General features: G+C 46.7%; 3 protein-coding genes across 4 annotated transcripts; all 3 read left to right on the top strand.

Annotated features, from left to right (window-relative positions):
• Positions 1-11,161: 11,161 nt before the first annotated feature.
• Positions 11,162-26,738, top strand: LOC311590969 (T-cell-interacting, activating receptor on myeloid cells protein 1-like). The gene is made up of 9 exons (XM_084770290.1): positions 11,162-11,327; positions 14,210-14,248; positions 14,396-14,719; positions 16,597-16,893; positions 19,506-19,541; positions 19,661-19,951; positions 22,132-22,428; positions 24,879-25,017; positions 26,285-26,738. Exons 1-9 carry the CDS (start codon positions 11,273-11,275, stop codon positions 26,310-26,312), a joined length of 1,506 nt encoding a protein of 501 aa, XP_084626416.1. The 5' UTR covers positions 11,162-11,272; the 3' UTR covers positions 26,313-26,738.
• A 5,879-nt stretch (positions 26,739-32,617) lies between these two features.
• LOC311590888 (T-cell-interacting, activating receptor on myeloid cells protein 1-like) lies at positions 32,618-35,564 on the top strand (the record flags this gene model as incomplete). The annotated part of the gene is given in 5 exon segments (XM_084770187.1): positions 32,618-32,738; positions 33,488-33,523; positions 34,514-34,785; positions 35,049-35,282; positions 35,286-35,564. Coding segments are annotated over 5 exon segments (834 nt in total). The 3' UTR covers positions 35,457-35,564.
• On the top strand, positions 35,231-61,513 carry LOC311591041 (V-set and transmembrane domain-containing protein 1-like). 2 transcript variants are annotated; one of them, XM_084770409.1, is made up of 8 exons: positions 35,231-35,361; positions 38,701-38,847; positions 53,008-53,043; positions 54,917-55,201; positions 57,749-57,883; positions 58,304-58,331; positions 58,527-58,573; positions 60,200-61,513. In XM_084770409.1, the coding sequence occupies exons 2-8, from the start codon at positions 38,790-38,792 to the stop codon at positions 60,253-60,255; spliced, it is 645 nt and encodes a 214-aa protein (XP_084626535.1). In that variant the 5' UTR covers positions 35,231-35,361; positions 38,701-38,789; the 3' UTR covers positions 60,256-61,513. The 2 variants fall into 2 exon arrangements, with proteins under 2 accessions (XP_084626535.1, XP_084626534.1); XM_084770408.1 differs by lacking the exon at positions 35,231-35,361 and having other exon boundaries at positions 38,506-38,847.
• The last annotated feature ends 6,345 nt before the right edge of the window (positions 61,514-67,858 follow it).

Here is a 67,858-nt window from a genome sequence, read left to right as displayed (position 1 = left end):
CAGTCGGAATCTCATGGTGAGATCAACACCGTGTGCCTCTGCTGCCATTTTAAACTGGCCACATTCCGCTTGGCCCCTCCTCCACTCTGACCATTGAAATATAATGTTAACAGAACTTTCTAGTTGCAGATTCCGGTGTTTAAAATGTAGATCTCTTTCTTTTTTAAGATTTATTTATTATGTATACGGTGATCTGCCTGTGTGACAGAAGAGGGCATCAGATCAATTATAGACGGCTGTGAGCCATCGTGTGGTTGCTGGGAATTGAACTCAGGACCTCTGGAACAACAGTCAGTGCTCTTAACCGCTGAGCCATCTAGGCCAGTAGGTAAGGGTGCTTGCTGCCAAGCCTGATGACCTAATTTGAAGGTCTGTAAAAGGAGAGAACTGGTTCTCCGAAGTTATTTTCTGACCTCCATATATGCATTGTAGCAAAGGTATACGCTCTCATAAATAAGGTAGCAAAATAAATAAAAATATCCATCATGAGCCAGGCGTGGTGGTACATACCTTTAATCCCCAGCACTCAGGAGGCAGAGGTAGGCAGATCTCTTTAAGTTTGAGGCCAGCCTGGTCTACAAAGTCCAGGACAGCCAAGGCTACAAGTCTCGGGAAAAAAAATTCATTGTGACCAGGCGTGCATGGTGGGTGGCACATGCTTTTAATCCCAGCACCTGGTGTTGGTTTCAGACTTAGGACAAGCAGCTGAAGTGCCTTTTCTTTTCTTTTTCTTTTTTTTTCTTTTTTTTGGTTTTTCAAGACAGGGTTTCTCTGTGTAGCCTTGGCCATCCTGGACTGACTTTGTAGACCAGGCTGGCCTCGAACTCACAGCGATCTGCCTGCCTTTGCCTCCCGAGTGCTGGGATTAAAGGCGTGCGCCACCACACCCGGCTCTCTGAAGTGCCTTTTCAACCAAAGTGGGCCTGACCTCCAGGTTCTCCCAGCATTCCTCAGTCCCTACCTATTACAGGGCATGGCTGGCACACCTGACCCTCTAAGCTGAACTTCCTAGCCCAGGGGCTGGGTTCTTCCACTCCCCCAGAAGCTCTTTCTTATATACTGAGGTATTTTGGTCTCTGTCTCTCTGTCTCTCTGTCTCTGTGTGTGTGTGTGTGCACTCACGCACGTGTGAGTGTTCATGTTGTTCATGTGCTCTTTTGTAAGGACCAGACTGCCGATGCCGCTCCCGTCCAGCAGGAAAGACACCAACACCGGGAACTCTTCTTGCAGCAGTTTTTATTCAGGATCCTGGAGTGACGGAGTGACCCCGGGAAAAGCTCCCACAGAACCTTTATAGTGTGCCTATCCTATCAGAAACTGCCACGTCGTCACTCCTGGTTGGTGCATTCGGATCACACCACCTCACGCTATGTCTTGTTCGAATCACACCACCTTAGGTCATGCCTTCAGGCATGCACATAAGGGGCTTGCTCACTGCTCATGCGCAAAGGTTTACTCACTGTGCATGCGCAAAAGGGGGCGCATTGCGCCGGGGAAGCAGCAGGGGGCACTGCTATCTGTGGCTCTCCACACCAGACAAACTCCATTTTGAAAAAGAAACTCCATTTTGTGTTAAACCTAGCCAAGGGCTGAACCCAGATTCCAGAAAAACCACAAGGTAGTCTAAACAGGAAAATATTCCCTAGCAACACAATCAGCTCACCTTGGGAAAGTCCAAAAATACTCTCTGCTGGTCAAGCTGACCAGCAAGTGGTCTGGCACATAGCAGCAACCAATTAGGAGAAGCCACGCCGAAGTTCCTAATGCCCCCATGACTGCTTCAACCAACCTTTTCTATAGGCCAACTTGCCCCTACATCGAACCCAACCACGAAATGCCAAGACTTATAACTCCTTGCCTGCAGCTTTTCTGCCCAAATGCCATCCAATCATATACTGTTCTTTATCTAAAACCTATTTTTAAAAAACAACCCTCTCAATTGAGAATCGGGGCCACTTCCCTGTATCTGCTGTGGCAGTGCATAGGAAGTGTGACCTGGGCTTGAACCTGCAATAAAGACTTCCTTGTGATTGCATTTAGACTCGGCTCTTGGGGGGGGGGGGTCTGTTCGAGGAATCTCTCAAAATTTGGGCTTAACACTTTCTCTTCCCCCTCCCATCTGTCCCCCTTCCCGTGGCAACTTCCCTGGCCCCTTGCCTTGAGACAAGTGAATCTGCCCAGTTGCTGCATCCAATAGACCTGCCTTTGTTTAATCTAGCTTGGATTGGATCATTTTGCTGGTGGAGAATGCACATAGCAGAATAATTAATCACCTGGGAGGCAGAAGTAGATGAATTTCTAAGTTTGAGGCCAGCCTGGTCTACAGAGTGAGTGCAGGACAGCCAGGGCTGTTACACAGAGAAACCCTATCTCAAAACCCACGCCCACCCCACCCCCCAAAGCCATCTTTTTGTCTTAATCCTACATTAGGAGAAAGACTGTTTTTCTGAGTCATAAAACTAATTTAAGGGATTGATTTGATAAGGTGTTGAGTCGAGAACATTCCCAAGAATATCAATCTTGTTTTTTTGGTACCATCTGAAGAATGACATGAATATTCATGACATTACAAAATTACTTCTTTTTCTGTTGAGTAAATCTATACACAGACATGTTGTGTACAAGGGTCTTGTGGGTGTCTCAGGAGTTTAAAGATGACTGCCTCATCTTGTGAAAGCAACTTTCAAAGAAATACCTGTAGTTATAATTGATTTTACTCTCAGATAATTCGTCCAATTGCTGATTTTTTTTTTTTCTGTATTTCCCCAAGAAGTAAGACAAATCAGCTCCATGAAGACAAAAGACCCTGAGGGGCATTTTGCTCTTCTTCCAGATACATGCTGGGAAGAAAAGCAATTAAAAGATATGACTCACTTGATTTCTTATTTTAACCAGAAGCCTGAGGATTGTTTTCATTTAAATCAGTGTATCTGGGCTGGGCTATCTTTCTGTTGGTAAAGTAACTTGCTTTGCATACAGGAGGCCCTAGGCTTGTGATAAGCTTTTTTGTTTTGTTTTGTTTTTATTTTTGTTTTTCAAGACAAGGTTTCTCCATGTAGCTTTGGCTGTCCTGGACTCACTTTGTAGACCAGGCTGGCCTCGAACTCACAGAGATCCGCCTGCCTCTGCCTCCCGAGTGCTGGGATTAAAGGCGTGCGCCACCACGCCCGGCTCATGATAAGCTTTCTTGATGTGGTAAAATGAGCTAATTCAAGACAAGTTAAAGTATATAAATGCAGGTTCATTGGCAGCAGCTCATTGGTCTTTGTGTGCGCAGAGAGAGAAAAGAGAGGAAACACACAAAGAAGGAGAGAGAGGAGAGAGGGGCCAATGTAGAAAGAAGGAAGGGGGAAAAGAGAGAAGAGGAACGGGGGGGGGGGGGGGGGGTGGACCAAAATCTCTGGATTATATAGTGAAGAGCCTCTAGGGAACGGAAAGCCATGGCCCAGGGCTGGGGGAGTTCAGGGTAGAGGTCGGGGTAGGCCTGGACTGAGGGATGCTGGGAGAAGCTGGAGGTCAGGTCCTGCTTGGTTGAAATGGCACTTCAGCTGCTTGTCCGGATCTGAAGCCAACAGTTTGGTCCACAACATCCTTACCCTAAGCCGGGTTTGGTGGCGCACGCCTATAATCCCAGCACTCCGGAGGCAGAGGTAAGTGGATCGCTGTGAGTTCGAGGCCAGCCTGGTCTACAAAGCAGGTCCAGGACAGACAAGGCTACACAGAGAAGCCCTGTCTCAAAAAACAAACAAACAAACAAAAAAAAAAAAAAAAAAGAAAAGAAAAAGAAAGAAAGAAAAAAAAAAGAAAAACAAAACAACCTTACCCTAAAGAAGCATATCTCTTCAGAGCACTTTGAAAGGTTTAGTTGAATGTCTACTTTATTCATTTGTTACAGCTAATTATAGATTAATTAATTTATTTTTTATATACGTAATGCACGCTGTGTCTACACGTATGTATGTACAGCGTGTGCATGCCTAGTGCCCAAAGAAGAAGAAAGCATTGCATCTCCTGATGGCTGTGAGCCATCTTGTGGGTGCTGGGAGGTGAACTCCGGTCCTCGGCAAGAAGTATTCATAACTGCTGAGCCACCTCTCCAGACCACAGCTAATGTCAATCTCAATCCCTCCCCCTCCCCCCCCCCCCCCCCGTGTGTGTGTGTGTGTGTGTGTGTGTGTGTGTGTGTGTGTGTGAGATGTGGCAGGAACTCTATCTTAGTTACCTTTTCAGTGTTGTGACAAGACAGACACAAGGCCATTTATAAAAGAAAGCATTTAATATGGGCTCACAGTCCATGATCATCATGATGTTATGTCCAAAGGAAACTCCATTTCCCCACATTCTGTCAGACAAAAGCCAGCTTCTTCCTACCATTCCCCTTATCACAGGCAGAAGAGACAAATGGCTACCTGTAGTGCCTAGTAGCCTACAAAAGTGCATGCTGCCCTCCAGGCTCCTTCAGTGAAACCTCTCACACATTTCAGGCTTTAGCTTTTTTTTTTTTTTTAAGATTTATTTTTATTTTTAAGTGTGTGTGGTGGCACATGCCTTTAATCCCAGCACTCAGGACGCAGAGGCAGGCGGATCTCTGAGGCCAGCCTGGACTACAGAATGAGTCCAGGACAGCCAAGGCTACACAGAGAAACCCTGTCTCAGAAAACAAAACAAAAAAGTGTGTGTGTGTGTGTGTGTGTGTGTGTGTGTGTGTGTGTGTGTAACATGCAGGTGCCCTTGGAAACTAAAAGAGGAAGTCAAATCGCCTGGAACTGGAGTTACAGTCAGTTTTTTTTTCCTTTAAAAAACTTTTTAAAGGAAAGTGGCTTTTTAAAAAAAAGATTTATTCATTTATTATGTATACAATGTTCTGCCTCTACATATACCCGTAGATTACTTTCAAAAGTAGTTCTTCTTCATCTTTTTTTTTTTTTCCAAAAGTAGTTCTTATCCAATTAAGACAGCCATGTACTGGAATATAATTTGAGGTTAAAAGATGAGCCGACAAGGAAGAATTTCTCTGTACAATGTACCAGTTACGTTGTTGCTATTGCTTGTTTGTTTTGGGTTTGACAGGATCTTATGTTCTGCAGGCTGGCCTCACACCTGTTCTCCAGCCAAAGATGACCTTGATTTCCTCATCCTCCTGACTCTACCTGCCATTGCTGGGATGACAGATGTGTGCCACCTGGGCGGGTTTGTATGAGGCACTGGGTATCAAATCTGGGACGTTTGTTATGTATGCCAGGTAAGCCCCTTACTGACACCCCTAGCCCTGTAACGAACATGTTCGTAACTTCAGAACAAGCTGAGCTAACACAAAACTCGCCACCTTGAAGACTGAAGAGCTGGTCCCATGTCTGTTCCTGAATCACACTGCAAAGCTGCTCGGCAGTCTTTGATTTCTAGGCTTTTTTAAGTTTTATCTTTCCGATTCCTCCAGAATCCCAAGAAAAAGATTCAAGTTCAAGATTTTGGGGGACAGAAGGGTACGTGAATGAAGTCGCTGAGTATGGTCCAGCCAGAGTGAACTACTGATGAACCATCGGAGCCTCACACTGTTGTTTATTGCTGTGGAAGCCCTGGAGGACACTGGGGGGGCTCGGGAAGTTGGGGACCACATCACAGCAAAAAGGAGCGGAGGTATTTCTTCACCAACTCACGGCAGATGTTGCCAGTGGCTGTTTCCAGGGTCATTGGTTTCCTTAGCACACTCACAGTGGGTAGTTGTGGGCGTTACCAAGAGCCTCTAGGCATCACCATGCAGGTGTGAGCAGTGGGGCTGGCGGGCACTTCAGATGCACGCAGGGAAGCAGTCCATCATGGCTGGCTTATGGCTCTTGCTCAGGCTGTTTCTTCCTTTCTTTCTTTTTTTTTTTTTAAGAGATATATCTTCATTTAATTTTAATTTATGCGCATTGGTGTGAGGGTGTCAGATCTGGAAGCTACAGACAGTTGTGAGCTGCCATGTGGGTGCTAGGATTTGAACCCAGGACCTTTGGAAGAGCAGAGAGTGCTCTTAACCACTGAGCCAACTCTCCAGCCCCAGGCTGTTTCTTGACCTCTCCTTTCTTCCCGTTTTTAATATGTTTGGGCAGTTTTTGTTGTTGTTGTTGTTGTTGTTGTTTTGCCTGTGTGTATATCCTCAAGGATCTCTGCTTGCCAGCAGAGGCTAATAGGGTGGATCCTCAGCATCTCCCCCATAAATAAATAAATAAATAAATAAATAAATAAATAAATAAAATGTTTAAGATTGGCTATTTGGGGGAAAAGTAGACACAGCTTTTTTTTTTTTTAAGCTAAAAATTTTTAAAGTCAGCAGCCATTGCAAAGACAATTTTGCCGGGCGTGGTGGCGCACGCCTTTAATCCCAGTACTCGGGAGGCAGAGGCAGGCGGATCGCTGTGAGTTCGAGGCCAGCCTGGTCTACAAAGTGAGTCCAGGGCTACACAGAGAAACCCTGTCTTGAAAAAAGAAAACAAAAAACAAAAAAACAACAACAACAAAAAACCAAACAAACAAAAACCCAAAACAAAGCAAACACAATTTTATTTCCTCCTTTTTAATTTGGATAGATTTTTTTTTCTTGCTTAATTGTGTTGGTTATCCCTTCCACTCTGTGCTCAGTAGGCATGGCTACTGTCTTAGTCAATGGTATAATAACAAAATATCTTAAGCGAGATTTCATATGAGATAGAGAAATTGATTTCGCTCTCTCACACACACACCTATGTATTAAAAAGTACTCTTTGAGTACTTCATACATGTAGACAATGAAATATGGTACTATCTATTCCCTTCAGCTTTTTAACGCCAACATATCTCCCTCCCTGGATTTCAGTTTCCCTTCCTGCCTGCACTCTGGGGCTCTCTGACCTCTCCACTTCCAGGGCCTCAGAACCTCTGAGCCTCTGTAGTGGTGGGGGTGGGGACACCTGAAACTACTCCATCTCTGTCTCCCCCCTCCTTTTTAAAGATTTATCTATATGAGTGCTTTATCTGCAGAAGAGGACATCAGATAACATTATAGATGGGTGTGAGCCACCATGTGGTTGCTGGGAATTGAACTCAGGGCCTCTGGAAGAGCAGGCGGTGCCCTTAACCACTGAGCCATCTCTCCAGCCCCTCTGTCTCCCTTTTTCTGTCTGTCTCTTCCAGTCTTAGGACTCGTGAGTTCCAGAATCAATCTCTGTTTCTCTGTCTCTCTCTGTGTGTCTCTCTGTCTCTGTCTCTCCCTGTCTTTCTCTGTCTGTCTGTCTGTCTGTCTGTCTCTCTCTCTCTCTCTGCATTTCCTCTCTCCTCTGTGTGTGTGTGTGTGTGTGTGTGTGTGTGTGTGTGAGAGAGAGAGAGAGAGAGAGAGAGAGAGAGAGAGAGAGAGAGATTTCTCTCTCTGCCCCCCCCCCACTTTTGTCTCCCTCTGCATGGTGACACCACTAACACCCTCCTGTGGGCAGAGAGCTACACCCCCCCCACCCCCATAAACCTGCATTTTTACTTGAAATTTGGCTTGAATCAGCTTATTTCGCTGTCGGGGACAACCTATCAGTCGAGGCCATACATATTCAAACCACCATACCGGCTAAGTCAAATTGCTGCTGCCTATATGCACATGGGTATGCGGCCACGGAGGGGAACATGGCCAATCTACCAGTGTCCATACCCCCTAAAGGAATGGTTCTACAGGGCTGGAGAGATGGCTGAGCAGTAAAGAGCACTTGTCTCTCTTGCAGAGGACCTTGGTTCCATTCCTGTAATCATCTGTAACTCCAGTTATAGAGGATCCAAAGCCTTCTTTTGATCTCTCTGAGCCCTGGTCACACACACATACATGTAGGCAAAACACTCTTGCACACACACAAAAAATAGTTGGTTTTGGTTTTCTTTCTTTCTTTCTTTCTTTCTTCCTTTCTTTCTCTTTTTTTGGTTTTTCAAGACAGGGTCTCTCTGTGTAACCTTGGCTGTCCTGGACTTGCTTTGTAGACCAGGCTGGCCTCGAACTCACAGCAATCCGCTTGCCTCTGCCTCCCAAGTGCTGGGATCAAAGGCGTGTGCCATCATGCCTGTCTTGGTTTGGTTTTCAAGACAGGGGTTCTCTGCATCGCCTTGGCTGTTCTGGAACTCATTCTGTAGACCAGGCTGGCCTCTGGCTCCTGAATGCTTGGTGAAAGGCCTATGGCACCATGGCCTGGCTAAACAAATCATACAGAATGTAAAAAAAAAGAAAGGCGGGGCATGGTGGCACACGCCTTTAACCCCAGCACTAGGGAGGCAGAGGCAGGTGGATCGCTGTGAGTTCGAGGCCAGCCTGGTCTACAAAGTGAGTCCTGGACAGCCAAGACTATACAGAGAGACCCTGTCTCGAACAAACGAGAGAGAGAGAGAGAGAGAGAGAGAGAGAGAGAGAGAGAGAGAGAAATCCTCCTTTTCCCCAGCTGCTACCAACTTCTAATAGCTCCATAGTTGGAGGTGGGACCTCAGTTCCTCCCCGATCCGTTCTTGAATTCTGCCTGGCTTAATCGTGCTCAGATAACCATGGCTGCTGTGGGCTCAGATAACCACGGCTGCTGTGGGTTCATGAGAGCAACACCCATGCTGTCACTGACTCTCCTTTTTCTCTCAACGGTTTGGAAGGGTTTGTTTGTTTGTTTCTCAAATATTTAGACTTATTTAACTTTATGTTTTGCCTTCTTGTTTGTATGTGTGTCACGTGTGTGTGTGTACTGCACAAAGACAATTTTATTTCCTCCTTTTTAATCTGGATAGATTTTTTATTTTCTTTTTTTAATTTAATTTATTTCATTTTTTGGTTTTTGCAAGACAGGGTTTCTCTGTGTAGCCTTGGCTGTCCTGGACTCACTCTGAAGACCAGGCTGGCCTGGAACTCACAGCGATCCGCCTGCCTCTGCCTCCCGAGTGCTGGGATTAAAGGTGTGCGCCACCACGCCCGGCTTTAGATCTTTTTTTTTTTCTTAATTGCCTTGTGCCCAAGGTCAGAAGAGGTCACCAGATTTCGCTGGAACTTATGTTATGGATGGTTCTCAGCAGTGGGTGCTGGTGACCGAACCCGGGTCCTCTGCAACAGCAGCCAGTAGTGCTCTCTAACCACTGAACCATCTCTCCAGCCTCCACTTATCCCTTTTGTGGTACAGACTGCTCTCCGCTACCAAGATACCTCTGGTCGTCAATTCACGTCTTTAAAAAAAAAAATCATAACATTTTGGTCACACAGTACAGGAACATGGGATGGGGGGGATTTGTGTAAGATGTGAGAAGAGACTTTTATTTGAGGATCCTATTGTCTTCTGCAGGTAGGTGGCGCTGTTGTAGCATTTCTGAATCTGCGTTTGGCGGAGAGAGCGGTTTGTACTGCCTGGAACACACAGTTACTGTTGGACTCTTCCCGAGTCTTCACACTGTTAAATCATCCGTTTCCTTTCCTAGCGAAGAACCTAGAATTTTTCTAGACCACTATTTCTTAAGGAAAAAAACCCTAGTATTCTTCTAGGTTAGGAGAGGGTTAGTAGCTTTTAAAGACTTATTTATAAGCCTAGTCGAGAGGCAGGGGTAAGAGGATCTCTGAGTTCAAGGCCATCTTGGTCTATACAGAGCACCCAGAACTACACAGAGAAATCCTGTCTTGAAACGCAACAAAGAAACAAACAAGTCTATGGATCCCACTGACATGTTATTAAGCTGCCTTTTTCATATTCATGTTTTTTTGGTTGGTTGGTTGGGGTTTTTGTTTTGTTTTGACTTTTTTTTTTTTTTTTTTTTTTTTGAGACAGAGTTTCTCTGTGTAGCCCTGGCTGTCCTGGACTCACTTTATAGACCAGGCTGTCCTCAAACTCACAGCGATCCGCCCGCCTCTGCCTCCCGAGCTGGGATTTAGAGGTGTGCGCCACCATGCCTCCATATCCAATAGTGCTCATTTCCAACTTTAGCCAGGGAAACGTCCCTGCAAAAGTCAGCCATTAATGTAGAGATGTACACGTAGTCAAAGTGCTGAGAATGAATGACGAGCGAGCGCCCTAAATGGGACATTTACACCACTCTCACCCCAAGCAAGGCTCGAGGAACTCGGAAGGAAAGCAGAGAAAATACGAGCCCAGAGGACAGGCAGGCGTGCTACGAAGTGCGCATGCCCGGAACTCACCTGCTCCTGTAGTTCTCTGACACAGTCAAGCCCACAAGGCCAGTCAACACTCCAACAGTTGACACCAACTGGACTCAGTGGGGGTCTTAGGGTAACGATTGCTATGATGAAACCCCAAGTAATGTGAGGAGGAAAGGTTTTATTTACCTTCCATATCTGGAGTTGTAGCTCACAGAGGGAAGCCGAGAGCAGTAACTTAAGGCCGGGCAGAACCTGGAGGCAGGGGTTAATGAAGACGCTTACTGGCTTGCTCCTCGAGACGTGCTCAGCCTGCTTTCTTCTTCTTTTGTTTTGTTTTATGTTTTGTGCGCCACCAAGCCCGGTGCTCAGCCTCCTTTCCTACAAGAACTCACCTCAGGAGGTGATGCTAGCCACAACGGGCTGGACCCTCTTCCATCAATCGATAACTAAAAGATATTCCACAGGCCAGCCCACAAGTCCAGTCTTAGGGAGGCATTTCCTCAACTGAGGTTCCTTCCTTTCAAGATACCTCTAGCTTGTGTCAAGTTGACATAAAACTAGTCAGCACAACGGGTTACAACGGGAGACCATGAAGTGGGGAGAAGGATGTATTGGGGGTGTCTGAGAGAAGTGGGAGTTTAGAGACATGAAGATATATTGTTTACATGTATGAAATTATCAAACAATACCAGCACTCAGGAGGCAGAGGCAGGTGGATCTCTGTGAGTTCGAGACCAGCCTGGTCTACAACATGAGTCAAGGACAGCCAAGGCTACACAGAGAAACCCTGTCTCAAAAAAAAGCAAAAAAAAAAAAAATCAAACAATAAAAGGTATTCTACTGAACCAAACCAAACAAACAACAAAAGGGCAGAGGACAATGCTAATTAGCATTTGATTAGCATTTTCTCAGAAACTTGGTCTGAGCGCACAAATAAGCTTAGCAGTAGTTGGTCTGACTTCTGCGGGTGTGTGGCCTGTGCGACCCAAGCCAGTAGGAAGAGGCGTGACATTGTTGGGAGATCACATCCTGATTATCACCAAGAAACAGAAGCCGTGGGCTGGCTCTGCAGATTAAAACTGAAGGGACTCCATTACTGCCGGTCCCGGAGTTAAACCTTAACAGAATTGCAGCAAGCTGAAAAACGCCTGTTCTTGGGAAAGCATGTTGCTTAGGGTGGGCATCATGAATTCTCAATTCTTGCTCTTGTTCTGTCTTGGTAAGTCTGAGGGGGGACAGGGCCATCTAGGGGGTGTGCGGGTGTGTCGTGGAGGCAGACGGAACTGGCGAAGACAGTGTGGTAGCTGAGGGTGGGGGGGGCGCGAAAGGATAGGTGAACACATTTCATTTTGTGAACACACGTGTTGGATGCTTTGCACCTATTTTCCTGTATCCTCCAAATGAGTAGGTTCTGAACTTCTAAATGGCTTTCTGCCACATGAACAAGAAGGCGTCCAGAATCTTTTTTTTTTTAATTTGGTGAGTGTCTCTGTGTGTGTGTGTGTGTGTGTGTGTGTGTGTGTACACATGTGGTAAGCCAAGGAGGAAATGAGGGATCTTTCTTTGTTCTCCCCACGACTGCCAAAAAATATTTCATAAAAACAGCCCAGCCATCCAAAAACAGAGGAGAATTAAGCAAAAGAGGTACATACGCACAGCGGAATTTTATGTAGCCCCTTTTTTCCTTTAGAGAATGAAATCATGACATTTGCAGGAAAATAGATGCAACTGTTAATCATCGTGTTAAGGAAAACAAGCCAGACTTGGTGTGTGTGTGAGGGTGCCTGTGTGCACACATGTGGTGTGCCAAGGAGGCTATTAGGTATCTGTCTTTGTTCTCCCCTCTAATTTTTGAGGTTTCTTCTTGAAGCTGAAGCTTGCTGTTTCAGCCAGCCAGGCTGGCTAGCGAGCTGCCCAGCTCTGCCTGTCTCTGCTCCCCGATGCTGGGGTTACAGGTATGCATAGCCATGCCTTATGGTGATGATGATGATGTTGTTTTCTGAGACATGGTCTCTTTGTGTAGCCTTGGCTGTCCTGGACTCACTTTGTAGACCAGGCTGGCCTCGAATTCACAGCGATCCTCCTGCCTCTGCCTCTTGAGTGCTGGGATTAAAGGGGTGTGCCACCACTGCCCGGCACCATGCCCTATTTTTATGTAGGTCCTGGAGGTTTGAACTTGGGTCCGCTTGCTTTCACAGGACTTGTTTTTACCCCTGAGCCAGTGGCTACACCAGAGAAGAAAATGTCCTTCTCACCCCCAAGCCAGGCTAACTGCCAAAAATCTTTGATAAAAACAGCCTAGATATCAAAAAACAGATGAGTGGACTAAAAAAAAAAAAAAAAAAAAAAAAAAAAAAAAAAAGAGGTACATATGCACAACGGAATTTAATGTAGCCCCATTTTCCTCTAGAAAGTGAAATCATGACATTTGCAGGGAAATAGATGCAACTGTTAATCATCGTGTTAAGGAAAAAATAAACCAGATTTAGAAAGGCAGATCCCCATTCCGCCGCCGTGTGTGTGTGTGTGTGTGTGTGTGTGTGTGTGTGTGTGTGTGTATAAATTACAAAATGGATAGGCTGGCCATAGTGGCGCACGCCTTTAATCTCAGCCCTTGGGAGGCAGAGGCAGGCGGATCGCTGTGAGTTCGAGGTCACCCCAATCTACAAAGCAATTCCAGGACAGCCAAGACTATAGAGAGAGATCGTGTCTCAAAAAAAAGTTACAAAACAGATTTTTTTTTTTCGAGACGGTTTCTCTGTGCAGCCTTGGCTGTCCTAGACTCACTTTGTAGACCAGGCTGGCCTCGAACACACAGCGATCCGGCCGTCTCTGCCTCCCGATACAAAACAGATCTTAAGAGGAAAGGAAAGGATTGCCGCGGAGGGGGCTAAGAGAGAGAGAGAGGAATGGGTTGCATATAAAAGGAAAACAGGATGACTAGGAGAGAAGAAAAGGAACAAGCTGGAGGTGGCGGGAGAGGGGACAGGGCAGGCCATGGAGAGAGAGGAGACGTTGTGAATAAAGTACGATAACACAAATGGATGATGGCGCTATGCTGATGGGCACGTGAGACAGCGTAGTGGTGGGTAAAGGTGCTTGCTGCCATGCCTGCTGACCCGCCGCGCCCACACGGTAGAAGGTGAGAACTGACTTTCACCAGGTGTCCTCTGACCGCCACATGTTCAACACGGCACGCACTGTGAACCCCCAAATACAAAGACCGGGTGATGAAACCCCGTGCTCCTTATGCTAACCTACAAGATGAATGTGAATAGAAGAAAGGAAACATCCTTTAGTCACTCAGGGTACGTGTTTATTTTTCCGGAGCATGCAAAATAATGGGCTTCCTCGTGACGTGTACTGCTCGCTATACCTTGCTTGTATTCCCTCTCCCAACTACCCTGCCCCATCTCTCCTCCGTATCTCTCTCTGATCCTCCTCTGTCCTCCTCAAATAGTCCCCCATGCTGCGCGCGCACACTCCGGGTACCACAGCACCCCTGTGGAGCTCAGAGGACAATTTCAGGAATAGGCTCTCTCCTTCTACCATGAGGGTTCCAAAGACTAAAGTCAGGTCATCGGACTTGGCTACTAGTAAGTGCCTTTACCCAGTGAGCGATCTCTCTGGCCCTGCTGTAAGTCAATAGATGCAAGGAGTCTTCTGGTAGACTCTTTAGGGTCTTCTAAGTAACGCAATAGATCTTGCCCGTGAGAGTCTAGAAAAGAACACAGCCACCACGAGCCATCCTGCCGCCCTCTTCTGGCCGCCATGGGCACAGCGTGCATCACGCGCAGGCGGAAAACTGACTTGCAGATAAGAGAGTGTGAGCTTACAGCATTATATGGCAACAGGCATGTATCATTTTGTCAAGGCATCACGCAGGTAGATACTGATGCCGCATGTGTTCCCATGGAGGAGATGGGAGGTTAGTGACTGAGAAACATGGCAGAGTCCGGTGTGGGGAGCCCAGAAACTCCTGGATAGGCGAAGCCAGAGTCGGAGTTCAGCAATAGAACCTTGGGCTCAGAGAAGGCGAGGCGGGAGCTTCCCCCGCCCCCCACCCCAGGTGCCCTGTCTCATGAATCAATTCTCTTGCAGGGCTCTGTGTTGGGCAAACAGACATAAGCGGGAATGGAGGTAAGCGTCTCTTCAGTCAAGCCTAAGTCCTTCATCCCAAGAATTTAAATGGCTTCGTCCTTTTTTTTAAAGTGGTTTGCAGGGAGCGGGATGGGATGACATGCCACGTGCATATCATACACCCTGAGTAGCTTTGCTTTCTTCCAGAGTCCATTTTCAAGCCCCACCTCAGCTTCCTGCCCAGCTACGTGGTCCCCACCAGGAGCAATGTGACCCTACAATGTATAACATTCATGCTAGACGCAAAATGCGCTATTAAAAAAGAAGGTGCCGATTTGGACCCCAGGAGACTACACAGCGTGCCACACGGCTGGATATCTAAGTTACATCTCATTATGGGATGGCAAGGTGGAACGGACTTCTACCTCATAGAGATAGAGCAGAGCGACGCTGGACGCTACACTTGTGAATGCCACGAAACTGAGAGTCGTGATGTACTGTCCAGCGAGGCGGGTCTGTTATTGGTCACAGGTGAGGAGGGGCTTCTTTAACGCGACAGGTGTCAATCTGTCAAAGGAAGGAAAGAAGGGGGCGGGGACAAGAGGGTAATCATCTTCAGAGAAGTTGCAGGGGGCGGGGAGTCGACAGTGACACAAGCGAGAGCGTTTTAGTTATTGCTTCCGTGTTTTGTTAAGTGCATGTTGTACATGTGTGCGCATGCGTGTTGGCATGTGTGTGGGCGCCCGTGACTGTGGGTGTGCGTGCCACGTAAGTGTGCATGGCCTATGGAGCCTCAAAGTCATCAACTGTTCTTCCACCTCACTCACCAAGGCAGGATCTCTCAAAAATCAAACCGTAGCTCTCAGATATGGTTACTTTTGTTAGCCAGCTTGTTCTGGGGGGAATCCCCTCCCTTGGCCTTCTGAAGCTGGAGTTACAGGCAGCCACCCACGTGGAAATTAAGTGGCTTATGGGGACCCAAACTCTGGTTCTCTGACTTAGGTAGTATAAGGGTAAGAAAGAATTAAGTTTGTAGGAAGAAATGGGAGGTGAGCATTGACACGGCCTCCAACGGCTAGTGTATACTGGCCTCTAGTTCTGACCATGCCATGATCACCAAATGACCAGAGTTCAAGAGAATATAGATTCTTTGGGGGACTTTTTGGTTGTTTTGTTTTGTTTCTGAGACAGGGTTTCTCTGTGTAGCCTTGGCTGTCCTGGACTCACTTTGCAGACCAGGCTGGCCTCGAACTCACAGAGATCCTCCTGCCTTATGCTGGGAGTAAAGGCATGCGCCACCACAATTGTTTTTGTTTTTTTTTAAGATTTATTTATAGCGCTCTGCCTGCATGTAAACCTGCAGGCCAGAAGAGGGCATCAGATCACATTATAGATGGTTGTGAGTCACCATGTGGTTGCTGGGAATTGAACTCAGGACCTCTGCAAGAGCAGTCCGTGTTCTTAACCCCTGAGCCATCTTTCCAGCCCCAATTCTATGCTTTTTTTTAAGCTGAGGTTTTGATAGCCAGGCATAGGGAAGGAGGAAGATAGGTTCCTTAGGGCAGTCACGTGATTGCTGCGTGAGCGTAGATCCCGCCTTCGTGAATAAGGTGGAAGAACAACTGAGGAGGATTTTGAACGTCAACCTCCAGGTTCCACGTGCGTGCGCATGCGGGGCCAGCTGCTTCCTCAGACAGGCGGGCTTTGAGAGCTCACAGTCCGTTGCATCTTTTTACAACCGCCCAAGGTCTGGCAAGGGGGTGGGGATCAGCTGTTTTTTTGTTTTGTTTTGTTTTGGCTTGGTTTTTGGTTTTTTGAAACAGGGTCTCTCTGTGCAGCCTTGGCTGTCCTGGATTCGCTTTGTAGACCAGGCTGGCCTCAAACTCAGAGCGATCCACCTGCCTCTACCTCCCAAGTGTTGGGATTAAAGGCGTGCACCATCCTGCCTGTCTGGGTCGGCTGTTTTTGTTCCATTAAACCCCCAAATATCTACCTTCCTGGAACCTTAAGCTCAGGTTAGGCCCTTAGGTTTGGTTTGGTTTGGTGTCTTTGTTTGGCTGGCTTTTTCTTTTGTTCGCTGGGGAGTTTTCTCAGGGAGTAAGTACTCTAAATGCTGAGCCATGCCTGAGTTTTATCTGAGACTTGAGGGAAGGGGGGAAAAAAAATCTCCATCTTCAGCCAGATGTGGTGGCATACACACCTTTGATCCCCAGCACTCAGGAGGCGGAGATAGATGGATCTCTGTGAGTTCCAGGCCAGCTTGGTCTGCAGAGTGAGTCCCCAGGACAGCTTGAGATACACAGTGAGACCAGAAACAGAGTGAGGGAGAGCAGGCATCAGGAGTCCAAGGGTGGGAGTGTAAACCCAGACCTTCCTCTCCCCGTGACCACAGGGTTCTTTTCTCTCAGGACGCTTACCTAAACCTTCCCTCCAAGCCCAGGGGCAGAGCAATGTGGAGGTGGGAGGGAAGGTGACCCTGCGCTGTCAGAAGCCGGATAATATGACTGAATACAAAATGTTCATGCTACTGAAGGAAGGAACGTCATTGCCTGTTCGGGTTCAGAGTTCAGAAAGGAGGACAGTAGACTTCTCACTTGCTGGTCTGAGAGCCAGGGACGCGGGGAAATACAGCTGTGTCTACCACCAGCCAGGGGCCCCCTTCTGGGCCTCACACCCCAGCGATCACCTTGAGATCTTGGTGTTGGGTAGGTTTTAAATAATCTCCTTAAAATCATTTTCGTAGTCACTGTAGAGACAGGAGAGATTGTTTAGGGGGCCGGAGTTAAGTACACTTAGCTGTCCTTGCAGAGAACCGGAGTCCGGTTCTTGGTACTCTCACCAGGCAACGTACACTTACCTGTAACTCCAGCTCCTCATGTGATCTAACACCGCCTCTGGCCTCTGGTGATACCTGCACTCATGCGCGTGCACACACACACACACACACACACACACACACACACACACACACACACCTACTCACTGTAAAAAGAAGCTCCCAAATGTAAGAAACAGTTGCACCAGCCGGGCGGTGGTGGCGCACGCCTTTAATCCCAGCACTCGGGAGGCAGAGGCAGGCGGATCGCTGTGAGTTCGAGGCCAGCCTGGTCTACAAAGCGAGTCCAGGACAGCCAAGGCTACACAGAGAGACCCTTGTCTCGAAAAACAAAAAAAAAAAAAAAAAAAAAAAGAAAAAAGAAAGAAAGAAAAAAAGAAAAGAAAAAAAAGAAACAGTTGCACCAAATGTCCGAGTTGGTGAACCGATGGGTTATTTTTGGGGTTCCAGGCAGAAGTATGGGTGAGGGGCTTCTTCCACGGAGTAGGGATGAGTCAAAAGCAGCTGCGTTAACAAAAATCCCAGGTCAGCATAGCTGTGGCTCATGAAAGCTGCAACACTGGAGCTTTTCTGCACAGCTTGCAGGCAGATGGACAGAGACAGTCCAAGAATTCTCTTCTCTCTGTGGTTGGACTGGACAGAGTCTCCTCCTGAGCAGGCGTGGATTCCTTTTTATATGCTGGGGAGGGGCCGTTGGACCTCCATCCCCCTCCATCCCCAGGGAATGTTTCATTTTGGATGAAGCTGCCTTGCAACAGTGGCCCAAATGTGCTCTGGTTTGGACAAAGTTACTGTGAAGAAATGTGCTCAATCTGTGGTGCAGTTCAAGTCTGAGGTTTCCTTTTTGATTTGTTGTCTGGGTGGTGCATCTGTTGTGGGTGACAGTGGGATACTGAAGGCACCCACTATTTTTATATCTGGACATGTCTGTCTCTTTATGGCCATTCATAAAAATGGATGCAGCAAGCATCTTGTTACATAGCTTAGGCGGCTTACCTGGGCTGCTTTACGCAGTCTGTCTAGGCTGGCCCTGAAATCACAGCCTCCCTGCTTCTGCCTCCTGAGTGCTGAGATGGGAGCCCTGAGTCACTATGCCCAACTCAATCCTTACAGCTTTCTCTTTTCTTTTTATATTTATTTATTTATTTACCGTGGACATAACATGGACATATGTGTGTGGGTGTGTGCGTCAATTAGTTGTTTCCCTTCTAGTATACGGGAATCGCAGTGAACCATTGATTAGCATAAGGCTTGGTGGCTGTTGCCTTTACTTCAGATATCTTGCAGGCCTAATCTGGCCAGCCTGGTCTACAAAGCGAGTCCAGCACAGCCAAGGCTACACAGAGAGACCCTGTCTCAAAAAACAAAAAGCAAAGCAAAACAAAAAAGTACTTATTGCAGAAGATCCAGGCTGGCCTCGAACACACAGCAATCCACCTGCCTCTGCCTCCCAAGTGCTGGGATTAAAGGCGTGTGCCACCACGCCCGGCTTGAGCATTTGGTCTCTCACTCCCAGCACTCTGATCAGTTCTGCCTCTCTCCACTGACTTCAAGAAGAAGCTTCCCTGATCAAAGTTTCATATACTTTCTTTAATAATTTCTATTTTCCTTTTATTTAATGTGTATGGCTGCTTTGCCTGCATGCATGTCTATACACCAACTACATGCCTGCTACATGTAGAGGCCAGAAGGGATGCTGTGTTCCCTGGAACTGGAATTACAAGTGGTTCTTAGCCATCACGGAGGTACCTGGATCCTCTGGAAGAGCAGCCAGTGTTCTTAACTCCTGAGTTTTCCAGCCCATCTGTTATGCTTTCTAGTGCTCCCTCTTTCTCCTTTCTGGATAGAAGTGATTCTTTGATACTCCACTCTTCCTATTCCAGTGTCACTCACCCAATCACTCATCCATACCTTAGAAATATCTATCCTAATGCATGTCGCCTAAAGCACCAGCCAGCCATTGCTATGAGGGCCCCCCCTGTCCCAAGAGACTCTCAGGAAACCCCCAGGCATATGGAAGGCATTTCTACCATCAGGAAGAAGCCAGGCTCACACCTTGTCCATGGGAATTCCCCAGCGTCCTGCATAGCTTCTGTCTATCCCTGGAGGGGAGGTTGGAACCCAGACCCTGCTCTAATAGAAGGGGTGAGAATAAGTTAAATTTGGAGATATAATGAATGTGAGAATGGAAGGATTTGGGGGACTTGTGGGGGGGGGGGAACCAAGAAGCACTGAAGTATTCGGAGTGAAAGCAAAGAGGAGGCAGAGGAGAGTCTCGGGGAAACAAAGGTGGTGCTAAGTTGGCCAAGAGCCAGGGTCTAGCCCTGGGACCATGCAGACCCTGAGTGTGTGAACCACGGGGGGCGGGGGGGGGGGTAGTTCTGAGATCAGCGGGAACCTTTAGGGTCCTCCTCAGAACCAAGAATGGTAGTAAGGTAGTTCTCGGCAGGCGCTTGTACCTCATTCATGACTGTTTTGCAGACCGGAACGTTGGCCAAACAGACAAGAAGAGTAACGGTAAGTGACTCAGCCGTACCCACTCTGTGCTTTCATCCTCCACGGTCTCTGTTTCCTCCCTGGGCTTCCTGGGAGCAGGTAGATGTGTCAGATCCGGACTGATAATTGCTTCCCTCCAGATTTGCTTCCCAAACCCAGCCTCAGTGCTTGGCCCGGCTCAGTGGCATCCGCAAATAGCAACGTGACACTGCGATGTGAAAGTCCCATTCCGGACATGAGACTTGTTCTCAGAAAGGGAGGTGTTACTTTGGATTCCTGGCTTCCGCATCATTTGACGGAGAGGACGGCTGAGTTTCGTCTGACTAACCTACAGCAGGGGGATGCTGGATATTATACCTGTGCGTACTACAGGAAGGACTCCCCCAGTTTAATCTCATCTACAAGTGATGCCCTCTTCCTACTGGTCCCAGGTGAGAAAAGGCCACCTCAGAATGACATACAATAATTTTCAGAAACGGGCTAGCGTAGAACCAAGGGAGGGTAGGTAGGGACAAAAGGGGCATCCCCTGGGGCTGGGGAGATGGCTTAACTGATAGAAGCTTCATCTGCCACATCTAACAGCCCAAGTTTAACCCACACAGGTGGCACACACCTTTAATCCCAGCACTTGGGAGGCAGAGGCAGGTGGATTACTGTGAGTTCGAGGATACCCTGGTGTACAAAGCGAGTCCAGGACAGCCAAGGCTACACAGAGAAACCCTGCCTTGAAAAACCAAAAAATAAACAAGCAAATAAATAAAAGTATATATATATATATATATATATATATATATATATATATATATATTTTTTTTTTTTTTTTAAGACAGGGTTTCTCTGTGTAGCCTTGGCCGTCCTGGACTTACTTTGTAGACCAGGCTGGCCTCGAACTCACAGCGATCCATCGTCTGCCTACCTCTGCCTCCCGAGTGCTGGGATTAAAGGCGTGTGCCACCATGCCTGGCAATAAGCTAATTTTAAAAGACGTGTCATCTTCAGAGTAGATGGAGAGGACATGAAGTGATGATGACAAAATTGAAAACCCCAGCTTTCCTCAGGTCTGTGGGAGTCAAAAAAAAAAAATCGCCAGGCATGGTAGTGCACGCCTTTAATCCCAGCACTCGGGAGGCAGAGGCAGGCGGATCGTTGTGAGTTCGAGGCCAGCCTGGTCTACAAAGCGAGTCCAGGACAGTCAAGGCTACACAGAGAAACCCTGTCTCGAAAAACCAAAAACAACAACAACAACAACCAAAAAAAACCTCTGTTTTGCATTGGCCATCCACAAGAATGACCCTATTCAGAGCAGAGGGAGTCCTATAGAGGAGCTGGGGCATAGAAGGACCAGGAGGAGACAGGAGCACCACAGGAAGACCAACAGAGCCAACAAATCTGGGCCCAGGGGGCCAGCGGAGACTGATGCACCAAACATGCACCATATATGGAGAGGACCTAGGCTCTCCATTCAGATGTAGCTAAAAGGCAGCTCAATCTCCATAGGGGTCCCCTAGTAAGGTGAGCAGGGGCTGCCCCTGCCATGGGCTCCTGCCTGCACTTTGATCACTTCCCCCTGTTGGGGTACCTTATCTTAACATAGACCTAACAAGAGGACGCAGGCAATCCTGATGAGACTTGCTAGGCTGGAGTCAGTTGGTAGGGGAGAAGGGCTCCCCATCTCTGAGCACTAAGGGAGGGGAAAAGGGGAGGAAGAGGGAGAGAGGGGGCTACAACTGGGATAAACAGTGAATAAATTAAAAAATAAAAATTTAAATTTAAAAAAAAAAAAAAAGAAAAGAATGGGGCTGGGCGTGGTGGCCCATGCCTTTAATTCCAGCACTCGGGAGGCAGAGGCAGGCGAATTTCTGAGGTCGAGGCCAGCCTGGTCTACAAAGTGAGTCCAGGAGAGCCCAGGCTAACACAGAGAGACCCTGTCTCAGGAAGAAAAAGAAAAGAAAAGAAAAGAAAAAGAATGGTCCTATTAACAGTAAGTCAAGGAAGGGAAAGAGGGCCTTATTCTTTATGACTAAACTATTATTGGCTATGGGTAGATTCTGTGAAAGAGGGACCACTGTCTTTAGGTGTGTACCCTCTGCCGAGCCCACCAGGTTCCAACAGATAGCTTCAAGCCAATGGTCACACAGATGGCCCTGTTTCAACTTATTGGGCGCCCAAACAAAGTGAACAGAAAGGAACACAAAAGGGATTTGTGGGGATGTTAGAAGGGTGTTGGGGGGCGGGGGTGAGGGGGTAGAAACAGTCAGTATGTACATATGCAAAATTGTCTAAAACCAAGTTTAATTAATAAATATATACCCGTTAAGACTCAAGATAGACTGTGGGGAGGATTACGCATCATCAGGATGCTTACAAAGCAAGAAGAAGCCGGGTGGTGGTGGCGCACGCCTTTAATCCCAGCACTCGGGAGGGAGGCAGAGGCAGGCGAATCGTTGTGAGTTCGAGGCCAGCCTGGTCTACAAAGAGAGTCCAGGACAGCCCAAGGCTACACAGAGAAACCCTGTCTTGAAAAACCAACCAAACAAACAAACAAAGCAAGAAGAATGAACACAGGACTCTATGCGTCACTGTTTCCCTCCGGGAATTGTTTCTCTCGCAGGGTACTTGCCTAAGCCTTCCCTCCGAGTCCTCCACTCGGGCCGGATAACCACCGAAGAGAAGGTGAACCTACAGTGTGAGAAGCCACACAACCTGACAGAGTACAAAGTGTTCGCTCTGCTAAAGGAGGGAGCTCCATCGCCCGTACAGCTTCTGACGTCCGACAACGACACGGTGGAATTCACCCTTCAGAGTGTGACAGTCAGCGATGCGGGAAAGTACAGCTGTGTGTACCTTGAGCCGGAAGCCCCTTTCAGGGCCTCACATCCAAGCGACCATCTTGCTATCTCAGTGGCAAGTAAGGATTCTATGATGGCAGGAGTTTGTTTGTTTTTTTTATTTTTTATTTTTCTAATACGATGTTGTCTGGCCCATAATGTTATGGCTTCATCACTTATACTCTGTTTTTCTCTCTTTTAAAAAAGATCTGTTGGCTGCCGGGCATGGTAGTGTATTCCTTTCATCCCAGCACTTTGGGAGGCAGAAGCAGGTGGATCCCTGTGAGTTCGAGGCCAGCCTGGTCTACAAAGGGAGTCCAGGGCAGCCAGGGCTACACACAGAGAAACATTGTCTTGAAAAATCAAGACAAACAAACAAACAAAAAAAGATATATTTTATTTTTGAAAATTATGTGTGTGTATGTGTGTGTATGTGTGTGTGTGTGTGTGTGTGTGTGTGTGTGTGTGTGTGTGTGTGTGTGTGTGTACGGCTATATGCACGTGAGTGCAGTGCACACAGAGGGCAGAAGAGGGAGGGATCGGATCCCCTGGAGCTGTAGTTACAGGTAGTTGTGATTTGCCTGATATAGGTGCTGGGAACTGAAAACAGATCCTTGACAATGCCTATATATATTTAAATGCTTTCCTCTAATATTTTCAGTTTCATTTCTTATTTTTTTTTCTTTTTCCTTTTTTGGTTTTCCGAGACAGGGTTTCCCTGTGTAGCCCTGGCTGTCCTGGACTCACTTTGTAGACCAGGCTGGCCTCGAACTCACAGCGATCCGCCTGCCTCTGCCTCCCTAGTGCTGGGATTAAAGGCGTGTGCCACCACCGCCCAGCTTCAGTTTCGGTTCTTACAGTAAGGTCTTTGATTCACTTGGAGTTGACTTTGTGTAGAGTGAGATATAGGGATCTAGTTTCCTCCTATGTGTGGGAGTCCAGGTTCTCCAGCACTCGTTGAAAGGGCTGTTGTTTCTTCAGTGTGAACTTTTGACGTCTTTGCCAAAAAGTGTCTGCAGCTGTGTGAGTTTGTATCTGGGTTGTCCATTGTGTTCCATTGGTCTCTATGTCTGTTTTGTGTGAGTGGAGCTGAGATCCACGGCATTGCAGAGGCCTCAGATGCCAGGTGGAGTTCTTCTGTGCTCAAAGTTCACAGACTTTTGTAGTCTGGGGAGAGATGCTGCCTTGCCACAGATTTCTATGTTCTGTGAATTTCCTTTGGGCTATGGTTTGCTCATAAAACTAATTCCTAAAGTATCAAAGGAGACTGGGGGGGGGGAGGGAGGAGGGGGGATGAGAGAGTAAAGGAAGGGTATAGAAATGAGGTAAAGAAAAGGTAAATAAAGGAAAAGAGCTAAGGCCATGTGATGGTTTAAATAAGAATGCCCCCCCCCATAGGCTCATACAGTGCGATGCTTGGTCTCTGGTTGCCGGAACTGTTTGGGAAGGATCAGGAGGCGTGGCTTTGATGACGAAGGTGTGTCATTGGAGGTGGCCTTTGAGGTTTCAAAAGCCCGGGCCGTTCCTAGTCAGCTCTCTCTGTCACATGCTTGTGTGGCAAGAAGTGAGCTCTCGCTACTGCTCCAGCACCACGCCTGCCTGTGACCATGCTCCCATACTGTAAGCCCCCAAATTAAACGCTTTCTTTTATGAGTTGCTTTGATCACCGTGTCTTGTTACAACAATAGAAGCTCTAATCAAAACAGGCAGAATCCTAGTTAGCCTTGATTGTCATCTTGGACCAGCCTAGAGTCTAAGTCTGTCAGAAATAAGAGGCGTCATTTGATCGGTTTGTGGGCATGTCTGTGAGGATTATCCTGGATTGATGTAGGACGGTCCAGCTCACCTCAGGTGATACCACTCCTCGGGCGATTGGTCCTGAGATGTACCAAAGGACAGCTGAGCATGAGGCAGAGTGAGCGAGAGAGCAAGCTGGAAGGTGGAAGGCAGAGTTCCTTTTTTCTTTTTAAAGATTTATTTTTATGTGTATGAGGGTTTTACTTGTATATATGGCTGTGGATCACATTTGTGCTAGGTGCCCAAGGAGGTGAGAAGAGGGTGTTGGAGCCCCTGTAACTGGAGTAATGCATGGTTGTAAGTTGACTGTGGGTGCTGGGAATTGAACCCAGGTCCTCTGGAAGAGCAGTCAGTGCTCTTAACCACTGAGCCATCTCTCCAGCCCTCCTCCATGGCTTTTACTTGATGATGGATTGTAACTTCCATGATGAGATGAATTCTTTTCTCCCTCAGGCTGCTTTTGGTCAGAATGGTTTTTTTTTTTAATCATGGCAACAGAAAATAGAGTAGTCAGGATGAACACACAGAAAATAAGACTTAAAAAAACTCCACTCATTTCAACGCTCATAAAACCCTATGTTTTTTTTGTGTGTTCAGGGGTTAAAACTGCAAAGAATGGACAGCTGTCCACTGACCAATGTCTAAGTGGATGGAAGAAAGTCAGGTCTGGTGGATGCTTTGGGGGAAGAAGGATGCTCCTTACAAACAGTGTTGGCCGTCTTCTGTCTTTCAGTTTCCTCAAGTGCCGTATCAGTATGTTATAGCAAGACCAATCTCATCCGCCTGGGAATGTCTGCCATGTTTGTGGTGTTTATGACAGTCTTCCTGGCTGAAGCCTGGTACAGCCACAGGGTGTCACCCAGCCGACCCAGGTGAAATAACTGAGACTCCCCTGCCCCTCCCTCCATTTCACGGACTGTTATGCGGTAGTTATGCGGAGTTGTTGGCCACCAAATGAATGGAGCTATGACCAAGAAATAGAAAACGGCCAGATGTCATGATGCACACCTTTAATCCCAGACTCTGTCTGTATACCCGGCTGGCCTTGAACTCACAGAGATCCCTATCTCTGTCTCCTGAGTTCAGGGATTAAAGGTGGGTGCCACCACACCCGGCAAATTAAATTCTTTTTTTTTTCCAGACAGGGTTTCTCTGTGTAACAGCCTTGACTGTCCTGGACTTGCTTTGTATAGTCCAGACTGGCCTCAAACTCACAGAGCTCCACCTGCCTCTGCCTGCCCAGTGCTGGGATTAAAGTTGTGTGCCACCACTGCGTTACGAGTTAATATTTCTTACTCTGGGACTTTTCACTGACCACCTGAGGTGTATATATAAGACATGGAGACGTCTAATAGAGTTTAAAGCTTAGGTCTTTTGCTGAGGCAGTCTCCCAGCTACGGTTTAAAGTTATCCCGATTATTCTATCCTGGAACCTGTCACGTGGCTAGCTCTAGACTTCCCTGCTTCCCCCAGCTCGTGTCCACTTCCAAACTTGCTGCATCTACTTTCCTCCCTCCTCTGCCGTCACTCTCTCTCTGCCCAGAAGTCCGCCTCTTGTACTTCCTGCCTCAGATATTGGCTGTCAGCTCTTTATTACAACCAATCAGCGGCAAGACAACATCTGATACATCTCTTAGATTGGATGCCTTTAGGTAAGGGAGGAAGGGTGAAAATTTACAAAGTAGAAAACCTGGTGATGGTCATAGAAATTACAATACCAGCTGGGCATGGTAGCGCGCGCCTTTAATCCCAGCACTTGGGAGGCAGAGGCAGGGGGATCTCTGTGAGTTCGAGGCCAGCCTGGTCTACAAAGCGAGTCTAGGATAGCCAAGGCTACACAGAGAAACCTTGTCTTGGAAAAAAATGTACACACATACACACACAGAGACAGATAGGCGGGACATGCTGGTGCACGCCTTTAATCCCAGCACTCAAGGGAGGCAGAGGTGGGTTGATCTCTGTGAATCCAGGACAGGCAGGGCTATTACACAGAGAAACCTTGTCTCCAAAGAAAAGAAAGAAAGAAAAGAAAAAGAAGAAAAAGAAAAGAAAACACAGAGACATACCTTCATGCAATTGGAGGAAGGTCACCCTAACACTTTCACAACTAAATTCAGGTCTAATCTTCTTGACCTACAGGCCCTACAGCACCCCAGGGCCACCATGAAATCTTGGCCAAGGTGGACAAGTAGCTATTGAGTTTTCTATGAAGTCCGCACTGCCCGTGCTTTGAGAGCCATCCAGGGAGAGGACGACAGCTCCATCTCCTCATTCCTTCCATGGTACAGATGCTCACTGGATACTTCACTGCTTTACAGCTACTTCACTGAAAACTACAATTTTTTTTCCCTACAGATAGAGCATGCTTCCTAGAACATAAACCAAAGCTTAGATACTGTGGATCTGTTTCTGTGTTCATAATTATGTTAGTATGATCTATAAGGCTTTATTTTACAGCTTCTTTAGAATTTATTTTGTGTGCACCTCCTCAGGTATCCTTGGCTCTGTGTATATAGTATGCAAATTATGTACCTTTATGCAGTATGTATTACATGTACCTAATATACAATTAATTGTAATGCTTTTGATAAATTATTGGGTTGACGCTTTGTTCATTTTGTGTGTGCGCACGTGTATGTGTTTGGGCTTGCGTGTGTGCACGTGGAGGCTAGTATCATGTGTCTTTCCTTTATTACTCTCCACCATATCTTAAAAGATTTAATTTTGTGCTGGAGAGATGGCTCAGAGGTTAGGAGCACTGGCTGTTCTTCTGAAGGTCCTGACTTCAGTTCCCAGTAACCACATGGTGGCTCTCGACCATCTGTAGCGAGATCCAATGCCCTCTTCTGGTGTGCAGGCAGAAGACTGTATACATAATAAGTAAATCTTTTAAAACAGATTTATTTTTATTTATGTGTGTGTGACCTATGTGCAGATGCCCACAGCCAGAAGAGGACATTTGTAATGCTCTTACTTTTTTTTTTTTTTTTTGGTTTTTTGAGACAGGGTCTCTCTGTGTAGACTTGGCTGTCCTGGACTTGCTTTGTAGACCAGGCTGGCCTCGAACTCACAGTGATCCGCCTGCCTCTTCCTCCGGAGTGCTGGGATTAAAGGCGTGCGCCACCACACCTGGCTTGACATCTGCAGGTTCACAGACTCTTTCACCGCAGCTTCCCCGTGCTGCAAAAGGGGGCTTGGGATTCCACGAATCGAATCCAAAGTCCTATAAAATCATACCAGGAATCATGAAATCATCAGTTCCTCCAAACAGCGTTATTACATGGAAGTACATCTTCAATTTGATCTGCACAGCAGAGTGAAGCGAATACACCACAGCGTTGGCAAAGTGAGGATTTTTTTTTTCCCATACTCAACTGCATTATGCCAGACAAATGAGACGAGCATGGGAAAGGATAATAGCAAGAAGCAATCTTAAGACAAGAGCCCCGAGGGACCGCACCAGTCTCAGGGAAAATCCAGCGTAGGTATGCTAACCAGTGGAGTGTCTCCAGAAAACTTTACTTGCTTTTTATAATTCTCCCTGGGTGATCTCTCCTGACAGGAGAGGAGGAGGGGTGGGGTGAGGGCCTGGGAGGAGTGGAGAGAGGGGAAGCTGTGGTCTGAGTGTGTTATATGAGAGAAGAATGAAATAGCAATAATAATAATAATGATGATGATGATAATGATGATGATAAATAATAATAATGATGATGATGATAATAATAATAAAAATAAAAAACAAAACTCAGGTATATTGAGCACTTTACTTGCTCTACCATATCCCTTGCCTGCCTTTTAAAATTATTCTATTTACCTTTTGTGCTTTGTCTTCTTTTTGTTTGTTTTTGTTTTTTGAGACAGAGTTTCTCTGTTTAACAGAGCCCTGGCTCTCCTGGACTAGAACTCACAGAGATCCTTCTGCCTCTGCCTCCTGAGTGCTGTGATTAAAGCTATGTGCCAGCACACCTGGCTTATAAAGATTATCTTCTCTACTTCTCTACCTTTCCTCTCTCTCTCTCTCTCTCTCTCTCTCTCTCTCTCTCTCTCTCTCTCTCCCTCTCTACTTCCTTCTCCTCTGTACCTCTTCTCTCTCTCTCTCTGGGGTACCCCCTTCCCCTGTTCCTTCTCCCCCCCCCTACGCTCATTTAATAAATTCTGTATAACCTAATATCTGCCTGGTACCTTGTATTCTATCATCCGCCTTAATCTTGAATTTTTTATATATATAACAGGCACACACTAAATAAAACCTGTAAAATCAAAATAAAAACCAACTTTTGCATCCTATCGTAGAAACTGTTGCCTTAAACAGAAGGGCTCTCGGTCTTACTTAGCAGACCACCACATGTAGGGGCTGGAGAGGTGACTCGTTTGTTAGAGTACTTGTTATTCTTTTAGAGGACCCAGGTTCAGTTTCCGGTACCCACATGCTGGCTCAGAACATCTACCCCTTTTCTTAAGGTCTCAGTGACAAACTAAAGTACAATCCCACCAAAGTTCACTCAGTTTTCTTTCTTTTTTAAAAAAGATTTATTTATTTTATATATATATATATGTACACTGTCTTTATGCATACAAGAAGCGGGCACCAGATCACATTACAGATGGCTGTGAGCCACTATGTGGTTGCTGGGAATTGAACTCAGGACCTCTGGAAGAGCAGCCAGCGCTCTTAACCTCTGAGCCATCTCTCCAGCCCCAATTTTCAATCTATGGGTCACACAACCCCTTTGGGGGGTCACGTATCAGATGCCCTACATAATCAGATATTTACATGGTGATTAACAACAGTAGCAAAATTACAGTTATGAAAGTAGCAGTGAGGGCCAGGGAGATGGCTCAGAGGTTAAGCACTGACTGCTCTTCTAGAAGACTTGAGTTCAATTCCCAGCAACCACATGGTGGCTCACAACCATCTGTAATGTGATCTAATGCCTTCTGGCGTGCAAGTGTACATGCAGGCAAAACACTGTATACGTAATAAATAACTAAATCTTAAAAAAAAAGTAGCAATGAAAATAACTTTATGGTTAGGGGGGGTCTAGCAAACACAAAGCCCTGGGTTCAATTCCCACACTACCTAAACCGTACGTGGTGGCACATGTCTGTAACGCCACCAGGAAGTACCAGAAGTGCTGAGGCACCCTGAGATCCTGTCTGAAATACAAAATAAAATAAAATGAAAATTAAAAAAGTAAAACAAAATAAAATAAAAATAAGAGAGAAGCTGTCTGGTTTCTGTGACTCTTCCTGAGTAACGAGAAACGGATCACCTCTGTTAGGGAAGGGGTATTGGCCAATGTCTACTAACCACCATATCTGCATCTCGATTTACATGAATCTCAGCATTGACATGCTCAAGTCATCTCAATATGAAGGCTGCAAACTCAGCGTTAGGCCTTTCTTTCGGAAGTTACCTGTGTCCGGCCTGATATTTGACGGAGACAGAAGAGGACCAAGGGAGTCACGTCTCTGAAGGGGTTTATAGGAGTACGTTGCAACAGATAGCACCAACACATTTCCTGAGGGTGGAAGTGGGAGGAAGGAACTGAGCAGCCAGCTCAAAACCACCTCTGCCTAACCCCTGAGGTTGGAGAGACGACCGCGCTACCCTGGTCATAGTCTTTTGCAGAGAATAGACCTGACGAAGACCCTTGGACCAGCTGCTGAGCCACCATGGTCCCCAGGCTCCTTTCTCTTCTCTGCCTCCGTAAGTTGCTCAAGGGTCATTCATTTGGTCTCCAGGAAATCATAAAGCTAAGCCGGGTGGTTGTGGCGCACGCCTTTAATCCCAGCACTCGGGAAGCAGAGGCAGGCGGATCTCTGCGAGTTTGAGGCCAGCCAGGTCTACAGAGTGAGTCCAGGACAGCCAAGGCTACACAGAGAAACCCTGTTTTGAAAAACCAAAAAAAAAAAAAAAAAAACCATAAAACTGATGAGATACTTAGATGAGAACTGAAGCCAGAACTCAACCAGATCGGGTGTCCTGAGTGCATAGGACCAGCCAGAAATCTCAGTGAGCACACTGTACATGTTAGGGCAAAACCAATGCTCAACATGTAGTAGACATAGATGGCGGGGGTGGGGGGGTGGAATAGGAGCTGAGGCTATAGTTCTTTTGGCAGAGTTGCTCACCTAGTGTGCGTGAGGCCCTGGGTCATCCCCAGTACTATAAATCAAGCGTGGTGTCATGAATCTGTAGTCCCAGTACATGGAAGATAGAGACAGGCAGATAGTAAATTGAAGGTCATTTTAAGCTAAGTAGGGAGTTGAAGGGCAGCTTGGATTACTTGAGATTCACACACACACACACACACACACACACACACACACACACACACACACGTAAAGCAGATAGAACATGGATGTAACCTAAACGGACTCAAACTAGGCAACCTTCTAAAGAAAATCAAGTTTGCCTTTACAGGTTAGAAATTTGATCTGAGTTTGCAGACTGCAGTGATTTGCTGTATATCTCAGAGATTGTGAGGAAACTGAATTTCAGCCCAGGTGTGTCAAACCCCAACAATATCACAGACCCCATGTTGCCCCAATGTTCAATGAACAGGGCCCAATTACAGGGGTCCTTGTTGTAGGACCATCTAGGGGATATTTGAAGGGACTTGGGGCTTGTTTTGATTTTGTTGTTGTTGTTGACATAAACTAGAGTTATCTAGGAAGAAGCTCATTTGGGAAAAATACCTCCATCAGATTGCTTGTAGATGAATCTGTGGGACATTTCATCCATCTCTCTCTCTCTCTCTCTCTCTCTCTCTCTCTCTCTCTTCCTTCTTTTCTTTCCTTTTCTTATGATACACTTCAAAAATTTGCATGTCATCCTTGCACAGGGCCTACACTAATCTCTTCCTTACATGTACTGCTGAAGAGAGCACAGATGCATTTTCTTGATTAATGGCTGGTGTGGGATGCCTCAGACCTCTGTAGGTGGTGTCATCCCTGGGCAGTGATCCTCAGGAGTATAAGGAAGCAGGCCGGGCAAAACCTTGGGGAGCAAGCCAGGAAGTAGTACTTCTCCATAGTCTCTGTATCATGTCCGGCTTCCGGGTTCCTTCCCGACTTCCCTCGGTAATGGAGTGTGACTGGAGGGTTGTAAGCTGAAACGAACCCCTTCCTCCTCAAGTTGTTTTTGGTGCTTGAATCACTGCAGTAGAAACTGGAACTAAAGGCGGGAGGTGGTGGTACACTCCTTTCATTCCAGCGCTTGAGAGGCAGGTGAACCTCTTGAGTTCAAGGCCAGCCTGGTCTATAGGGAGAGTTTCAGGACAGCCAGGGCTACACAGAGAAACCCTGTCATGGAGAGAGAAGGGGCACAGGGGAATGAAGGATTCTTGAGTACGACAGACCAACCCCACCCTCTCTGGCTTTTTGAGACAGGGTTTCTCTGTATGGCTCTGGCTATCTTGCCTCTGTCTCCCAGGTTCTGGGATTAAAGCCTTGCATCACCACCTACCAGCTTTCTACAGTTTTGTTGTTTTTCTTTTTGACTGCCGTTTTCTTAGGGTGTAAGGTTAGATACTGGCACAGTGAACAGCCCCAAAAGCACTTTGGATCAGTAGTTTCTGCATGTTTGGTTACATGACCTTGAAGAATGAATTTCACAGGCAATGCATATGAAGCTGAGTTTTTTTTTCCTTTTTTAGTTTAATAGTTTCTTTCTGATAATCTTTCTGATACATGAGCATTGCATCTGCATCATTCCCGCCCTCCATCTCATCCCAACTCCTCATGTCTGACGTTCCAAACTCATCAATCTCTTCTCTAATTATCATATATATATATATATATATATATATATATATATATATATATCGATGTGTGACATATATATATATATATATACATACATACGTATGTGTGTGCATGTGTATATGAGAGCATATATACAACGTGCTGAGTCCATTTAGTTTTACTCCTATGGATATGTGTCCAGTAATGACCACTTAACATTGGACAACCTGTGTGAGAGCTCATCTCTGGAGGAGACTGACTTTGCTGTCAACAATCTCCACTCACGATCTGTAGCTGTTCATTTAGGGTGACACCACGTGGAGGAGGCATGAAGAGTTTGCTTAGAGATTTATTTTTATTGTATTTATTTATTTGTGTGCACTGTAAATACGTTGAGTAGTGTGTGTTTGCAGGTGTGCAGGCATGTGTGGAGGCAAGAGGCGTTCACTCCTCAAGTGTCACTTCTCGGGTGTTATTCATGTTGTTTTTTGAGACGAGGTCTCTTTGGTCTGAGGCTCAGCAGTTGGGCTAGGCGAGCTGGGCCACTGAGCTCAAGGGACTACCCCTGTCTCCACCTCCCCAGCATGGCACTACAAGCACATGCCACCACAGGGATATTTTTCACGTAGGTGTTGGGGATCAAGCACGCTTATACTGGAAGATTTACTGACTGAACCATCTGTTAGTAAACAGGCAGCGATACAGTCACCCCTAAAGGTCCTGATGACAGTGGGGAAACAGGCAACACCAAAGCCACTACAGAAGCATGTTGGGAGAAACACGTCACCACCCCACGTTAGCAGGACTCAAGCCCCCAAGCCACGTGTGCACCTTCTGCGCATGCGTATGTTCTTCCTGCGCACCCGCTAGATAGTTTATAAAGGGAACTTCTCCCATTTCTCTCTCTCTCCCCTTGTGTCTCCCCAGAGAATATCTACGCATCCCCTAATAAACCTCTTAAGTGAATCTACTGCGTGGCGTGATTCCATCCCTCCATACAGCTCTGACGTTCACTTCTAACACCATCTCTCCAGCCTCCCCTCCACTGGGGCTTTTTTGTTTTAAGACAGGCTCTCTCTACAGGGTCCTGGCTGCCCTGGAAATCAGGATGTAGACCAGGCTGGCCTCGAACTCGCAGAGGTCGTCCTGCCTCTGACTCCTGAGGACTTGGATGAAAGGCGTGCACCACTTCCTCCACCTTCCTCCACAGGGTCTTGATAGCGTTAGGAGCAGGCTGACTTCTCTCTCCAGTGTCCTACAAGGCTGGTGCTCCTTCCCTGGAGGAGAGCTGATTGACCCATGAGACCCAGGCTCCTGGCAGAGAGGGTGACTGTATGAAGCCTGGGGACAGGGATGAGAATTGGCATGGCTTGTGGGAGTTTATAGAACCAAGAGAAAGAGGGACAAAATGATAAAGGCCAGTGTGAGAAACCAAAGCCACAGCCCAGAGCGGGGAGCATGCAGCTCCTGACAGGGAGGCCCCAAATGGTAATGTGACAGTGCTCTCGGGGTGCCCCCTCAGGACCAGAGAGGGTGAGTAGGTGACCCCTAGGAAGGAATTTGTGTTTCAAATGTGATTTCTTCCCCCCGCAGGGCTTTATGTTGGGCAAACAGCCATTCCTGACAACGGTAAGTGGGGTCTTCAGGCAAACTCGCCTTGATACTTCATCCCAAAAAAACTGTTTTTCCCCTCCCCCTTTTATATCTTTTGTGTGTTTGTCCATGTGCATGTGTGTGAGGTACGTGTGTGTGTGCATACATGAAGAAGCCAGAGGTCAACAAGTTTGGTGTTATTTCTCAGGGGTCGTCCATCTTCTTTCTTTCTTTCTTTCTATCTATCTATCTATCTATCTATCTATCTATCGACAATGCCCTTCATTGGACCCCGGGGCTGCCAATCCGGCCAGACTAGCTGGTCAGGAAAACCCCCAGAGATCCAGTTGTCACCACTTCCCTGGCAATGGCATTACAAGCGTGCCCTGCCACACCCTGATTTTTTTTAATATTCTTTTTTTTTTATTAATGTATTCTTGTTACATCTCAATGGTTATCCCATCCCTTGTATCCTCCCATTCTTTCCTCCCTCCCATTTTTCCCTTACTCCCCTCCCCTATGACTGTTCCTGAGGGGGATTACCTCCCCCTGTATATGTTCATAGGGTATCAAGTCTCTTCTTGGTAACCTGCTGTCCTTCCTCTGAGTGCTGCCAGGCCTCCCCCTCCCACCCTGGTTTTTTAAAGTGGAGTCCAGGCATCTAACTCTGGTATTCATGCATATCAAACATTAACTAATTGAGCTATTTCCCCAGTGCTCTTCCTTCTTTTTTTAAAATTCTATATTTTTAGATTTATGTATTTATTTATTATACAGTGTTCTGCCTGCATGTACACCTGCACACCAGAAGAGGGCATTAGATCTTGTTATAAGATGGCTGTGAGCCACCATGTGGTTGCTGGGAATTGAACTCAGGACCTCTGGAAGAGCAGCCAGTGCTCTTAACCTCTGAGCCATCTCTCCAGCGCCACCCCCCCCCCCCTTCTAAAAGAAAAAGAGGAAAGGGGTGCGGTAGGGGACGGGGTACAAGTCTGGGATGCAGCCCTGGGTTCTGTTTCCTTCCAGGGGCTCCTCCAAAGCCCAGCCTCAATGCCTGGCCCAGCTCAGTGCTTCCCAATCAGAGTAGCGTGACATTGCGATGTCAGAGCCTTACCCCGAGTAAAAACTTCATCCTCAGAAAGGAAGGGCTCTTTTGGGCTTCTGCGAAGCCGTATAATCTGACCGAGGAGACGGCTGACTTTCGTATCACTGAGCTTCGACAGAGTGATGGAGGACACTACACCTGTGAATACTACAGCAGGTGGCCCCCTGCCACACTGTCACAGTCCAGCAACCCCGTTCTTCTTCTGGTCACAGGTGAAGAAGGCCTGCGGGGCGGCGATCTTCAGACGCGGGTCGAGGGAGGGACGGACTAGAAGACGGGAGGAAGCAGAGGGGTGGGACCTCCAGAGCAAGTTAGATGTGCAGAATGTGGCTCCGCCCTAGGGTTTGTGGGAGGGAAAAACAAAACCAAACCAACCAAGCAAGCAACAACCCCCCCCCCGCACCCGCCCCCCCCCCGAAGATCAAGAATGAGCATCCTCTTCCCTTCACCTCTGAGCATCTTTCCCTTCTAGGGTACTTACCTAAACCTTCTCTCCAGGCCCACCACCGGGGCACAGTGACTGCAGGAAGCAAGGTGACTTTGCAGTGCCAGAAAGCAGGCGGCGTGCTGGGACCCGTAAGGTTTGCGCTGCTGAAGGTGGGTCTGTCGTCCCCTGTGCAGACGAGGAGCCCTACAGGAATGGCGTTAGATTTCTCTCTTCAGACTGTGACAGCCAGAGATTCGGGGAAATAAAGCTGTGTGTACTACCAGGCAAAGGCTCCCTATAGGGCCTCACTTCCCAGCGATCTCCTTGAGATCTCTGTGATAGGTAAGGGTTTGTGTAATTTTGTGAACACCTGTGTGCGTGCGTGCGTGTGTGTGTGTGTGTGTGTGTGTGTATGTGTATACAGGCATTGTAGTTAGCCGACTTTTTTAAGCTATGCAATATGTTCATTTGTTATTATTATTATTATTATTATTGTTTTAAGACAAGGTTTTGTGACGCATCATGTAAACCAGACTAGCCTCAAATCGGCAGAAAACTGCCTGCTTTTGCCTCAGGACGCTAGGACTGAAGGGAGTACACTGTTACTCTGGCCTCCTATTATTTTAATTAATCTTTCAGGTTAATAGAAAGCTAATCTTAATATTTAGAATCACCGAGAAGACAAATCTCCGGGCTTGCCCGTGAGCGATTTTTCTGGATTAGGTTATGAGGTAAAACGTATAAGTGGTACCATCAATGGGCTGGGACCCCAGAGGAAATAAAAAGGCTAAAGTGAACTAAGCCCCGCCTTCCTGACTGCAATGCAACCCAACCTCTTGCTGCCGCCTTTCCCACCAAGCCTTTCGACAGCGACCTCACACAGTGAGTCACAAATAAGCCTTTCTTAACGTTGCTTTCTGCCGCACACAAAGTAAGGATCAGGGCGGTTATACAAGCAATAAGGGCTTTTACTCCCACTCCAACTGCCCCATCTCTTCTCCCAGTTAGTTTCAATGTCTGCTTTGTTATTAAATGCACCCCGTTATAATCTCTTTATTCGCCTTTCATGTTTGTCCCCACTTCTCATGACCCCTGTATAGTTTAGTGACCCCCTATACGTAAATCCACACATACATATAACTTTAAATCTGGATTACATTTGAAACTTTTTGGTTTGGTTTGGTTTGGCTTTTCGAGACAGGGTTTCTCTGTGTAGCCTTGGCTGTCCTGGACTCGCTTTGTAGACCAGGCTGGCCTCGAACTCACAGCCACCCGCCTGCTTCTGCCTCCCGAGTGCTGGGATTAAAGGCCTGCACCACCAGGCCTGGCTCAAGTGGGGTTTTTAAGGATTGCAGGTGAAGGAAGACGATGGAGGAAGATGATGTGTCTGCCACCTGTAGGCCTTGGAGAGCTGGTGGATCCAGATGAGGGTGTGGGGCAGCCCTCAGGAGGGCAAGGAATGTGGAGGCTTTCCTTCAAGGGGACAGGGTTAGAGGAAGCTGTGGGAATTACTGGACCATGCAGGGGAGACAGGGCAGCTGGAGATGCCAGCTGAACAGAGGTCAGAAAACAGCCTTGGCGGGGCGGTGGTGGCGCACGCCTTTAATCACAGCACTCGGGAGGCAGAGGCAGGTGGATCGCTGTGAGTTCGAGGCCAGCCTGGTCTACAAAGCGAGTCCAGGACAGTCAAGGCAACACAGGGAAACCCTGTCTCAAAAAACCAAAATAGAAAAGAAAAGAAAAGAGCCCCCCACACCCCCCAAAAAACCCCACAAAAAATAAAAAAACAAAACAAAAGCAGAAGACCACCTTAGCTGGTATCAGTCCCTGCCTTCTGCCTTATGTGAGACAGGATCTCTTTCAGTTCGCTGCTGTAAGATTCCAGGTGGCCTGAACTCAGCCATCATAACAGTAACATTGTTAGCTAAGCAATGTGAGATGCCAGGTGACTTGGCTCAGCCATCATAACAATAGCTTTGTTAAGCAAGTTAAGAATTACAGGCCTAGCCGGGCGGTGGTGGAGCACGCCTTTAATCCCAGCACTCCAGAGGCAGAGGCAGACGGATTGCTGTGAGTTCGAGGCCAGCCTGGTCTACAAAGCGAGTCCAGGACAGTCATGCTAACATAGAGAAACCCAGTCTGGGGGAAAAAAAACAAAGAAAGAAAAAAAAGAAAAGAAAAAAAAAAAACCCAAGAATTACAGGTTGAAGTTAAAAATTCTCCCCTAGCCGCCATCTCTACCCTGCCCCAGAATTTACTGCCCCCCCATCCCACCCTGCTTGAAATTTACCACCTCAGACACCCATTCACCTAAAAGGTCAGCTATTGTTAGCCTATCACTTGATAACTAACCACGTTACTGAGTTCTGCTTCTGTAAAGGGTATTTAAACCATCTGCTTTTACAGAACGGGGTCTTCCATCTCCTCAGAGCTTGGTGGACCCTGGCGCGTTGGTTTAATAAAATTCCTTTGCTTTTGCATCGACTCTGGACTCTGACTCACAGCGGGATTCCAGGAATCGACTCCTCCCATCTCACTACCGTGCGTACGGGCTTTAGATGCACACTACTGTAGCTTATATGTAAATATATTTTTTAATTTTAATTTCTGTGCATTGGTGTAGGGGTGTCAGATCTTGGAGTTACAGACAGTTGTGAGCTGCCATGTGGGTGCTGGGAATTGAACCCAGGACCTTTGGAAGAGCAGACAGTGCTCTTAATCACTGAGCCATCTCTCCAGCCCCACTACTATAGCCTTTTGTCTTTTTTTTCTTTTTTGCTAGTTGGTGGTTTCATCTCCTAAGTATCTCCTAAAAATGTCTTCTCTGGCTCAGCTCAGCTTCTCCTGGATCAACAGTCTCTTATTTTTCACTCTGCTCAAATCATTATTCTCTTCTCTTCTCCAGCCCTGCTCAATCTTCTTTCTTCCTGCACCGACTGTCCTCCCTAACCCTACTCTCTGATCCGATTCTTCTGCCACTTGGACCGTACTCCTCGCTCCCAGTCTCTGCTGGCATTTTTATATCCCAGAAGTCCAAGAGGCAATCAACCCTGAAGGTCACAAGGTCAAAGAGTTCTAATGGCTAAGCATCCTCCTAGGGCCAGTTACTAGCCACTGGGGCTCCCTTAAAGGGACAGGCACACAAAATAAATCACACCATGCACTACCGTGTATTCAGCTTTATGTGGGTTCTGGGGTTCCGGTACTTTACCCACTTCGCCATTTCCCTTGTTCCTTACCACTCAACAACTCCTCTTGAAGGAAGAAGAGATGCACAGTGAACCAGACTTTTCCTCTGCTAGGTTCAAGTTCTCAGAAGCCCATTGTCACTGTGGCATTTTGTGACCTGCCACTGACTTCTCTGTTCTGTGGATCTAAGCGCAGACCCATCCTCTTTGATCTCCGTGTGGCGCCTTAAGGTTGACTCCTGATACATCAAGGGAGCCAGGGAAAAGAAGGCGAGCAGAGGCAGAAATGAGAGAAAGCTAAACAAAGGAAAAAAGCAGAAGCGGAGTTGAACACAAAAGAAAAGAAAGGAAAGGAAAGGAATGCTCATTTCAACTCACAGTTAAATCTTCGGGGAACACAGCCCAGGATGCAAATGGGAGTCCGAGTCAGTCAACCTGTCTGTGAAAGAAGGATGCCGTCTGTGGCCCGTGATGACCATCTTATCCCTTTCAGAGCCCCCAGAGCCCCGGGGCACCAAGACAGAAGGCTACGCCACGGGCAACCTCATCCGGCTTGGAGTCGAGGCTGTAGTCCTGGTGATAATGGGAGGTTTCCTGGCTGAAGCCTGGATAGCCAGAGGCTGTCTCCAAATAGCCCCAGGTAAAGTAACTGAACACTCCTCATGACTGTGTTTTTCCCAGGTTGATAGAGGTGTAACTGACAGATAAAAGTTGAGGGAGTTGGGTCCACAGTTGGCTGCGAACCACCAAGTGGGTGCTGGGAATTGAACCGGGGCCCTCCGCAAGAGCATCAGGTACTTTTAACCACTGAGTCATCTCTCTCCAGCCCCAACATATTTAACTTTTATGTGTCAATTATACTTTAATCATCCCAGGGAAAATATCATTAAGTAATCAGTTATATACTGAATAAGAAATTTTACCAGTCATGTAGCCGCTGCCACAGAGCAGCTATCAAAACTACCTATTAATTAAGAGCCCCAAGCCGAGCTGGTGGCGCACATCTATAATTCTAGCACTCGGGAGGCAGAAGCAGGTGGATTGCTGTGATTTCGAGGCCAGCCTGGTCTACAAAGTGGGTCCAGGACAGCCAAGGCTACACAGAGAAACCCTGTCTCGAAAAAAAAATTAAGAGCCCCTTTTGTGGCAAATTTTAATTGTCACCCAGTTTGTCCTTGTTACTTATAGCTATAGAGTGCTGTACCCTAAATCAGTATGGGTTCATCTAAAAGCCAGGTCCTACCCAGTGATGTCTCAGCATTCTCTGCATAGGCACACAGAAAAAGTCTTTAAGAAACAGGGACTATTTCTTTTTCTGTGTGCCTATGCAGAGACTGCTGAGACATTACTGGGTAAGCCGGGCGTGGTGGAGCACGCCTTTAATTCCAGCACTCAGGAGGCAGAGGCAGGCGGATCACTGTGGGTTCGAGGCCAGCCTGGTATACAAAGCGGGTCCAGGACAGCCAAGGCTACACAGAGAGACCCTGTCTTGAAAAACTAGAAAAAAAAAAAAAAGAAAAGAAACAGGGACTAGAGAGATTGGTTCAGTGGTTAAGAGCACTTGTGGCTTTTACAGAGGTCGGGGGTTTGGTTCCCAGCAGCCACAACTGCCTGTAACTCCAATTCCAGGGTGTCCAATGCCCTCTTCTGGCTCTGAAGGCATCAGGCACATACATCGTGAACATACACACATTCAGGCAAAAAGTCATACATGTATAATAAAATAATACATATCAAACAATGAAAAAAAGTGGTTTTTGGATATGGCTAGGCTGGTGGAGTGCCTACCCATCATTTAGGTCTTTTTGTTTTGTTTTTGATTTTTTGTTTTTCGAGATGGGTGTTTTGCCTGCATTTATGTCTGTGCATCATGTGTATGCAGTGCCCAAAGAGGCCAGAAGGGGACGATCAGTCTCCTGGAAATGGAGTCCCAGATGTTAGTCATGAAGCCCTCCCCTGCACTGCATGGGCAGGATATACTGGTGCACATCTGTAATCCCAGCACTCGGGAGGCAGGGGCTGGAGAGATGGCTCAGAGGTTAAGAGCACTGACTGTTCTTCCAGAGGTCCTGAGTTCAATTCCCAGCAACCACATGGTAGCTCATAGCCATCTGTAATGTAATCTGATGCCCTCTTCTGGTCTGCAGGTGTACATGTAGGCAGAGCACTGTATACATAATAATAAATAAATATTTAAAAAAAAAAAAAAGAAGTTCAAAGTCATCCTTGGCTCCTTAGCAAGTCTGAGGACAGCTGGACCAGGAAGACCCTAGCCCAACATCCTTCCCCCAAATAAAGCATTTAGAGAAGATTATACCTTTCAAACATCTCCTGATGGGAAATAGGGGTGGGGGGAGGCGAGTGGAAGTCCCCTCAACTTAAAAATTGTCTTCCTCTCAGTTCGGCTCTGTTCTTCTTTACCTACAGGCCCCACAGTACCTCAGGGGAAAAATGAATCCTTGGAGACCAAATTATCCCTGTGGATTTCCGTGAAATCTTGATGCCAGCTTTTTGGGAATCATCCAGGAACAGGATGATGGCTTCTTCATCCTGAAGCATATATATATTGTGTGTATAAATACATATTTCTTTTCTTTATTTTTTTAAATAAAATTTTTCCTTTGGTGGTGTTTCTGAGACAGAGTCTCAAAAACAAAACAGAGAGAGAGAGAGAGAGAGAGAGAGAGAGAGAGAGAGAGAGAGAGAGAGTCTCCCTATTATGTAAAACTGGCTGTCCTAGAACTCCCTATGTAGACCAGGCTGGCCTTGAACTCACAGAGATCCAAGTGTCTTTTCATTCCAATGCTGGGATTACAGGTATATGTCACCACCCCCAGCCCCAGTTTGCATTTTCTTTTCTTTTTCTTTTTTGTTTTTTCGAGACAGGGTTTCTCTGTGTAGCCTTGGCTATCCTGGACTCACTTTGTAGACCAGGTTGGCCTCGAACTCACAGTGATCCTCCTGCCTCTGCCTCCCAAGTGCTGAGATTAAAAGAACGTGCCACCACGCCCAATTTACATTTTCTTAATTTACCTGTTGCTGGACAGTGGCGCCTTTAATCCTAGCACTTGGGAGGCAGGTGGATCTCTGTGAGTTGGAGGTCAGCCTGGTCTACAAAGCGAGTCCAGGACAGCCAAGGCTACACAGAGAAACCCTGTCTTGAAAACCAGAACAATAACAACAACAAATTATGTTGAACGTCTTCTCTGGCACTGGTGGCTATCTGGAATATACAAACTATATATTTACCTCTCTATATACTGTGTTTTGTGTTTCTTATATATATGCTTACATTCTTCTTTAAAGATTTATTAATTTTCACGTAGATGGTTGTAAGCCAACATGTGAATGCTGGGAATTGAAAGAAGTCTGTCTGCAAGAGTAAATGCCCTTAACGGCTGAACAATTGCTCCCGCCCCCATATATATTCTCAGTGAATATTTTGCCCATTCTTTTTAAAATAATCAATGTAAAAGAGCAGTTGATAGTAAAGGAGCTTGCTATGAGTGTTCAGTACAGGCATGTGATGAACTTTGGTCATGTTCACCTCTCTATTACTCTTTCTCCTCCCCAATCTTTCTCTCTTCCCCTTCCACATCTTTAAGGGTTTGAGTGTGAAACGTACCCTCATAGTCTTCCTGCCTTTTGGGACAGGCAGCATGGCTGGTGTAAGTGGGCCACCTGAGGGAGAACTTTAAGGTTATTCTTGTGTGATAGTTGGTTCTGACTGTCAACCTGACACCATCTAGAATCAACTGGGGGGGGGGGGAGTCAGTCTTAATGAGGGACTGTCTACATTAAGTCATTAAGTCGACCAGTGGTCAAATCTGTGGCATTTCCTTTCTTTCTATCTATCTATCTTTTTTTTTAACAAGATTTATTTGTTCATTATGTATACAGTGCTCTGCCTGCATGTACACCTGCAGGCCAGAAGAGGGCACCAGATCTCATTATAGATGGTTGTGAGCCACTGTGCCGTGATGGATTAAAATGGCGAACACAAATGAAAATATTCTCCCTTAAGTTGCCTCTGTCAGATATTTCGTCACAGAAGTCATGGAGACAAGGAATGCCCAAATGTCCTTCTTTTCGTGCCATTTTTCTTCCTTGATCACATGTATGAAAGGACGAATGTAACACTGTCTCTGAGAGCCTGGCGTATCTCACTGGATGTGACTGGGTTTATTTTCAGCTGGGTTGTTTCCGATGAAAGCCGAAGGGAGGACTGTTGGGTTGGGGAAAGGGCCTGGAGAAGACAGGAGAGGGCTGAGATGAAGGAGAGGGATGAACACGAACAAAATTCCCATGAAAATGGCTATGAAATCCATCACTTTGTATGTTAACTTAATAAATAATTGTTACTTTATTATTTTATTTTTACTTTTGTTGTAGTAAGTTGTTGTTTCTTTTGTTTTGTTTTTCGAGACAGGGTTTCTCTGTGTAGCCTTAGCTGTCCTAGACTCGCACTGCAGACCAGGCTGGCCTCGAACTCACGGGGATCCGCCTGCCTCTGCCTCCCGAGTGCTGGGATTAAAGGCGTGCTCCTCCACCACCCGGCTAATGTTGGCTCAGTTTATTAACAATTAAACTTTATTATACAACCCAACTAGCATATACAAGAAAGAAAAAAAGGTTAAAGGGACAGAAGATTAAAACCTCCTGGAATCAGTTCGGCAGGACGGGTCCTTAGGTGTCTCAGTCCCACGAGCTGGTCCGGTCCTTTCCTCCCTCTCCGCGCCTTCTCCTTCTCCCCTTATACCTCTTGTCTTTCTCTCCCCCACCTTCCCAGTCATATGCAAAGGGCGGTCCCTTCTCCCTTCGAGGGTCAATTAGGAAAACAATAGCCACGGTGGGGTTCCTAGGTAGGCTTCCTGAATTCCAAGCCCAGGAAGGCTCCAAACAGTCTCTCACAAGGTATTCATGGTGTGCCCCAAGGGTAAAGCCCGCCAAGACTGCTTCCACCTGCGACAAAGCTTAATCTTTCCCACAGGCTAACATTTATTTTTACTTTTAAATTTTATGTGTGTAGTGTGTGTGTGTGTGTGTGTGTGTGTGTGTGTGTGTGTCTGTGGGCATGTGCATGGGAGGGCAGAGATGTCAGGTCCCCTGGAGCTGGAGTTACAGGCAGTTGTGAGTCACCTGTCATAGTTGCTGGGACTGGAACTCAGGCCCTTTGGAAGAGAGGCAATGTACTCTTAGCCATTGAGCCAAGCTCTCTGGCCCTTAAAATAAATAATTTTAAAAAGAAGACATGATACAAGTGAAATGTGATGATGGGGCTGGGGAGAGTTCAGATGGTATGATCAAGATACATTGTATATATTTATGAAAATTTCAAAGAAAACAATTTGAGAAGGATAGAACACAATTTGCTTAATGGTATGACTGTTACAGAATAAATAGACTAAATTACCAGAAAAGGATGATAATTAAAACGTAACACAACGGGCTGCAGAGACGGCTCAGCAGTTAGGACCACTGTCTGCTCTTCCAAAGGACCTATTCCAAGCACCCACATGGCAGCTCACAACTATTAGTAACTCCAAGAGCTGACACCCTCACACAGACATACCTGCAGGCACATAAAATAAAAATACATTATTTTTTAAAAAAGAAAAAAATGTAACATTAGAAAAAGGAAAATGGAAGGAAGGAAAGGAGGGAAGGGGCGTGAAGGCAGGAGGGGGGGACAAGTTTGGAAGGAGGGGGCTGGTGGGAGTGGAAAGGGGGTGATGAATGTGACCATAGGAAATTGTCAAAAGTGAACAAATCAAAACGTAAAACAGGGCTGGAGAGATGGCTCAGAGGGTAAGACTCACTGACTGCTCTTCCAAAGGTCATGAGTTCAATTCCCAGCAACCACATGTTGGCTCACAACCATCTATAACGAAATCTGTATACATAATAAATAAATAAATCTTTAAAAAAAAACTAAAACAAAACAAAACAAAAACCGTAAAAACATCTCAGGTAAGATTTCAATTAAGAAGGGCAGGTACCAGGCTGGGCGTGGTGGCGCACGCTTTAATCCCAGCACTAACAGGCAGAGGCAGGGGGATCGCTGTGAGTTCGAGGCCAACCTGGTCTACAAAGTGAGTCCAGGAAAGCCAAGGCTACACAGAGAAACCCTGGCTTGAAAAGCTGCAAAAGAAGAAGGAGGAGGAAGAGCAGGAGAAGGAGGAGGAGGAGGAGGAGGAGGAGGGTAGGTCCTAGGGTGGGCAGAGCTGCACACAGGCTGGTGGCAAAAATGTCGTCACCTGTGGCCTCTGGCTTCCTGGGTCAGTTCAGGAAGGAAACCCTGCAAGCAGCTATGCAGGCAGCCCAAGGGTCAGGACAAAGCATCAGCCTGCAGGTACCAGGGGCAACGTGGGGCCAGGAGAGACCGTGTGGTAGCGTCCTGCCCTGGCTCTTCTTCCTGAGAGCCGGAGACTGGCTTGCCTGAGAAAGAGAGCTATGGACTTAGACTTCATATACCTGCTTTGCCTGGGTGAGTCTCCAGGGCTGGGACAATTGTTTGACTACGTGAAGGTGGAGACTATGGAAATGCAGAATTGTGGATGTGTATGTGTGGGCATGAGCGGCAGAGGTCGAGGCAAAGACCCTGATTACTGCAAGAAGTGCAAGCTTCAGCCAGGCTGTGGTGGCGCACGCCTTTGATCCCAGCACTCGGGAGGCAGAGGCAGCTGGATCTCTGTGAGTTCGAGGCCAGCCTGGTCTACAAAGTGAGTCCAGGACAGCCATTGCTACACAGAGAAACCTTGTCTCGAAAAACCAAAAAAAGAAAGAAAGAAAGAAAAAGAAGAAGAGGAGGAGGAGGAGGAGGAGGAGGTTGTGGGCTCCATGGGGGTTCTGCATCTGCTTTCTGGGACTCACAATCTTGCCTAGTCGGTTCACTAAGTTCAAAATAGGTTGAGGGGTAGGAACTGCCAATGGTAAAGCTATGGATAATATGCAGACTTTCCCAACCATCCCCATCCCTAGGCTAATTTTAACCCTCTGGGTTTGAACCTAACCCCATGGAGCTGTCCTCAGTGCATGAAGAGGATGGTGGGATGGTTGGCTTGGTTACGTTATAGAGCATCTCCCCTTTAAGAGGCCCCTAGTTCCTCCCTGGTGCAAGAGTAGGGACAGGGTGTGTGTGGGGGGGTAGCAATCGAAATGCCACATTTGCCCTGTTCCTTCCTCTTTTTCTGCTCACAGCCCTCCCCAAGGCCAGCGCTCTCTTTTTTTTTTCCCCCTGAGACAAGGTTTCTCTGTGTAGCCTTGCCTGTCCTGGACTCTCTTTGTAGACCAGGCTGGCCTCGAACTCACAATGATCCGCCTGCCTCTGCCTCCCGAGTGCTGGGATTAAAAGGCCTGCGCCACCACTGCCAGGCTCAGCACTCTTCTCTTTGTGTATGCCTTTCGGAGAATCTTCGTCCACAGTTCTTCCAAACCTCCAGCCACTGGGCAGGGTAAACAGCTCCTCCAGGGAATATCCCGATCCCGCCGGTGTTGCCTTACTGGGGCTGCTGTACCCAAGTGCCACCAACCTATTGGTTTAAACAAAGGAAAACAATAATATCATTTGTTGCATGAGTTACAGAGATCACATTGTAGCCAACATTTGGTTCCTCGGGAGGGGAGGAGATCCTACTCCATGGCTCTCTTGTACCTTCTAGCTTCTGGTGGCAACTGGAATGCGCTTGTGGGCAATGCTTGTAGTTGCTATCGGTTTACATTTTTTAAAAAAGATTTATTTATTGATTGTCACATTATAGATGGCTGTGAGCCACCCTGTGGTTGCTGGGAATTGAACTCAGGACCTTTGGAAGAACAGGCGGTGTTCTTAACCTCTGAGCCATCTCTCCAGCCCCGGTTTACATTTTTAAATCACCTTTGTTTGTTTGGTTTTTCGAGACAGGGTTTCTCTGTGTATCCTTTGTGTCCTGGACTAACTTTGTAGACTATGCTGGCCTCCCAGCGATCTGCCTTCCTCTGCCTCCTGAATGCTGGGATTAAAGGCGTGTGCCACCACCGCCCGGCTTGAATCACATATTTTTAAAGACAGAGCGTCTCAGTCAGGGTTTCCACTGCTGTGAAGCCATACCATGGCCATGGCAACTCTTATAATGAAAAGCATTTAATTGGAACTGGCTCATAGGTTCAGAGGCTTCGTCCGTTATTATCACGGACGAAGCCAAAAACAGGCAGACATGGTGCTAAAAGGTAGAGGAGAGTTCTACATCTGGATCATCAGGAAGGGGTGGGCCTGGCTTGAGCATTTGAAACCTCAAAGCCCAATGGCACACCTACTCCAACTAGGCCACGCCTACTCCAACTAGGCCACACCCACTCCAACTAGGCCACACCTACTCCAACAAGGCCACATGTCCCAGTCCTTTCAAATAATGCCACTCCCTAAGGGCCTGAGAGACATTTTTTTAAAAAAGATTTCTTTATTTATTATGTATACAATATCCTGCCTGCAAGCCAGAAGAGGACACCAGATCTCATTGTAGATGGTTGTGAGCCACCATGTGGTTGCTGGGAATTGAACTCATGACCTTTGGAAGAACAGTCGGTGCTCTTAACCTCTGAGCCGTCTCTCCAGCCCCCTGAGAGACATTTTTATTCAGACCACCACACAGGATTTCATTAAGTAGTCAGGGCTGGCCTGGAACGTAGAGATCCACCTGCCTCTGCTCCCTGAGTACGGGGATAAAAGGCATGCGTCACCATGCCCAGCAACTTTTATGTATTTATTGTTTCTATGTGTGGGCACACACAAGGCACAGCATAAGTGTGGAGGACAGCTTTCTGGAATTGGTTCTCTCCTTCCGGCCGTGTGAGTTTTATCAGTCTCATTGTTGTTGTTTTTGTTTTTTTGGTTTTACACAAGATCCCTTATCTGACACTGCCTGGCCTGAACCTTGCTATGTAGACCAGGTTGTCTTCAAATATTAGACAGTTTCCTAGCAGTCTTTGAAGGGCTGGGATTACAGACCTGGGTCACCATGTCCAGCTTTGTGGACACAGCACTGCCTAAGTTTTTATGGCTGCCCCTGTCTGTATCTCTTTTCCTCTTCTGAGTGACATGACATGAGTCATAATGGATCAGGGGCACAGTTTAGTCCAGGACAGTTTTGTCTTAGCCATTACATTTTCAAAAACTAAACACTGATATTTCCTAATAAGATTGTGCTTACGGGGGCTGGAGAGATGGCTCAGTGGTTAAGAGCGCCGCCTGCTCTTCCAGAGGTCCTGAGTTCAATTCCCAGCAACCACATGGTGGCTCACAACCATCTATAATGTGATCTGACACCCTCTTCTGCAGATAAAGCACTCATATACAATAAATAAATAAATCTTAAAAAAAAAAAAGATCGTGCTTACGAACCATATTGATTGTATGGGTGTTTTGTCTGTACGTGTACCTGTGCACTACAGGTGTGCAGTGCCTTCAGATGTCAGAAGAAGGCATTGACTCCCTTAGAACTGGAGTTCCGATTGGTTGTGAGCCACCATGCAGATATTTCAGTCAGTGCTCTTGTTGGCTGAGCCATCTCTCCAGCCCCGTGCACGTGGTTTATATAATGAGAGCACAAACCAGTCCTTAATACTTATAATTGTTCCGGGGAGGGAGCTGTGATGTAAGAACGGCGAGCCGGACTCTGTTGGCAGGCTTCCCCTCATCTCTGGTCCTTTCTTCAGGCGGGATCTCATGTATCCCAGGCTGCGCTTGAACTTGCCATGGAGGCAAAGATGGTCTTGAACCTTGCATCCTCCTTCATCAACCTCCAAAGTGCTGGTATTACAAGCCTGTGCCACTGGCCCTGGTTCACACACCGCTGGAACTCAATCCCAGGCCCTTGGACACGGCAGGCAAGGACTCTACCAGCTGAGACACATTTCCAGTCTGGGAAATTTCTCAGACCCCTTTTCTGGCCTCTGTGGGCCCTAGGCATGCACATGGTGCACAGACATCCATGCAAGCTGATTAGCCACACATGTTTAAAAATGTATGTCGCTATCTATTTGTTTGTTTGTTTGTTTGTTTAGAGACAGGGTTTCTCTGTGTAGCCCTGGCTGTCCTGGAACGCACTCTGTAGACCAGGCTGACCTTGAACTTACAGAGATCCATCTGCCTCTGCCTCCTGAGTGCTGGAATTAAAGGCGTGCACCACCACTGCCCGGCTATATGTGGATATGTGGATATTATTATTATTATTATTATTATTATTATTATTATTATTATTATTATTTTGGTTTTTCGAGACAGGGTTTCTCTGTGTAGCCTTGGCTGTCCTGGACTCACTTTGTAGACCAGGTTAGCCTCGAACTCACATCGATCTGCCGGCCTCTGCCTCCCCGAGTGCTGGGGATTAAAGGCGTGCGCCACCACGCCCAGCTCTTTCTCTTTCTTAACTCATTGAGTTCAATTAGTGTTGACCATATGTCTATAGGTTTGGGGTCATCCAGTGAGATGTGGGCGACCTCCCTGTGGTGACAGCCCTAAAGCAATGTGGTTCTCCTTCTCTAAGCAGTAATTAGCTTTTCAGCTGATGGTGGAACCACAGGAGTCCCCCACCACTGTATGCTGGAGTCCCCTCCGACCCGTGACAGGATTTCCCTGTGTGGCCCTAGCCATCCCGGAACTCACTCTGTCCTTGAACTCAGAGATCCACCTGCCTCTGCTGGGAGTAAAGGCGTGTGCCAGCATTGCCTGGCAACCATGCTGGAATTTCAACTAACTTAATCCTGTGCTGATCGCTGCTGTGGATTCATACGAGTCTCCATGAAGAGAAGTAAAAAAAATAGCCAAGGTGCATTGAGGTTTTTTTTTTTTGTTGTTTGTTTGTTGTTTTGTTTTTTGAGACAAGGTCTCTCTGTGTTAGCCTTGGCTGTCTAGACTCACTTTGTAGACCAGGCTGGCCTCGAACTCACAGTGATCCGCCTGCCTCTGCCTCCCGAGAGCTGGGATTAAAGGCATGCGTCACCATGCCCGGCTGGCGCGTTGTTTTTTAAACAGTCACCTGAGGCCAAAGTCACATAGAACATAGAACCGGCCACTTGGAAGTCTACACAGCAGGGACAGCTGGTATATCCACAGAGTTGTGCAACCACCACCTTTATCTAGTTCCAAGATATTGTCATCACCCCCACAGAAACACTGTGTTCGTTAGGCTCCCCACACCCCCTGCTCCTGGCATCTACCAACAAGCTCTCTGTGTCTCTGCATTTGCATATTCTGGATAAGGTAGGAAACAGAATGGTACAGTGTGTAATCCTTCGTCCCTCACTTTTAGTGAGCATTTTTTTCCCCATCCCTCCTCCTGCCTCTATCACCCAAGGGGTGCAAATAAATACCCACTCCGTGTGGAGCTAGGGGTAAAATCCAATGTTTTGTGCATGTCAGACAAGCATTCTACCACTGAGCCAGATCCCCAGCCCCGAATTTAAAAGTTAGAATTAAGGGGAGTCGACTCGGGAGGCAGAGGTGGGTGGATCACTGTTTGTTCAAGGCCAGCCTGGTCTACAGAGAGAGTCCAGGACAGCCAAGGCTACACAGAGAAACCCTGTCTCAAAAAACTAAAAAAATAAAATAAAATAAAAAAGAATTAAGGGGAGTCTTCTTATCAGTCATGACCATTCTAATGGCAACCGCCACCTCTGTGCGCCCTCAAGGCCTGTCCTAGTTAGCATCACGTGTCAGTCTGGCACAGTTTAATGTCGTCTGAGAGGACAGCCTCCACTAAGGAATTGTCTACATCTCACTGGGTGTGACTCTAGGGAGTCTTGATTATGAATTTTGCAGAAGGGTTCAGCCCACTGTAGGTGGCACCAGTCTTAGGCAAGTGGGCCTGGGCTGAATAAAAATGGCAGCTGAGTATGAGCCTGGGTGAGTGAGCCAGCTAGCAGTCCCTCCACGGTTTTTGCCTTCCAAGGTCCTGCCTTGGTTTCCCTCAATGATGGGTTGTTACATGGTTGTAAAACTAAACGAATCCTTTCCTCCTCAGGTTGCTTTTGATCAGAGTGTTTTGTTGTTTGTTGTTGTTGTTTATTTACTTTTTAGTTTTTTTTTGTTTTTGTTTTTCGAGACAGGGTTTCTCTGTGTTAGCCTTGGCTGTGCTGGACTCGCTTTGTAGACCAGGCTGGCCTCGAACTCACAGCGATCCGCCTGCCTCTGCTTCCTGAGTGCTGGGATTAAAGGGGTGCGCCACCACTGCCCGGCCTGATCAGAGTAGTTGGGGTTTTTTTTGTTTGTTTGTTTGTTTGTTTTTTTGGTTTTTTGTTTTGGTTTTTCGAGACAGGGTCTCTCTGTGTAGCCTTGGCTGTCCTAGACTCACTTTGTAGACCAGGCTGGCCTCGAACTCACAGTGATCCACCTGCCTCTGCCTCCCAAGTGCTGGGATTAAAGGTGTGTGCCACCAACCGCCCGGCCTGATCAGAGTAGTTTTTATCACAGCAACAGAATAAAACTAGAACAGACTAGAACAAAATACAGGGTCAGACACATTATAAGATCAGAGCAGGCTGCGGGAGCTCGATGGCTCCACAGCCCCTGGTCACTGCCCCAGGGCTTCCTTTCGTGGGTCTAGGAGGAGGGGCTGGTTGCTAAAGGCAGAATATAGGTGGCCTTTTGGAGGCAAAAAAAAAGCTCTATTTGCTGAGTGCTCAGGGAGCTCGGGATCTGAACAGGGTCCCCCAAGGAAAGCAGTGTTGTATATTTAAAGGCTGAGATTGCAAAAATAAGCGGACCTTGGCTAGTCTGGGTCATCCAGTTGCATTTTGACACAAGAAGGAGAGCTAAGGAGGCCAAAGTAACAGGTCAACTGAACGTAGTAAATGGGGCCTTGGTTTTTACTTTTACAATTTAGGCACCTTGGTTAAGATAACAGGTAGTAGGCCGGGTGTAGTGGCGCACGCCTTTAATCCCAGCACTTGGGAGGTAGAGGCAGGCGGATCGCTGTGAGTTCGAGGCCAGCCTGGACTACAAAGTGAGTCCAGTACAGCCAAGGCTAACACAGAGAAACCCTGTCTCGAAAAACCAAAAAATAAATAAGTAAATAAATAAATAAATAAATAATAAAAATAAAAATAAATAAATAATAAATAATAAAAATAAAATAAAATAAAAAAAGAAAACACCTCATGGAGGGGCAGGGCGGGAGCTAGTCCCCAAGCCTGTGAAGATGAGCTCAGCTTGACTCTGCTAATAAAATGGGGAAGCAGGGTAGAAGGGCTGCTTCCGACGTGGCTGGCCTCTGGAGACTGTCTCCTTACATTGTTGAGAAGCAATGACCTAACACATTGTTTGGAGCCGGACATTAGGTGTGTGGTGGAGGTCCCAGGTTGATTCGTGCACTGTGTGGAGAGCAGTGTTGCCTTCTGGGTTGCTCAGTTATCTGAACACTTTCCTACCTCAATTCCACCTGAGGCTATCTTGGTAAACCAGTGAGTCTTACCTGGAGTACAAGGGACTTCTTACACAATCAGCCACAGCGTGAAAAAGCTCACTCCAGCCTAAGTCACAACTCTTAAGTGCTACATAACTGGTACTGCCTCAAAACTGTGCAGACCAGAGAGTCTCTTCTCCCAAGCCATGGCGGGGAGGGGGTTGGGGATCTGCCACGGACCACCGAGGGGGCTTTTCGGCCGTGGACAATCAGGGTCTGAAGATATGCAGGCGGGAACGGATTCGGCGCGACAGACAGACACGAACACAAGTTGAGTTCAATGCTGCTGCGATTTTACTGAAGTTCCAACATAGTATTATACACTCATATCAGGAACTGCAGTCAGCCCAGATCATAACAGTTTACAGATTGTCCAGATTCAGCAGAATTGGCTTGAGCAACTTTTAGTCCCAGACACCCTTACCCCATGCTAAGTTTGTGGTCAATCAACACCAGACAGTGGACAAGTTTTTCTTAGAACTGCGGTCACGGCTTCTGCAGCTTAAGGCCGTTTCCATGTGCTGCATACGTGGAGCTTTTACCACCAGAGATGAAGATTCTTTTCTAAATCTTTTAGAGTATGCCATGAAGAAGTATAGCATTGAAACCTATGACTTCTTTTCTTATCCCTAAGGCAATGCTGAGTGGCATCATATACTGTCTTTATTACTGTTCTTTTATCATCAGGAGAAATAGTACACCAAGGCTCTCTTTGTCTTTGAATCATCTCAAACAATGTCAATTCTGTATATTTAACCCTTCTTCCATCCTTTTCTACCCACCTAATCATATCCTCATCATATGCTCCCGTGTATGGCAAAGGTGGAGGTGCAGGTGTGGGCACTGAGTAGGGACCCTTATACCTAGGAGGATCAGCAAGAACTAGGACATAGAATATACAGATAAAGCATAGAAGGAAGGACATCATGATCATTATGAATCCTCAATCTCCCCCGGGCCCTTGGGATGCACGCCTGAACAAATTTCCGGGCTTCAGCCGAGCACCCTGCCCCGGGTCTAGCTCAGGGTCCTTCTCAGATGCGGCTTTCACATCAAAGAAACCCCTAAGCCCTGTGAGCCTCATTGTCACACTGGAGTGGTGGCAAGTGGACGCTGGCACGGGTGTGGCAGGGGGTCGGAGTGGGGGATGGTCTTGGGAATCTCCTGAGCCCGAAAAGCTTTGCACGGTTTGTTTACTCCCTGAGTCTTGTGAATTTCATTCACGTGTTCCCCCCCCCCCCCCCCCCCCCCCGGTTTTATACTCTCCCTTCTCAGCCAGGCGGTAGTGTTTCAAGCCAGCAAACAGCTCCTGAACAGGCTCTCACTGGTTTTTTGGTTTTTGGTTTTTGTTTTCCTTCCAGGGCTCTGCCTGTGCTATGGAGATGAGGAAGATGGAGGTGAGTGTCTTTCCACATAACCTCTGTTTTTTTTGGTTTTGTTTGGCTTGGTTTGTTTTTCAAGACAGGGTTTCTCTATGTAGCCTTGGCTGTCCTGGACTCGCTTTCTAGACCAAGCTGGCCTCGAACTCACAGCAATCCGCCTGCCTCTGCCTCCCAAGTGCTGGGATTAAAGGCGTGCGCCACCACGCCTGGCTTCCACGTGACGTCTCTACGTTCCCATGCTCCACTGCCCGTGACCATCCCCTTCTGAGGTTGCTGTACTACAGCTCTGAACAGAAAGGTGTCCCGGCAGTCAGGAGCCAAGGCATACCGCGGGGCTGCCTCTGCTGGGGAGAGAGGCTTCAGAGGACTGAGGGGGAGGTAGACTGTTTCTTGGGGGGGGGAAGTGTTTCCCAGGTTGGAGCTTTCCAGGATAAGGATTGGTGGGATTTCAAGTCCTGCATTTTGGAGTGAGATCAGGGATTGGTGGGTTTCCAAAACCAGGAAGTAAGCTCGGACTTTCTGCCCTACAATAGCTACGTTTCCTGTTGCTGTGATAAACTATTCTGAGAAAGCAAGTTAAGGGAGAAAGGATTTGTTTTGGCTTACCGTTTGAGGTTGGGGCTCTCCTGGTAGGGAGGCCACAGCAACAGGAGCAACAGGTCACATTCCATAAATCATCCAGAATCAGGGTGGTCAGATGAGACGGCTCGGTGAACAAAAGGCAGTTGCTGCCAAGATGGACAACCTGAAACCCGCATAGAGGAAGGAGAATCAACTTCCCAAAGTTGTCATTTGGCATCCATATACACTCTGTGGCACACGTGCACTTCATTTATTTAAATTAAAAAAAATTATTTCATGTATATGAGTGTTTTGGTGTATTTAATGGTGAATGCGCCATGTGTACACAGTACCCAAAAAAGCCAGAAGAGGGCGCTGTATTCCCTGGAACTGGACTTACAGACAGCTGTGAGCTGCTATTTGGGTGTTGGAACCCAACCTAGGTCCTTTGCAAGGGCAGCCATTGCTCTTAACCTTGACCCTGTCTCACCAGCCCTATAGTTAAAAAACAACAACAAAAAAAGAATATGCATGTGTGTTTGTGTGCATGAATGCAGGTGGCCTTGTAAGCCTGAGGTGCCAGATGCCCTGGAGCTGAGAGTTACAGGTGGTTAAGATCTGACACGGGTCTTCTGGAATGTTCTTAGCCACAGAGTATCTCTCTAGCTTTAAGAAAGGATATTTGCCGGGCGTGGTGGCGCATGCCTTTAATCCCAGCACTTGGGGGGCAGAGGCAGGCGGATTTCTGTGAGTTCAAGGCCAGTTTGGTCTCCAAAGTGACTCCAGGACAGCCAAGGTTACACAGAGAGACCCTGTCTCAAACAAAACTCAACTAAAAAACAAACAAACAAACAATATTTAAGAACAAGAGAGCAATGAATCCTTATGCTCAGATCACTTTCTCCTTTAAAATAATCCTTGCATTTATTTATATATATGGGTTTGTGGCATGTGAACGTATCATAGCATATCTATGGAGGTCAGAGGATTTGGAATCAGTTTTCTCCTCTCACTAGTGTGGATTTCAGGGATCAAACTAGGGTTTGTCAGGCATGGCAGTGAATACTTTTACCAGCAGAGCCCTCTTCATTTTATACAATCTAGGACCATAGCCTAGGGAATGGATCTACTTACAGTGGACAGGTCTTTCCACCTCAGTTAAACTAATCAAGATAACCCTTCAGAAGCAACAGCAAAAAGCCTGCCTCCCGGGTAACTATAGATTTCACTAAGCTATAATTGAGACTAACTATCACACCTTTAATCCTCAGAGTTCTGGGAGGGGTTGACTGTGATGAAGAGTCAGTTAACTCTGAATTCTTTTCAGAGGAACTTCCCAGGCCTTCCATCAGTGCCTGGCCCAGCCCTGTGGTCAAGCACAAGAGCAACGTCACTCTGCGATGCTGGACTCATTTCCAGAACGTTACAGTCACTTTGGGAAAGTTGCACAGTTCTGAGTACCAGCAAGAGCGGAGGTCAGTGGGGAAGGAGGCGGAGTTCTACCTCACTAACCTGCAACCTGAAGATGCTGGCCAGTATTTCTGCGCCTACAGACTAGCAGCCTCCCTCAAGTGGTCAGGACAGAGTCAGCATCTACAATTGGTGGTCACAGGTGAGCACAGCAGGGCAGCCTCAGACTTGCTCCTTGTATGTTTTAAAACTCCAGTTACGTATTTACCATGTGTGCACACGTGCGCACGTGTACACGTACGTGCCACAGCGTGTGTGAAGAGGTCAGAGGAAAGAGGTTGAGACACTTGGCTTCCCTCCTTCCACTGTGCGGACCTGGAGATCAAGCTCAAGTAATTATACTTAACAGCAAACACCTTTAGTCACTGAGCCAGCCCTGGGCCTTGAGTTTTAAAGAAACTTTGTTGGGGGGGGGGGTGGCACAGCATACGTATGGAGATCAGAAGACAAATTTGGACGTTGGTCCTCACCTCCTGCCTTTTTTTCAGGCAGTGTCTCATTTTGTTTTGTTTGTTCGTTGTTTTTTTGTTTGCTTGTTTGTTTTTTGTTTTGAGTCAGAGTTTCTCTGTGTAGCCTTGACTATCCTGGACTCGCTTTGTAAACCAGGCTAGCCTCGAACTCACAGCGATCTGCCTGCCTCTGCCTCCCAAATTCCGGGATTAAAGGTGTGCACAACCACTGCCCGGCAAGGGTGTCATTTTTGTATTGTTGCTGTGTACTCCAGGCTAGCTGGCCTGAGAGCTTTCAGGGGTTCTGCTGTGGCTGCCCCCCATCTCACAGTAAGTGCTGGGAATACAGAACTCGGGTCCTTAATACTTGATCCTTAATACCCACTAAGTCATATCCCCAGCCTTGCTTCTTGAGTTTTATATAATAATAATAATAATAATAATAATAATAATAATAATAATAATAATAATGCTATAATAATGGTCTAGAGAGATGGCTTAGGTTAAGTGTACTGACTGCTCTTCCAGAGGACCCTGGGGTTCAATTCCCAGAACATACATGGCAGCTCATAACTGTAACTCCAAGATCGGACACTCTCACACATACACGCAGACAAAACATCAATGTCCATAAGATAAAAATAAAAAATAATACTATAGAGCCGGGCGTGGAGGCTCACGCCTTTAATCCCAGCACCCGGGAGGCAGAGGCAGGCAGATCACTGTGAGTTCGAGGCCAGCCTGGTCTACAAAGCAAGTGTAGGATAGCCAAGGCTGCACAGAGAAACCCTGTCTCAAAAACAAAACAAACAAACTAACTAACTAACAAAAAACCTAACCAGCACAGGTACTTAAACTGGGCATGAGTTTTGTCCAACAGAACAGGACTCCACCAGCAACACTGGAACAGGAACATGAAATGATTTCTTTATATGTCATAAGGGTTTTAAGACTTTGGAAAGTGAGTTTCAAGGGACACAAGAAGACATTAGTCACCGCATTGTAGGCAGTGGAATGGTTTCTCTTTTACTTAAAATCTATCTCATTGACAAAGATTGTACTCAAGATGCACACTGCGTAATGATTATTACAAATTGAATACATCCCTCAGCACCCACACTGTACATCGGAGTCCCACAAATTGATCACTTTATAAATGAAAAATTGCCATCTTTCTGTTCTGTGCATTCTGGAGAATGGATCTATAATAGCTGTGTTTTCTGTTTTAAGTGAGTGGGTTTATTAAGTAATAATTAACGGGAGGGAGGGAGCAAAGAGGGAGAGAGAGAGAAAGAGAGAAAGAGTGTGTGTGTGTTTTATCAAACTGGATACTCAAAACATGGTACTGTCTGCCTTTGATCACAGCACTTGGAGACAGGCACATTTTTAACAATTTATTTATTTATTGTACATGAGTACTTTATCTGCAGAAGAGGGCACCAGGTCACATGAAGATGGTTGTGAGCCACCACGTGGTCGCTGGGAATTGAACTCAGAACCTCTGGAAGAGCAGGCTGCGCTCCTAACCACTGAGCCATCTCTCCAGCCCGTAGGCATGTCTCTTTGAGTTTCAGGACAGCCTGGGGCACATGGTAAGACCTTGTCTCCAAAAAGAGGGTACCAAAGCATCCCGGGACGAACCAGGGTTGTTCATATCTAATGGACCAGAAAGCACAGAGGTTGGGCCAGCAGTAAGACTGGGTTATAGCCCCGCCCCCTGGCCCTGCTTCAGCTGCCTGGACCCCTCGTCCAAAAGGTCCCACAGCTTCCCAAGACACTGCCACCAGTTTTGTAACTGGGCTTTCTGGCTGTTGGCTTTCGTTTCGGTTTTTTTTTTTTTTTTTTTTTTTAAATTTTCAGGCAGGTTTTCACTACTCACTTGAGGCTATCCTGGAACTGTAGGAACTGTATGTATAGCGAAGACTGGGGTGTGAACTCAAAACCTCCCACCTCTGACTCGGAGCGCTGGGATTCCGGGCGTGTGCTGCCGTACCCAGCGTGTCTGGAGCCTCTTAACCATTCTGCTAAACGGTATCGGTGTGTTTGAGGAAGCAAACTGATCCTGTGACTTGGTTCTCGATAAATGATCAAGTTTATGAGTTTATGATGGCTATGTGTGAGATGCTTATTTGGAGTTTCCCATGTGTGAGGAGGCTCTGTTCAGCCCCTTCCAGCTCTACCGACACCTGCTCTCGGTTTCATCTCATTCTATGGCTGCCATTGCTGTTTCCACTATGCAGATGGAGTGGGAGGAGGTGGAGGAAATTCCCCCAGACCATCAGACAGCAAACGCGTTTTCCTTACCGCCTTCAGCTGCCTCTGCATCTCTCTCCTCTTTGTCTCCGTCTTCTTTATCTACAGATGCACTCGGCAAGGTGAGTTAAGAGGAGCTATGCGTGCTCGCAAGTGAAAGATTCTAATAAGATGTGGATGTGGTGGAGCACGCTTTTAATCTAAGCACGGGGGGGGGGGTGTGGGGTGGGGTGGGGGTGTGGGGTGGGGGGGGGAGGGTGGGGGGGGAGGGTGGGGGTGGGGGAGGGTGGGGGGGTGGGGGAGGGTGGGGGGGTGGGGGGGGTTGGGGGGGTGGGGGGGGAGATCTCTGTGAATTCAAGGCCAGCCTGGTCTATACAGTGAGTTCCAGGTCAACCAGGGCTACATAATCTTCTCTTTCTCTCCCTCCCCCCTCTCTGTATGTGTGTGTGTGTATGTATGTATGTGTATATGTGTGTGTGTGTGTGTGTGTGTGTGTATATATATATATATATATAAATTTTTCTTCATGGTATGTTTTATAGGTTCATCACATGAAGAACAGCCCGAGAGGTAGATGAATGCACAGTCCTTGGCAGGCCTCACACCCCGCTTCCTCAGCCCTACCTCACCCCAGCCTGTTTCTGCCTCACTTCCCCAGAATCTTTGCCCTCTCCCTCAAATCTTTATATCCTATAATTCCATGTTCCATTCATATTCTCTCTCCCATCTCCCCACCCCCCCTCCCACTCCATCCCGCTCTTTCAGAACCAGCCAGTCTGATATTCCAAGGCAAGAAGAGGAGGATGCTATAGGTAAGTGATAAAATACCAGAAAATCATGAATTTTTTAAAAAGATTCATTTATTTACTTGTTTATTATATATACAGCGCTCTACCTGCACGTACACCTGCAGGCCAGAAGAGGACATCAGATCTCATTGTAGATGGTTGTGAGCCACCATGTGGTTGCTGAGAACTGAACTCAGGACCTCTGGAGCAGCAGTCAGTGCCCTTATCCCCTGAGCTCTCTCTCCAGCCCATGAGTATATATATTTTAAAGCAGACAAAGAGAATGAGGCCCTGTCCACTGCTGGTGGGAATGTGAACTAGTGCATCCAATGTGGAGATTAATATAGAGGTTTCTCAAAAATACTAAAAACAAGAGCAACTGAACCCAGCTACAGCTCTCCTGGGAATTTACCCACAAGAGCAACACCCACCGCCCCCCCCCCATAGTTACAATTCACATCTGGGCTTCAGTTTGTTCTAGGGTTTCATTTCTCCCAGCCTAGCCTTGACATGAAGAAAGATATCAGTGAAAAATGCACCCTGAGTGCTGGAGGTATGGCCTGGCTGTTAGGAGCACTTACTGCTCTTGCAGAGGGGCCTGGGTTCCATTCCTAGCCCCCACATGATATGATGGCTGCCTGAAAGTTCAGTTCCAGGGGACCCAGTGCTTTCTTCTGGCATCCACAGGCTCCTACATATATACCCTCAAACACATAACACACACACACACACACACACACACACACACACACACACACACACAGACTGTGCCTTGATTTCAGCTGAAACCTAAACATCTGAAGCCTTCCAGACCCACAGGTAGAGGGAGGGTGTCCAATGCCAGCATGAGATAGGTAAGCTACGCCTGAGTTTATTATGTGTATGCTGTCAGTTAGAGACCACAATTTGACGATTTACATGTATGGTTCTCTTGGGGGGAGGAAGGGCCTGTTGGCCTCCAGCCTACTAAGGCAGGAGGAGCAGAAGACGAGGCACAGGGCTTGGAAGGCCGAACAGAGATCAAACACTGCAGGAACCGCTTCAGGAGCTAGTTCAACATTAATCCAGGTGAACAAAGGCTGTACAGCCCTTGGAGAGAAGATGGGGTGGGGGGAGGGGCTTCCAGGATAGGTGTTCATAATTGCTTGAAACCAGGCACTTTAAGGATGCTTGTTTTGGGGCTGGAGAGATGGCTCAGTGGTTAAGAGCACTGCCTGCTCTTCCAAAGGATCCAGGTTCAATTCCCAGCACCCACATGGCAGCTCACAACTGTCTATAACTCCAAGATCTGACACTTTCACACCAATGCACATAGATTAAAACTAAATAAAATATTTAAAAAAAAAAAAAGGATGCTTGTTTTGCGTTGGGCAGCACGCCCCTATCATAGGAATAAGAACTGAGTACATAATTATCCTATAGGTGCAGAGAGGGGAAAGCTAGCAGGGAGCTGTATCAACGGCCGTATACCAAATGTGGTTAGGGGCATCTATATTTAAAGACACTCTCCATATGGAGTTGGGCACAGAGCCGGAGGCCCTGATGGGGAGAGCTCAGAATGGCTATCTGGACTGCAACCTCAAACGGCACGGTTCTTCCGAGAAAATGCATCACTGTAAGGTTTCTCTAGCATGAGTTTCTTTGTTTCAGTGACGCTGAGTGATCACGTGTGTAAACATGAACAAGAAACCAGCTGTGGTGAATGACATCTAGAATCCAGCGCGCTGGAACAGAAGACAGTGAGGCTGAGCTGCATAAGGAGAGCATATCCTCATGCGCAGGGCGTGGTGGCGCACACTTCTAATCCCAGCACTCAGAAGGCAGAGGCAGGCCGAGCTCTGTGAGTTCAAGGCCAGCCTGGTCTACACAGCGAGTCCAGGACTGCCAGGACTGCACAGAGAGACCCTGTCTCAGAAAGAGAGAGAAGGAGAGGGAGAGAGAGAGAGCGCGCGCACATATCCAACATACACAGAAGCACAAAGAGAGAGAGAAACACAGGGACACAGATACACACACACAGATAGACACACAAAGACAGATACACACAGAGACAGACACAGAATACACACATATAGAGAGAGAAACACACAGAGATATACACTCACAGACAGACACACAAAGATACAGACACACAGGTGCATGCACAGAGACAGAGACACAGAGACACAGATACACACACATAGACAGACACACAAAGATACAAACACACAGACGCATACACAGAGACATAGATACACACAGTCCCACAGAGACACATACAAGACAAGCTTTGCTCCCAAAATTATATCGCTGGGGTTTGCAAGGTATTGTTTTACTGTAAGAAGGAAATACAAGTGTTAACATTTGAGTCACCTATATAAATACCCTTAGCTCAGGAGCAGCTTTTGGATAATTTTCTCTTTTTATGGTTTTTGGTGTTTGGTATATTTTTTTCTCCTTCATCTTTGTTGTTGCTGTTTGTTTGTTCCTTGAGACAGGGTGTCACTATATTGCCCTGGCTGGCTTGAAATTTGCTATGCAGTCAAGGCTGGCATTGAACTCACAGAAATCCACGTGTCTGCCTGTCAAATACTGTGATTTTTTTTTAAAAAAAAAAAGGCATGCACCATTTTGCTTGCCCTCCTTTTTAATTTCAAAATGATTCAATCATAATGAGTAAATAAATAATATAAATGGGAAACATAGCCTGGCATTGTCTAGACAGCAATATTTTGTTCTCTTCTTTTTCTTCTGCCATTCTTTTTTGTTTTTAAATTGTCCCTTTTTCGGTGTTGAGAATTGAACTCATGCATGTTAGGCAAGCAATCACCCCCTGAGATCTATCCTGCCCCACCCTCCCAAGCTGTATCTACTCTTGACTTATTTTTCTTCCCTTCTCTCCCAGTCACCCATAAGCAAACTGTATGTAAGACAGTCTATATATTTCCCATGCTTTTTTGTTTGTTTGTCTGAGACAGGATCTCAGGCAGCCTCAAACTACCATGAGGATAACCTTGAACTCCTGATCTCCCTGCCTCTGTTTCCCAAGTGCTAATATTATAGACTGTGCATTGTGTTTCCATGCCTGACTTCATTCCATACTTTTATTAAGTAGCCAAATATGGTAATATTTATGCTGTTAAATACATGCATAAATAGATACAAAGTCACATTTTTTAAAAGATTTATTTATGTATTATGTGTACAATGTTCTGCCCACCAGAAGAGGGCACCAGATCTCATTATAGATGGCTGTGAGCCACCATCTGGTTGCTGGGAATTGAACTCAGGACCTTTGGAAGAACAGTTGGTGCTCTTAACCTCTGAGCCACCTCTCCAGCCCACACATGGTTTTTTTTTTTTTAACCCTCACAATATTTGGTATATTTGAAACTTTTCTTTTCTTTTCTTTTCTTTTTTGGTTTTTTGAGACAGAGTTTCTCTGTGTATCCTTGGCTGTTCTGGTCTCACTTTGTAGACCAGGCTGGACTCGAACTCACAGCGATCCGCCTGCCTCTGCCTCCCGAGTGCTGGGATTAAAGGTGTGCGCCACCACACCCGGCTATTTGAAACTTTTTAAGGTGTTTTAAAATTATTATTACACTTACTTCATGTTTGTGAGTGGGTAGCCAGCTGTGGAGGGCAGAGGAGAACTTGTGGGAGCGGTTCTCTCCTTCCACCACGCGTGCCCCAGAGATCAAACTCAGTAAGTAATTGAGGCTTGTCAGCGAGCACCTTTACCGCTGAGCCATCTCCTGGCCCCGTCTGAAATCGTTTTTGTTGTTGTTGTTTTCAAGACAAATGCTACTCTGTGTAACTCTGACTATTCTAGAAATCTCTCTGTGGAGCAGGCTGGCTTCAAACTCAGAGATTCCCCTGCCTCTACCTCCCGAGTGTGCCTCCATGCCTGCCTTAAAGTTGCTTTAATCACCAAGAGACTTGATACCCTATGAGCATATACAGGGGGAGGAGGTCCCCCTCAGTCACAGTCATAGGGGAGGGGAGTAGGGGGAAAGCGGGAGGCAGGGAGGAGTGGGAGGATACAAGGGATGGGATAACAATTGAGATGTAATATGAATAAATTAATAAAATATATTTTTTTTAAAAAATTGCTTTAATCTAAAATTAGACTCAGGTTTGGGTCTGTGTAGGGATTCTAATGTTTCTATATGTTACTTTTTCCTTTTATGTACACCCTCCTCGACAATCAGCTTACTTCAGCCTCTTGGGTGGAAGTGACAAGAGGAAAAATTCCAAGTAAGAAAACCTTAGCGAGAGTAAAGAAGGAAGGAAGGAAGGAAGAGAGGAAGGAAGGAAGGAAGGTTATGTAACCAAACTGAGGACAAAACAGAGCTGTAAGACATCCTCGGATGCCTGCATCCACATAATGAAAACCATTTCAGCTTCCCTTCTCCATTTCTATTTCTGTGTTATTATTATTCAGACCAGCTGTTCCTCCGAGTCTATGACTGATAATGACAATTCCAGGCTTACAGACTCGCAGACTTTTAGCCAAGGAGGAAAGGGAGGGGTTGCGGGGGGGGGGGGGGGAATCTTATTTACTGGATCTGTTAGGGGAAAAAAAAAAGTTATTGCCTCCCTTCAGACGAGACTAGAAAGCTAAACTCAGAAATATGGTATATGGGAGATTCCGTCTCAGTCAGTAAAGTGCTTGCTTAGCACATCCACGGCCTTGGGTTCCGTCTCTAGAGCCACATGAGCTAAGTGTGATTGTGCAAAGCTGTAGTCCCAGCACTGAGGAGGTGGAGGAAGGAGGATCCAGAAGTTCAAGGTCACCTTTGACTTCTTAGTGAGTACCAACCAGCCTGGGGCACATGGATTACAAAAGCACGGAGGCTGGAGAGAGAGCTCGGCAGCTAAGAGTGCATAAAGCTCTTCACGGGACCTGGACTCCCAGCACTTACATTGGGTGGGTCCAGTCCCAGGTGATACGATGTCCACTTCCAGTCTCTTTGGGCAACTGAACTCATGTGCAAATACCCACACATAGATAGACATGCACACACTTAACGACGGTTTTTTAAAGAAGGCATAAAATCAAGCATGGTTTGCCTGCTTCTTTTCAGCCTGTGGCCTAAGCTAAGCAATAGTTATAGGGAAAGAATTTGTTGGTATTTCATTACCGTAATGAATTCCTAAAGAAAACACAGTGCAGGGGCTGGAGAGATGGCTCAATGGTTAAGAGCGCCGCCTGCTCTTCCAAAGGTCCTGAGTTCAAATCCCAGCCACCACATGGTGGCTCACAACCACCTGTAATGTGATCTGATGCCCTCTTCTAGCCTACAGGTGTACATATAGGCAGAACATTGTATACATAATAATAAAAAAAAACAAATCTTAAAAAAAAAAAGCACACAGTCCAAATCCTATCTGTGGCTAGGGTGGGCCACCTCATCAAGAATAACAACAGGTGTGCTGTCTCAGTGTCCAACTTTCCAGAAACATGAAGGTGAGATCAGAAGCTTGTGAACATCCAGAGGAAACGTGGAAGGGGCATGAGGCGGTCATCTTTCTCACTTCCACACCAATGAATGAAACACCTACGGTTCTCATAATCAAAGGTATTCATATTTCCACTGTGCAGGGGAGGCACACGCCTTTAACCCCAGCACTCTGGAGGCAGAGGCTGGCAGATCTCCAAGTTTGAGGCAGCCTTGTCTACAGAGTGATTTTTTTCAGAACATTCAGGGCTACACAGAGAAACCCTGTCTTACACATGCACACGTGCGCATGCACACACACACACACACACACACACACACACACACACACACACACACTTATATTTCCAAAGTCATGAAGACTCAGATCTAAATCCTGGATCTGTTAGGTTCTAGACACTCAGAAGACAGACTTCTTAAAAAATATTTATTTATTTATTAATTATTTATTATTACGTTGCTCTGCCCACATATACACCTGCACGTCAGAAGAGGGCATCAGATTCCATTATAAATGGTTGTGAGTCACCATGTGGTTGCTGGGAATTGAACTCAGGACCTTAGGAAGAACAGACAGTATTCTTAACCTCTGAGCCATCTCTCCAGCCTGACAGACTTTTTTTTTTTTTAACTAGAAAGGAGCAAGCAATACTAATTTCAACTCTATGGCTATATCATGTCAGTTTCCATAACTGATATGTAAACAAGCATGGGTGGCTATGTTCAAATAAAGCTTTATTTACAAAAACAAGCGGGGGGCCCGTAGTTTGCCAGCTCTTGTTGTAGACAGATGCAAGGTGTAAATCTGCAAGAATTACCAGAATTGGGAGAGGCAGATTTATATGTTATAGGGTATCAAAGAAAACTTCCTTTTTTAAACCCCAGGACCTTCCCATCTTTGACATTTAAGCTGGGACTTGGGAACCATCTATATTATGGTGGATGTGGTATGTCTTGTGAGAAGTCTAAAACCTACAGTGCCTTGGAAAGAGACCGAGCAGGTTCAGCAACTTGACTGAGCTCAAGGCTTCCCCTTTACAGCCTGGAGTCATTACCGCTCTAAATGCAGCGATGGAAGCCAAGTGAACATGCCGTACTAGGCAGAGACCCACAGGGACAGCTACACAGTCACCCACAGGCAAGCCCGTGTCCTTACGGAGAGCCACCAGCATATCAGGACCACAGACCTTTGAAAACTTACAGAGTCACACAAGCACAAAGACACAGGGCATGCATGTGTCCGCAAACACAGATGACACACAGATATCTTAAAAGACTATATTCCCAAACTCAAAGGTTCTGAAATCTGAGGTCATGACCTTTAAGTCTGATTGTCTAGGCTCTCAGCCCTGGACCATCTCTCTCTCCATGCCTGTATCTGATTAAGGTCCAGGGCATGAGAGGCAAATGAGAGACCGTTTCATTTCATCCAGATTGTTGTAACAAAGCACCATAGACTGCGAGGCTTAAAAATAACAAATATTCACATTCTGGAGGCTGAAGTCTGAGATGAGGATGCGAAGATCTATTGTCTGCTGAGGGCCCAGTTGCTTCACAAATGGCCTCCTTGTGTTGCTACCTTTTTAAAGAAGGGGGAGCCAGGCCTATGAGCCACCTTATCAGGTAAAGGCTGCCAAGCCTAATGAGTTATATCCTCAGGAATCACATGGTGAAAAGAGGAAAGTGACTTCTACAGGTTGTCCTCTGACCTTCATATATGTGCACGTCCACGCGCACTCGGGCACACACACATAAATTAGTTAATTAAAATATAATTTAAAAATTTAAGCAAACCAACGGAACTATAGAAATGGTTTTGTGGTTCAGAGGACTTGTCGCTCTTATAGATAGACGATCAGAGCTTGGTTTCCAGCGGTACCCACATCTGATGGCTCATAACTGCCTGTAACTCCAGCTCCAGGGGTTCTGATGTGCTCTTCTGGCCTCGAAACGCACCTACACACATGTACACACACACACACACACACACACACACACACACACACACACACACACACATAAAAGAAAATCTTTAGAAAAAAGCAAACTAAGATTTTTATTGAGGGTGCTGGAAAGACGGCTCAGCAGTTAAGAGTACTGTTCGCTCTTCCAGAGGTCCTGAGTTCAATTCCCAGCGACCACATGGTGACTCACAACCATCTATAATGTAATCAAATGCCCTCTTCTGGAGTGCAGAGTTACATGCAGGCAGAGCACTGTATACATAGTAATAAATAAATCTTTTTTTAAAAAGATTTTTATTGAAAATGCATTGAATTTACAGATCTGAGAAGTAACAGTTTTTATTTTATTTATTTATTTATTATTTAACATCAGTTTTCATTTATTTTGTTTTAGGGGGTTTTTTGTTTTTGTTTTGGTTTTTTGAGATAGGGCTTGGCTTGCCTTGGCTATCCTGGACTCTCTTTGTAGACAAGTCTGGCCAGGAACTCAGAGTGCTGGGATTAAAGGCGTGTGTCACCTTACCCGGCGGACTTTAGGTGTTTTTATATCTAAGTGCTATTATAAAGGGCATTAATCCGGACATTGCAATTATTTCATCAAAGGGCGGGGGGACATATGAACCAGTAACTTTCCTTAGGTTGGTTACTCATAGCAGAATGGACAGTTTACCAGAAGCTACTGAAAAATATGTCTATGAACAACAGTTAAGTGTCCACAGTCCTCAGGCAGGGATGGTCAGCACTCCCTGCTTTAGAGGTCTCAGGGATCAAACTCAGATTGCCAGGCTTGGCAGCAAACACCTTTACCTCCTGTACACACACACACAGACACACACACACACAGACACACACACACACACACACACACACACACACACACACACACACAGAGACAGACAGAGAAAGAGAGAGAGAGAGAGAGAGAGAGAGAGAGAGAGAGAGGGAGGGAGGGAGGGAGGTTGGGATGAGGTCTGAAACTCATGACTTAGATCCTCCTGCCTCAGCTTTCCAAGAGCTGGGACAGCAGACACAGGCTACCTAGCTTCATACCTGTATCCTCACATAGTGAAAGGAGGGGCAAGATTCTGGGGTCTCATATAAGGGTCCTGATCCCATTGCTTCCCAAAGGCCCCACCTTTTAACACCCTTATGTTGGGAATTCCATTTGCTGTGATAAAACACCATGACAAAAACAAAAACAAAAACAAAACAAACAAAACAACCAGAGGGAAAGGGTATAGTTCCTCTTATATTTCCCTCACTGAGAGAAGTCAGGTCAGGATTTCAGGCAGGAACCTAGAGGCAGGAATGGAAGCAGAGACCATAGAGGAGTGGTATTTGCTGTCGTGCTCTTCCTGGCTCGTCAGAATGCTTTGTTACAGAACCCAGGACCACCTGCCCAGGGGAGGCACGGCAGCCCATCAACCATCAGTCAAGGAAATATCCCACAAACATGAGTACAGGCCATCATGATGGAGGCAACTTCTTTACGGAGGTTTCCCCTCTCCAGGTGACTCCAGCCTGCACCAAGCAGACAACGGGCTGTCGTTACCCACACAGATGGCCCTTGGAGAAGTTTTAGGAATATGGCTCTTAAAGGAGCCTCTTCCATCCTCCCTGACCTCCCTTCCTGCCCACCCCCCAACCTCCCCCGGGGCATCCCTGTGACAAAGTGCCCAAGTCTCATCAGGAGCAGCAGGTGGAGGAGGAGGAGGAGCATCTGCAGCTCCTCTCGTTGCACACACAGTCACGCTCTTTAAAACTTGGGAGCCCTCAGGACCATCTGTCCCTGCCATGTGGAGGAAGCTGGTCTTTAACAAGAAATAAGAAAGATGATTCAAAACATCCAGGAACCGGGGGTGAGTGGTGATGCCTTCAGCTTCGCTTTCTTGATTCTAATTGCT

This window comes from Acomys minous (assembly GCF_964271855.1).
Source record: "Acomys minous genome assembly, chromosome: 20".
Taxonomy (NCBI): Eukaryota; Metazoa; Chordata; class Mammalia; order Rodentia; family Muridae; genus Acomys; species Acomys minous.
Note: the sequence above shows the minus strand (reverse complement) of the source record. Positions and strands in the feature narration are given on the sequence as shown.

What these genes read in the sequence shown, in the direction of transcription:
- LOC311590969 (XM_084770290.1), top strand. Translation starts at nt 11,273, where the DNA reads ATGTTGCTTAGGGTGGGCATCATGAATTCTCAATTCTTGCTCTTGTTC. An exon ending in AGACATAAGCGGGAATGGAG is followed by an intron (nt 14,249 to 14,395) that starts GTAAGCGTCTCT and finishes GCTTTCTTCCAG; the next exon opens with AGTCCATTTTCAAGCCCCAC. An exon ending in TCTTGCTATCTCAGTGGCAA is followed by an intron (nt 22,429 to 24,878) that starts GTAAGGATTCTA and finishes TCTGTCTTTCAG; the next exon opens with TTTCCTCAAGTGCCGTATCA.
- LOC311591041 (XM_084770408.1), top strand. Translation starts at nt 38,679, where the DNA reads ATGACCATCTTATCCCTTTCAGAGCCCCCAGAGCCCCGGGGCACCAAG. An exon ending in TCTACAATTGGTGGTCACAG is followed by an intron (nt 55,202 to 57,748) that starts GTGAGCACAGCA and finishes TCCACTATGCAG; the next exon opens with ATGGAGTGGGAGGAGGTGGA. An exon ending in CATGAAGAACAGCCCGAGAG is followed by an intron (nt 58,332 to 58,526) that starts GTAGATGAATGC and finishes CCGCTCTTTCAG; the next exon opens with AACCAGCCAGTCTGATATTC.